The 72,089-nt window shown below is 44.1% G+C and overlaps 3 protein-coding genes and 1 long non-coding RNA gene across 9 annotated transcripts in view; 2 read left to right on the top strand and 2 right to left on the bottom strand.

Moving 5' to 3' along the window:
* Positions 1-11,046: 11,046 nt before the first annotated feature.
* LOC311126470 lies at positions 11,047-16,180 on the bottom strand. 5 transcript variants are annotated; one of them, XR_014612985.1, is made up of 5 exons: positions 14,933-16,180; positions 13,579-14,698; positions 13,004-13,387; positions 11,542-12,734; positions 11,047-11,502 (listed from the first exon to the last, which is right to left on the bottom strand). It is a non-coding gene; the product is annotated as an uncharacterized lncRNA (long non-coding RNA). The 5 variants fall into 5 exon arrangements; XR_014612986.1 differs by having other exon boundaries at positions 11,047-12,734; positions 13,004-13,118; positions 13,158-13,387; XR_014612987.1 differs by having other exon boundaries at positions 11,047-12,734; positions 14,933-15,318; positions 15,358-16,180.
* Positions 16,181-18,808: 2,628 nt separating this feature from the next.
* LOC311126471 (uncharacterized protein C6orf118-like) lies at positions 18,809-46,027 on the top strand (the record flags this gene model as incomplete). The annotated part of the gene is made up of 12 exons (XM_084200477.1): positions 18,809-19,018; positions 19,534-19,877; positions 22,326-22,488; positions 23,948-24,070; positions 24,717-24,776; positions 25,175-25,293; positions 30,986-31,044; positions 31,206-31,297; positions 34,737-34,844; positions 35,409-35,462; positions 45,349-45,410; positions 45,958-46,027. 12 exons carry the CDS (start codon positions 18,809-18,811, stop codon positions 46,025-46,027), a joined length of 1,464 nt encoding a protein of 487 aa, XP_084056603.1.
* A 5,438-nt stretch (positions 46,028-51,465) lies between these two features.
* On the top strand, positions 51,466-60,305 carry LOC311126474 (group XIIB secretory phospholipase A2-like protein). Of its 2 annotated transcripts, none has more exons than XM_084200479.1 (4): positions 51,466-52,693; positions 55,001-55,089; positions 57,403-57,568; positions 59,105-60,305. In XM_084200479.1, exons 1-4 carry the CDS (start codon positions 52,063-52,065, stop codon positions 59,221-59,223), a joined length of 1,005 nt encoding a protein of 334 aa, XP_084056605.1. In that variant the 5' UTR covers positions 51,466-52,062; the 3' UTR covers positions 59,224-60,305. The 2 variants fall into 2 exon arrangements, with proteins under 2 accessions (XP_084056605.1, XP_084056606.1); XM_084200480.1 differs by having other exon boundaries at positions 51,576-52,693; positions 55,001-55,077.
* A 5,174-nt stretch (positions 60,306-65,479) lies between these two features.
* Positions 65,480-72,089, bottom strand: part of oit3 (oncoprotein induced transcript 3) — a 10,650-nt gene continuing 4,040 nt past the window's right edge. Inside the window, exons 6-10 of the mRNA XM_084200478.1 lie at positions 70,595-70,762; positions 70,055-70,219; positions 69,391-69,482; positions 66,018-66,117; positions 65,480-65,920 (exon numbers count right to left, since the gene is read on the bottom strand). Of these exons, the coding sequence (XP_084056604.1) occupies positions 65,744-65,920; positions 66,018-66,117; positions 69,391-69,482; positions 70,055-70,219; positions 70,595-70,762 (702 nt within the window). The 3' untranslated portion in view covers positions 65,480-65,743. The remainder of the gene's footprint in view (positions 65,921-66,017; positions 66,118-69,390; positions 69,483-70,054; positions 70,220-70,594; positions 70,763-72,089) is intronic.

Below are 72,089 nucleotides of genomic sequence, written 5' to 3'. Positions count from 1 at the left end.
GCGGAGAAGGTACGGTGGTATTCGAAATGGTCGATGATCTGTTTGTTAACTTGGCTTTCGAATACTTTCGAAAGGCAGGGCAGGATGGATATAGGTCTGTAGCAGTTTGGATCTAGAGTGTCACCCCCTTTGAAGAGGGGGATGACCGCGGCAGCTTTCCAATCTCTGGGGATCTCAGACGTTATGAAAGAGAGGTTGAACAGACTAGTAATAGGGGTAGCGACAATTTCAGCGGCTAGTTTTAGAAAGAAAGGGTCCAGATTGTCTAGCCCAGCTGATTTGTAGGGGTCCAGATTTTGCAGCGCTTTCAAAACATCAGCTGTCTGAATTTGTGTGAAGGAGAAGCGGGGGGGGCATGGGCAAGTTGCAGCAGAGGGTGCAGAGTTGGTGGCCGGGTTAGTGGTAGCCAGATGGAAAGCATGGCCAGCTGTAGCAAAATGCTTGTTGAAATTCTCGATTATTGTAGATTTATCGGTGGTGATAGTGTTTCCTAGCCTCAGTGCAGTGGGCAGCTGGGAGGAAGTGCTCTTATTCTCCATGGACTTTACAGTGTCCCAAAACTTTTTGGAGTTAGTGCTACAGGATGCAAATTTCTGTTTGAAAAAGTTAGCCTTTGCTTTCCTGACTGCTTGTGTATATTGGTTCCTAACTTCCCTGAAAAGTTGCATATCGCGGGGGCTATTTGATGCTAATGCTGTACGCCACAGGATGTTTTTGTGCTGGTCAAGGGCAGTCAAGTCTGAGGAGAACCAGGGGCTATATCGGTTCTTAGTTCTGTATTTTTTGAATGGGGCATGTTTATTTAAGATTGAGAGGAAATTACTTTTAAGGAACAACCAGGCATCCTCTACTGACGGAATGAGATCTATATCCATCCAGGATACCTGGGCCAGGTCAATTAGGAAGGCCTCCTCGCTAAAGGAGGCCTTCCTAGGCCTTCCTAGGTGAGACAACCACATATCACAGTCACAGTTATTGCATTCATCTTAAGATAGCTAGGTGAGACAACCAAATATCACAGTCACAGTTAGTGCTTTCATCTTACGATAGCTAGGTGAGACAACCACATATCACAGTCACAGTTAGTGCATTCATCTTAAGATAGCTTGGGACAACCACATATCACAATCACAGTCAGTGCATTCATCTTAAGGTAGCTAGGTTGGACAACCACATATCACAGTCACAGTTAGTGAATTCATCTTAAAATAGCTAGGTGGGACAACCACATATAACAGTCACAGTTAGTGCATTCATCTTAAGGTAGCTAGGTGAGATAACCACGTCACAGTTAGTACATTCATTTTTACATTTACAATTTTAGTCATTTAGCAGACGCTCTTATCCAGAGCGATTTACAGTTAGTGAGTGCATACATTTTCATACTGGCCCCCCGTGGGAAACAAACCCACAACCCTGGTGTTGCAAGCGCCACGCTCTACCAACTGAGCTACAGGGGACCCCAATTCATCTTAAGATAGCTAGGTGAGACAACCAAATATCACAGTCACAGTTAGTGCATTCATCTTAAGATAGCTAGGTGAGACAACCACATATCACAGTCACAGTTAGTGCGTTGATGTTAAGGTAGCTAGGTGAGACAACCAAATATCACAGTCTCACAGTTAGTACATTCATCTTAAGATAGCTAGGTGAGACAACCACATGTCACAGTTGGTGCATTCATCTTAAGGTAGCTAGGGACAACCAAGCAACAGCAAAGTCAGAGCTAGTAGTAAAAATGCCTTTTGGTATTCTGATTGTGTTTCCACAGGGAGAACCTTGGCCAGTGGGAGAAGATAGTGAATGGAGAGGAGGAGGACAATGGAGTGAGAGGAGTGTGGGCTCCATCAGAGCCTGTGGACCCCAGGGTAGAGCCTGTTGACCCCAGGGTAGAGCCTGTTGACCCCAGGGTAGAGCCTGTTGACCCCAGGGTAGAGCCTGTTGACCCCAGGGTAGAGCCCAGCACTGAGGAACCAGCTAACCCCGACTCAGGCCCTGTGAAGGTGGACAACTGACTGGCAGTGAAGCCACTGCTCGCCCTCACTACCTTACAAGTCAATACGCCCTCAACGCATCCCCTGCCATTAACAGGGACTACTTCCTGTCTGAACTGTTAGCGCCTCACTCCATGCTGCAACAGGAAGGAGGGGGACACATGCGTAGGGACTAAGGAAGGTGATTGGTGGATTTTACAAACAAGGGGATTCTTTTCAGGACCACACAGTTACCTCATTGGGCGAGGGAGGTGAGGAGGTAACACTGACAGTGTTCATTGCTCCGTAGACACACGGACGGACGGATGGACGGAGGACAGCGGGGTCTTGTTCATTAGGCGCGAAAACAGGAAGGAACTACCTGGACTTGTCATTGAGGTGGGGACTCGGCCCCAATCACCTGATCCACTCCACTGCTTGGGAACCAATTCAGACCTGTCCGAACGGATCTGTATGTCTATGGTTTTTTGTTTTTGGTTTGTTTTAGTTGGTTTGTTTTGATTTGATTTTAATTTTGAATTGTGTCTGGTCTGTTTTATGATCTGGTCTTGTAATTTGCAGGGGCCTTAGTCTTTACACTCTAAACCTTTATAAAGGGCAGGAGATGTGAAATCTTGACTGTTTTTTTTTAGTTTCAGACTTTATGAATGTGTCCCAAATGGCACCCTAATCCACTACATAGAGCCCTATGGGCCCTGTTCAAAAGTAGTGCACTGTATTGGGAGTGTTTGTTTGCCTGCTGTGGTAGACTGACTGCGTTATCGCAAGCAAAACTACTTGGGAGGAGGTGGTTGGCTCTCAAAGAGAGACAGAAAGAATGTTTAGCATGTCGCAAAGAATGTTCTAGAATGTTTTCTGTCACTTTGAGAGAGAAAAAAAAACTGTTTTTGCTGTAGTTGAATGAAGACATACCGAACATACATACAGCCTAGTCGATTCTATTCAGAGATGGCAGAGCAGAAATCCCCCGACAGCGTCTTGTGTAAAGCACAGACAAAGTTAGTGTTACCAACAGGGCTGATTTAGATCATGTCAACATTTAGCTAGCCGTGTCACACGAGAGTCACAATGTTCTATGCAGAAATAGCCCCCCAATACCCAACACCCAGGCAGACCTGAGTTCAAACACTTTTTGAAATAATTTCAAATACTTTATCTGGGCTTGATTGAGCTTGCCTGTCATAATGAAACAAATGGAAGAGTTGTTGGCAATCAATGCAGGCTAAAGCAATTGCTAAAAGTATTTGAAAGATTTCAAATAGTATTTAAACCCAGGTCTGCATCCCGCCACCCCGCTACTTGCCCCTGGTGTTGCCTTGGCTTAGAGAAACTGTCTTCTGACTACAAGCCAGCCTTTTGACTGCCTGGTTAACAGAACCCAGAACCTTGGGCAATCAGTTTTTTAGTTTCTAGAACCCAGAACCTTGGGCAATCAGTCTTTTAGGTTCTAGAACCCAGAACCTTGGGCAATCAGTATTTTAGGTTCTAGAAACCTGAACCTTGGGCAATCCGTTTTTTTAGGTTCTAGAACCCAGAACCTTGGGCAATCAGTCTTTTAGGTTCTAGAACCCAGAACCTTGGGCAATCAGTCTTTTAGGTTCTAGAACCCAGAACCTTGGGCAATCAGTATTTTAGGTTCTAGAAACCTGAACCTTGGGCAATCCGTTTTTTTAGGTTCTAGAACCCAGAACCTTGGGCAATCAGTCTTTTAGGTTCTAGAACCCAGAACCTTGGGCAATCAGTCTTTTAGGTTCTAGAACTCAGAACATTGGGCAATCAGTATTTTAGGTTCTAGAAACCTGAACCTTGGGCAATCAGTTTTTTAGGTTCTAGAACCCAAAACCTTGGGCAATCAGTTTTTTAGGTTCTAGAACCCAGAACCTTGGGCAATCAGTCTGTTTTTGGGCTCTAGTTGTAGCCTGGTCCCAGATCTGTTTGTGCTGTTTTACCAACTAGAACAGCTCCTGAGTCAAGTCCAATGGTACAACTATTCGCTGAGTTAATAGCACAATATGGACACGCACATTGATACAACATTGATTTAAAATGAATAGATATTGATTGATAGCCAGAACATTATGTCAAGACAGCAGGCATAAGGAATACTCTCTCTAGGGTTGCACATTTTTGTTAACTTTCCCAAAATTCCCCGGTTTTCCAGAAATCCTGGTTGGAATACTCTTGGAATTAGGAGGGAATATAGAGGAAATCCAGGAATCCTTCCTTTAGGATTTCTGGAAAACCAGGAATTTTTGGGAATGTTACCTGAATTAATACAGTATAATGTATCATTTGAAAACAAAGATTTTGTGAAAAATACTATATACCTCAATTAATCTAATATCGACAGTAATTTTCTTACCATTGCCAGTTGTATTCATAAAACGTTTGAGATATACAGTGCCTTCGTAAAGTATTCAGACCCCTTGACTTTTTCCACATTTTGTTACGTTACAGCCTTATTCTAAAATTTATAAAATATTGATTTTTTTCTCAGCAATCTACACACAATATCCCATAATGACAAAGCAAATACAGGTTTTTAGAAATTTTTGAAAATGTATTACAAATACAAAACTGAAATACCTTACTTACATAGGTATTCAGACCCTTTCCTATGAGACTCGAAATTGAGGTCAGGTGCATCCTGTTTCCATTGATCATCCTTGAGATGTTTCTACCACTTGATTGGAGTCCACTTGTGGTAAATTCAATTGATTGGACATGATTTGAAAAGGCACACACCTGTCTATATAAGGTTCCACAGTTGACAATGCATGTCAGAGCAAAAACCAAGCCATGAGGTCGAAGGAATTGACCGTAGAGCTCCGAGACAGGATTGTGTCGAGGCACAGATCTGGGGAAGGATACCAAAAAATGTCTGCAGCATTGAAGGTCCCCAAGAACACAGTGGCCTCCATCATTCTTAAATGGAAGAAGTTTGGAACCACCAAGACTCTTCCTAGAGCTGGCTGCCCGGCCAAACTGAGAAATCGGGGGAGAAGGGCCTTGGTCAGGGAGGGGACCAAGAAACCGATGGTCACTCTGACACAGCTCTAGAGTTCCTCTGTGGAGATGGGAGAACCTTCCAGAAGGACAACCATCTCTACAGCACTCCACCAATCAGGCCTTTATGGTAGAGTGGCCAGATGGAAGCCACTCCTCAGTAAAAGGCACATGACAGCCCGCTTGGAGTTTGCCAAAAGGCACTTAAATTCTCTCAGACCATGAGAAACAAGATTCTCTGGTCTGATGAAACCAAGATTGAACTCTTTGGCCTGAATGCCAAGCATCACGTCTGGAGGAAACCTGGCACCATCCCTACGGTGAAGCATGGTGGTGGCAGCATCATGCTGTGGAGATGTTTTTCAGTGGCAGGGACTGGGAGACTAGTCAGGATCGATGCTCTGTTCATCTTTGCAAAGTACAGAGAGATCCTTGATGAAAACCTGCTCCAGAGCACTCAGGACCTCAGACTGGGGCGAAGGTTCACCTTCCAACAAGATAACGACCTTAAGCACACAGCCAAGACAACGCAGGAGTGGCTTCGGGACAAGTCTCTCAATGTCCTTGAGTGGCCCAGCCAGAGCCCGGACTTGAACCCGATCGAACATCTCTGGATAGACCTGAAAATAGCTCTGCAGCAACTCTCCCCATCCAACCTGACAGAGCTTGAGAGGATCTGCAGAGAAGAATGGGAGAAACTCCCCAAATACAGGTGTGCCAAGCTTGTAGCGTCATACCCAAGAAGACTCGATGCTGTAATCGCTGCCAAAGGTGCTTCAACGAAGTACTGAGTAAAGGGTCTGAATACTTATGTAAATGTAATAATTCAGTTTTTTATTTTTTATAAATTAGCAAACATTTCTAAAAACCTGTTTTTGCTTTGTCTTTATGGGGTATTGTGTTTAGATTGATGAGGGGGAAAAAACGATTTAATCAATTTTAGAATAAGGCTGTAACGTAACAAAATGTGGAAAAAGTCAAGGGGTCTGAATACTTTCCGAAGGCACTGTATGTATGATAATCAGCCAGCAGCATCGTCACTGGCTTGTTCTATCCAAACGGACTCCTTGCTCCTTGTGCGCCACATGTCCTGGAGCCCCTGATATGCCGGAGCATGTCCATGTCACATAAACAACAAAAGCTGGTGAGTGCATTGCTGATGTTGTTTTTTGCTTGAGATGTAAGGCGTGCTCTCTCAGTGATTTACATTTTGTGCTGATAATCGGTCTGTAGCATTGTCACCGGCTTGTTCTATCCAAACGGTGCCGTCCCTTCCTCTCCCGTCTCACCGTTTAATTTTTGGTGGTGGGCACGGGCACCTGCTCAGCGCGCACCGTTCTGGCTTTTTTTTAAAAGTTAGGCCTCGGAGGTGTAAGTTCAGGCTGAGGCTCAGCATCAGAAGAATGATCATCAGAGATGTCATGATTCATTTCTTCCCCCACCATCTGAGTCGTTTTCATTCAGATCTGCAGCAGCGTTAACGCAGCGAGTGCATCCATCTGTCTTGGTCTTCTTGCCATTGTAAATTATGCACGCCATCGCCGTGTACCCCAAGTAGGCCAGAGTAGACTGATAAGACTGCTTGGATTTATTGGACTGATATAGGGTATATATTGAGATTATAGTTAGAATAGATCAGTACAGTAGAATGGCCCGCCCTGTTCTTCATTGACAATTGGTTATTCGATAATTATGCATGGTTCGACTTCCCCTCGCTCATCAACTCATCCATTCTCCCCCATCATACTTTACTTCATTTATTTAAATCTGTTTTTATGTGTGTGAAATTAGATTCGGTACTGTTTAGGTTAAGTTTTGAGGCAAATATCGGGATGATTATCAACTGGGCACAGCACCTTCCACTGTTGGGAGAAGGAGCGGAGCAGGCCCTACTGTCGGGAGAAGGAGGGGCAATGGGGAAACCATTCAAAAAAGTATATGCCCTCAAACACTTAGAAAAAAAAACGTGTTCCCAAAGGGTTATTTGGCTGTCCCCATAGAATAATCATTTTTGGTTCCAGGTATAGCCACAGGAAGTAGGTGTGCTGAGGGTGCTGCAGCATCCCCTGAAAAATCATTTTTTTAAAAATGTATTCATACATAATTTTTTTCACAAAAGTAGTGCACTGGCCCTTTACTAGTCCTGTAGTAGCAGATCGACATAGCCGTCTGTAATGCGGGCAAAAAATATATATTCTGCGACGACCAAAAATTCTCAGCACCCCCACCCCCAAACATCTTCCCGCGGCTATGGTTCCAGGTCGTCAAATCAAGTCAAATTTTATTGGTTGCGTACACATATTTAGCAGATATTATCGCGGGTGTAGCGAAATGCTTATGTTCCTAGCTCCAACAGTGCAGTAATACCTAACAATACAAAACAATACACACAAATCCCCAAAAAAGTTTAATAAAGACATATAGAAATATTAGAACGAGCAATATCAGAGTCCGGAATATAAATATATATTCTCAGCACCTCCACTGAACCTAATCTGACCCTAAGTCCCTTCAGAATGTATCCACACCCCTCTACTCCTTTTTGGTTCCAGGTAGAACCCTTTTGGTTCCAGGTAGAACCCTTTTGGGTTCCATGTAGAATCCTCTGTGGAAAGGGTTCTACAGGGAACCCAGAAGGGTTCTACCTGGAACCAAAAAATTGTTTTTCAAAGGGTTCTCCTATGAGGACATCTAAAGAACCCTTTTAGGTTCTAGATAGCACCTTTTTTCTAAGAGTGTATTACTGGTTATACTCCAGGTCTGTTTGTGATATTATTAACACCGACAGTGTGTTATAGAGACTTATTTAGGAGAAGTCCAAATGATTGCCTCAGCAGTTGTATTGTTAAAACACATCATTGGCACTTGATCACAAATGGTAATTGACCATTTAATATGAATATTGAGGTGATGATTATGAATATTGAGGTGATGATTTGAGGACAAATGGGTGTACTACTGCTACAGTTCAGACCACACCACCACCACTCCACCACACCTTACCACTACCACCACCACACTACCACACCTTACCACCACCACACTACCACACCTTACCACCACCACACTACCACACCTTACCACCACCTCACTACCACACCTTACCACTACCACCACCACACTACCACCACCACACTACCACCACCACACTACCACACCTTACCACCACCACACTACCACACCTTACCACCACCACACTACCACCACACTACCACCACCACACTACCACACCTTACCACCACCACACTACCACACCTTACCACCACCACAATACCACCACACCTTACCACCACCACACTACCACACCTTACCACCACCACACTACCACCACCACACTACCACACCTTACCACTACCACACCTTACCACCAATACACTACCACCACCACACTACCACACCTTACCACCACCACACTACCACCACCACACCTTACCACCACCACACTACCACCACACTACCACCACCACACTACCACACCTTACCACCACCACACTACCAAACCTTACCACCACCACACTACCACCACACTACCACACCTTACCACCACCACACTACCACACCTTACCACCACCACACCTTACCACCACCACACTACCACCACACTACCACCACCACACTACCACACCTTACCACCACCACACTACCACACCTTACCACCACCACACTACCAACACACTACCACACCTTACCACCACCACACTACCACCACCACACTACCACACCTTACCACCACCACACCTTACCACCACCACACTACCACCACCACACTACCACACCTTACCACCACCACACTACCACACCTTACCACCACCACACTACCACACCTTACCACCACCACACTACCACACCTTACCACCACCACACTACCACCACACTACCACTACCACACCTTGCCACCACCACACTACCACACCTTACCACCACCACCACAATACCACCACAACACTACCACCACACTACCACCACCACACCTTACCACCACCACACTACCACACCTTACCACCACCACACTACCACCACCACCACACTACCACACCTTACCACCACCACACTACCACACCTTACTACCAACACACTACCACACCTTACCACCACCACCACACTACCACACCTTACCACCACCACACTACCACCACCACACTACCACACCTTACCACCACCACACTACCACACCTTACCACCACCACACTACCACCACACTACCACTACCACACTACCACACCTTACCACTACCACACCTTACCACCACCACACTACCACCACCACACTACCACACCTTACCACCACCACACCTTACCACCACCACACTACCACACCTTACCACCACCACACCTTACCACTACCACCACACTACCACATCTTACCACCACCACATACCACCACACTACCACTACCACACTACCACACCTTACCACCACCACACTACCACACCTTACCACCACCACACTACTACCACCAAACTACCACACCTTACCACCACCACCACCACACTACCACACCTTACCACCGCCACACTACCACACCTTACCACCGCCACACTACCACACCTTACCACCACCACACTACCACTACCACACCTTACCACCACCACACTACCACACCTTACCACTACCACACTACCACACCTTACCACCACCACACTACCACCACCAAACTACCACACCTTACCACCACCACCACCACACTACCACACCTTACCACCACCACACTACCACCACCACACCACCACACCTTACCACCACCACACCTTACCACCACCACATTACCACCACCACATTACCACCACCACACTACCACAACCACACCACCACACCTTACCACCACCATACTACCACCACCACACTACCACCACACTACCACCCCCACACTAACACCCCACTACCACCACCCCACCACCACCACTACCACCCCCACACTACCACCCCCACACTACCACCACCACACTAACACCCCACTACCACCCCACTACCACCACCACACTACCACTGCTGTTTATCTGACAGGTACTGGACCCCAACCCTGCTGTTTATCTGACAGGTACTGGACCCCAACCCTGCTGTTTATCTGACAGGTACTGGACCCCAACCCTGCTGTTTATCTGACAGGTACTGGACCCCAACCCTGCTGTTTATCTGACAGGTACTGGACCCCAACCCTGCTGTTTATCTGATTTTACATATATACAGTATTAGGTGTATAATGATCAAATCAAATCAAACACATTTTATTCATCACCACACTACCACCACACTACCACACCTTACCACCACCACCACCACACTACCACACCTTACCACCACCATATGTAAATATAACTAGGAATAAAGTGACAGATAGTAAACAGCAGCAGCGTATGTGATGACTCAAAAAAGGTTTGTGCAAAAAGGGTCAATGCAGATAGTCTGGGTAGCTATTTGGTTAACTATTTAACTAACTATTTAGCAGTGTTATGGCTTGGGGGTAGAAGCTGTACAGGGTCCTGTTGGTTCCAGCCTCAGTACTGCTTGCCGTGCAGTAGCAGAGAGAACAGTCTATGACTTGGGTAATAATGCAGTAGCAGAGAGAACAGTATATGGCTTGAGTGATAATGAAGTAGTAGAGAGAACAGTCTATGACCATGGTGATAATGCAGTAGCAGAGAGAACAGTCTGTGACTAGGGTGATAATGCTGTAGCAGAGAGAACAGTCTGTGACTAGCGTGATAATGCAGTAGAAGAGAGAACAGTCTATGACCAGGGTGATAATGCAGTAGCAGAGAGAACAGTCTGACTAGGGTGATAATGCAGTAGCAGAGAGAACAGTCTGACTAGGGTGATAATGCAGTAGCAGAGAGAACAGTCTATGACCAGGGTGATAATGCAGTAGCAGAGAGAACAGTCTGACCTGGGTGATAATGCAGTAGCAGAGAGAACAGTCTGTGACTAGGGTGATAATGCAGTAGCAGAGAGAACAGTCTGTGACTAGGGTGATAAAGCAGTAGCAGAGAGAACAGTCCGTGACTAGAGTGATAATGCAGTAGCAGAGAGAACCGTCTATGACTAGGGTGATAATGCAGTAGAAGAGAGAACAGTCTATGACCAGGGTGATAATGCAGTAGCAGAGAGAACAGTCTGACCTGGGTGATAATGCAGTAGCAGAGAGAACAGTCTGTGACTAGGGTGATAATGCAGTAGCAGAGAGAACATTATATGACTAGGGTGATAATGCAGTAGAAGAGAGAACAGTCTATGACTAGGGTGATAATGCAGTAGCAGAGAGAACAGTCTGACCTGGGTGATAATGCAGTAGCAGAGAGAACAGTCTGTGACTAGGGTGATAATGCAGTAGCAGAGAGAACAGTCTGACTAGGGTGATAAAGCAGTAGCAGAGAGAACAGTCTGTGACTAGGGTGATAATGCAGTAGCAGAGAGAACCGTCTATGACTAGGGTGATAATGCAGTAGCAGAGAGAACAGTCTATGACCAGGGTGATAATGCAGTAGCAGAGAGAACAGTCTGACCTGGGTGATAATGCAGTAGCAGAGAGAACAGTCTGTGACTAGGGTGATAATGCAGTAGCAGAGAGAACAGTATATGACTAGGGTGATAATGCAGTAGCAGAGAGAACAATCTGACCTGGGTGATAATGCAGTAGCAGAGAGAACAGTCTGTGACTAGGGTGATAATGCAGTAGCAGAGAGAACCGTCTATGACTAGGGTGATAATGCAGTAGCAGAGAGAACAGTCTATGACCAGGGTGATAATGCAGTAGCAGAGAGAACAGTCTGACCTGGGTGATAATGCAGTAGCAGAGAGAACAGTCTGTTACTAGGGTGATAATGCTGTAGCAGAGAGAAGTATGTGACTAGCGTGATAATGCAGTAGTAGAGAGAACAGTCTATGACTAGGGTGATAATGCAGTAGCAGAGAGAACAGTCTATGACCAGGGTGATAATGCAGTAGCAGAGAGAACAGTCTGACTAGGGTGATAATGCAGTAGCAGAGAGAACAGTCTATGACTAGGGTGATAATGCAGTAGCAGAGAGAACAGTCTGTGACTAGGGTGATAATGCAGTAGCAGAGAGAACCGTCTATGACTAGGGTGATAATGCAGTAGCAGAGAGAACAGTCTATGACCAGGGTGATAATGCAGTAGCAGAGAGAACAGTCTGACCTGGGTGATAATGCAGTAGCAGAGAGAACAGTCTGTGACTAGGGTGATAATGCTGTAGCAGAGAGAACAGTCTGTGACTAGCGTGATAATGCAGTAGTAGAGAGAACAGTCTATGACTAGGGTGATAATGCAGTAGAAGAGAGAACAGTCTATGACCAGGGTGATAATGCAGTAGCAGAGAGAACAGTCTGACTAGGGTGATAATGCAGTAGCAGAGAGAACAGTCTATGACTAGGGTGATAATGCAGTAGCAGAGAGAACAGTCTGTGACTAGGGTGATAATGCAGTAGCAGAGAGAACAGTCTGTGACTAGGGTGATAATGCAGTAGCAGAGAGAACCGTCTATGACTAGGGTGATAATGCAGTAGCAGAGAGAACAGTCTGACCTGGGTGATAATGCAGTAGCAGAGAGAACAGTCTGTGACTAGGGTGATAAAGCAGTAGCAGAGAGAACAGTCCGTGACTAGGGTGATAATGCAGTAGCAGAGAGAACCGTCTATGACTAGGGTGATAATGCAGTAGAAGAGAGAACAGTCTATGACCAGGGTGATAATGCAGTAGCAGAGAGAACAGTCTGACCTGGGTGATAATGCAGTAGCAGAGAGAACAGTCTGTGACTAGGGTGATAATGCAGTAGCAGAGAGAACATTATATGACTAGGGTGATAATGCAGTAGAAGAGAGAACAGTCTATGACTAGGGTGATAATGCAGTAGCAGAGAGAACAGTCTGACCTGGGTGATAATGCAGTAGCAGAGAGAACAGTCTGTGACTAGGGTGATAATGCAGTAGCAGAGAGAACAGTCTGACTAGGGTAATAAAGCAGTAGCAGAGAGAACAGTCTGTGACTAGGGTGATAATGCAGTAGCAGAGAGAACAGTCTATGACTAGGGTGATAATGCAGTAGCAGAGAGAACAGTCTATGACCAGGGTGATAATGCAGTAGCAGAGAGAACAGTCTGACCTGGGTGATAATGCAGTAGCAGAGAGAACAGTCTGTGACTAGGGTGATAATGCAGTAGCAGAGAGAACAGTATATGACTAGGGTGATAATGCAGTAGCAGAGAGAACAATCTGACCTGGGTGATAATGCAGTAGCAGAGAGAACAGTCTGTGACTAGGGTGATAATGCAGTAGCAGAGAGAACCGTCTATGACTAGGGTGATAATGCAGTAGCAGAGAGAACAGTCTATGACCAGGGTGATAATGCAGTAGCAGAGAGAACAGTCTGACCTGGGTGATAATGCAGTAGCAGAGAGAACAGTCTGTTACTAGGGTGATAATGCTGTAGCAGAGAGAAGTATGTGACTAGCGTGATAATGCAGTAGTAGAGAGAACAGTCTATGACTAGGGTGATAATGCAGTAGCAGAGAGAACAGTCTATGACCAGGGTGATAATGCAGTAGCAGAGAGAACAGTGTGACTAGGGTGATAATGCAGTAGCAGAGAGAACAGTCTATGACTAGGGTGATAATGCAGTAGCAGAGAGAACAGTCTGTGACTAGGGTGATAATGCAGTAGCAGAGAGAACCGTCTATGACTAGGGTGATAATGCAGTAGCAGAGAGAACAGTCTATGACCAGGGTGATAATGCAGTAGCAGAGAGAACAGTCTGACCTGGGTGATAATGCAGTAGCAGAGAGAACAGTCTGTGACTAGGGTGATAATGCTGTAGCAGAGAGAACAGTCTGTGACTAGCGTGATAATGCAGTAGTAGAGAGAACAGTCTATGACTAGGGTGATAATGCAGTAGAAGAGAGAACAGTCTATGACCAGGGTGATAATGCAGTAGCAGAGAGAACAGTCTGACTAGGGTGATAATGCAGTAGCAGAGAGAACAGTCTATGACTAGGGTGATAATGCAGTAGCAGAGAGAACAGTCTGTGACTAGGGTGATAATGCAGTAGCAGAGAGAACAGTCTGTGACTAGGGTGATAATGCAGTAGCAGAGAGAACCGTCTATGACTAGGGTGATAATGCAGTAGAAGAGAGAACAGTCTGACCTGGGTGATAATGCAGTAGCAGAGAGAACAGTCTGTGACTAGGGTGATAAAGCAGTAGCAGAGAGAACAGTCCGTGACTAGGGTGATAATGCCGTAGCAGAGAGAACCGTCTATGACTAGGGTGATAATGCAGTAGAAGAGAGAACAGTCTATGACCAGGGTGATAATGCAGTAGCAGAGAGAACAGTCTGACCCTGGGTGATAATGCAGTAGCAGAGAGAACAGTCTGTGACTAGGGTGATAATGCAGTAGCAGAGAGAACATTATATGACTAGGGTGATAATGCAGTAGCAGAGAGAACAGTCTATGACTAGGGTGATAATGCAGTAGCAGAGAGAACAGTCTGACCTGGGTGATAAAGCAGTAGCAGAGAGAACAGTCTGTGACTAGGGTGATAAAGCAGTAGCAGAGAGAACAGTCTGTGACTAGGGTGATAATGCAGTAGCAGAGAGAACCGTCTATGACTAGGGTGATAATGCAGTAGCAGAGAGAACAGTCTATGACCAGGGTGATAATGCAGTAGCAGAGAGAACAGTCTGACCTGGGTGATAATGCAGTAGCAGAGAGAACAGTCTGTGACTAGGGTGATAATGCAGTAGCAGAGAGAACAGTATATATGACTAGGGTGATAATGCAGTAGCAGAGAGAACAGTCTGACCTGGGTGATAATGCAGTAGCAGAGAGAACAGTCTATGACTAGGGTGATAATGCAGTAGCAGAGAGAACAGTCTATGACTAGGGCGATAATGCAGTAGCAGAGAGAACCGTCTATGACTAGGGTGATAATGCAGTAGCAGAGAGAACAGTCTATGACTAGGGTGATAATGCAGTAGCAGAGAGAACAGTCTATGACTAGGGTGATAATGCAGTAGCAGAGAGAACAGTCTATGACTAGGGTGATAATGCAGTAGCAGAGAGAACAGTATATGACTAGGGTGATAATGCAGTAGCAGAGAGAACAGTATATGACTAGGGTGATAATGCAGTAGCAGAGAGAACAGTCTATGACTAGGGTGATAATGCAGTAGCAGAGAGAACAGTCTATGACTAGGGTGATAATGCAGTAGCAGAGAGAACAGTCTGACCTGGGTGATAATGCAGTAGCAGAGAGAACAGTCTATGACCAGGGTGATAATGCAGTAGCAGAGAGAACAGTCTGACCTGGGTGATAATGCAGTAGCAGAGAGAACAGTCTGTGACTAGGGTGATAATGCAGTAGCAGAGAGAACAGTATATGACTAGGGTGATAATGCAGTAGCAGAGAGAACAGTCTGACCTGGGTGATAATGCAGTAGCAGAGAGAACAGTCTATGACTAGGGTGATAATGCAGTAGCAGAGAGAACAGTCTATGACTAGGGTGATAATGCAGTAGCAGAGAGAACCGTCTATGACTAGGGTGATAATGCAGTAGCAGAGAGAACAGTCTATGACTAGGGTGATAATGCAGTAGCAGAGAGAACAGTCTATGACTAGGGTGATAATGCAGTAGCAGAGAGAACAGTCTATGACTAGGGTGATAATGCAGTAGCAGAGAGAACAGTATATGACTAGGGTGATAATGCAGTAGCAGAGAGAACAGTCTATGACTAGGGTGATAATGCAGTAGCAGAGAGAACCGTCTATGACTAGGGTGATAATGCAGTAGCAGAGAGAACAGTCTATGACTAGGGTGATAATGCAGTAGCAGAGAGAACAGTCTATGACTAGGGTGATAATGCAGTAGCAGAGAGAACAGTCTATGACTAGGGTGATAATGCAGTAGCAGAGAGAACAGTCTGACCTGGGTGATAATGCAGTAGCAGAGAGAACAGTCTATGACTAGGGTGATAATGCAGTAGCAGAGAGAACAGTCTGACCTGGGTGATAATGCAGTAGCAGAAAGAACAGTCTATGACTAGGGTGATAATGCATACATGCTAGAATTTAATTAGGACAAAGAACGCTGTATGCTTTATATGGTGCTAACTTACAATGGCAGTCATGCACTTTCTGACTTTGCGTGTGTGTGTGTGTGTGTGTGTGTGTGTGTCTGTGTGTACACAAGTGAATGTGTACACGTGTGTTTGAGCTTTTCACTACACCCCCCCCCCCCCCCTCACTTCCTCTCTCCACCCCCACTTGCAAGTCAGGGAGGCCTCACTGCACTGCACTGTCCCTCCTTACTTCCCAGCACCAGTCATCTACCCTTGGCTGTGACCCAAATGTCACCCTATTCCAATATAAAGTGCACTACTTTTGACCAGGGCCCATAGTGCTCTAGTCTGGTTAAAGGTAGTGAACTATATAGGGAATAGGGTGACATTTGGGACGCAGTCTATATGTTTAGCTTTTTATAATCATTATTATTATCAATATTATGATATTATTATTGCTATTATTATGACTATTGTTATTTTCTTAATTAGAGTTTAAATTAACTTATATTTTTTATACAAAGAAAAAAGATGTTGGCTTTTTTGTATTGTACAAAGTGAACATGAAGAGAAACAGAATGTTCTCAAGGTGTTATAACTGTTATATGAATGGTAACAAGACATCTTATAATAACTGTTATATGAATGGTAACAAGACATCTTATAATAACTGTTATATGAATGGTAACAAGACATCTTATAATAACTGTTATATGAATGGTAACAAGACATCTTATAATAACTGTTATATGAATGGTAACAAGACATCTTATAATAACTGTTATATGAATGGTAACAAGACATCTTATAATAACTGTTATATGAATGGTAACAAGACATCTTATAATAACTGTTATATGAATGGTAACAAGACATCATATAATAACTGTTATATGAATGGTAACAAGACATCTTACAATAACTGTTATATGAATGGTAACAAGACATCTTATAATAACTGTTATATGAATGGTAACAAGACATCTTACAATAACTGTTATATGAATGGTAACAAGACATCTTATAATAACTGTTATATGAATGGTAACAAGACATCTTATAATAACTGTTATAAGAATTGTCTAGATGTGTTATAACCGTTATAAGAATTGTCTAGATGTGTTATAACTGTTATAAGAATTGTCTAGATGTGTTATAACCGTTATAAGAATTGTCTAGATGTGTTCTAACCGTTATAAGAATTGTCTAGATGTGTTATAACTGTTATAAGAATGGCCTAGATGTGTTATAACTGAGGAATGTCTCAACTGTAAATGTAAGAGAGCAGGAATGATGATGCGTTTTTATTTTTTAAAATCCTGAAAACACCAATGTGTGAGCCAATGTTCATTCCTGTGTGAGCTTTCATGACTGTTTCATAGTGCTTCAACACTGTATATCTGTTTTAGCTACTAAAAGCCTAGAATGAGGCTGATTTTAAAGCCGAATAGGAATACAAATGCCTTTCTGAGGACAATAAAGAGCATGGCTGGTCATGGGCGGGTCATGGGCGGGTCATGGGCGGGTGGGCAAAGTATCCTTCTATCATTGCTTATCGTGGTGAAGCTCCTTTTAGGTCTGGGGATATTTTAATGTTGCCAGCAAGGAATACAGAAAGATATCATAAGCTCCATTTCAATTCTTTGACTTCTTCTCTATGATAAAATAGCAATAAGGCCAGAGGAGGTGTGGTATATGGCCAATATACCACGGCTAATGGCTGTTCTTAAGCACGACGCGGAGTGCCTGGATACAGCCCTTAGCTGTGGTATATTGGCAATATACCACAAACACCCGAGGTGCCTTATTGCTATTATAAACTGGTTACCAACGTAATTAGAGCAGTAAAAACTTTTTTTGGGTCATACCTGTGGTATATGGTCTGATATACCAAGGCTGTCAGCCAATCAGCATTCAGGGCTCGACCCACCCAGTTTATAATTCCCTTTAGTTACCACACCTGGTACAGGGATGGCTAACTCAGAAAATTCCATTGGTCTCTACTGAGTTAGGTAAATCAGTTTTTTTGCACCTTATTTGTGGCGCAATCTTCAAAATGTTCTGAAATTTGATGTTTTGGTGCCTCTAGGCCAATTCAGAACGCTGATTGAGGACCTTTTTACTGATACATTTTTCTTCCTGCTTGCATTTTGTATTTTTATTTTGATGTGTGTATTTTTATTTATTTATGTAATTCATGGCCCATCTGTAAAAGAGACCTTGGTCTCAGTATGACTCCCTGATAAAATAAAGGTTAAAAAAATTTAACTTTCGCCACTGTGTTGACGCGCGGTATCCCCTGACAACCGTCTGGGGAAAACAGGAATATTTTCTCTGAACTTTTCTCATCGCCTCAGACGCGGGTGAGTAGATTATGCTTCGGCAATATGATGTTGGTGTAGTTATTTCCAGCGAATTACAGGGTTTATATCGTCTCAAGAAACGTTTTGCTATAGTAGCTAGTTTACTTATTTGCGTGCGTGCGTTGCGCCGATCGCACTGCACCCACATGGTCAGAATGTCTATGTAAACTCATTAATTCAACTCATGAAGGTCAATGAATAGAATATGTGCAATTTGAGTAGGCAATACTACATTTAACATGTTAGTCATTTAGCAGAAAGAGCGACTTGCAGTTAGTGCATTCATCTTAAAGAGGCGTTATATTTAGCCTACAATGACCAAAAAAGGACACATCTTTCCAATACCACATTCAAGTTCCTCCTCTCAGCCAGCCATGTCTACCAAGGCTTCCACCCCTAACAAGCCTCGGAGGCTGAGGGTCTCTGACGTGCGTCGGGAGCTCCAGAGCCTGCTCCTGGGGGCAGAGATGGCCCACAAGGCTGACATCCACACATACAGCTGTGGCCACTTGAGCCCCTACGCCCTGAGCCAGCCCCAGCCCCACCGGAGGAGGACAGAGGAACCAATCTGGCAGACGTCTGAGGTCCTGCCCCCACTGTTTTCTTTCTCTATGTTCAGTACCATTTTGCAGAAAAAATGCATTGAAAGTATAGAGAGCGTTAAACCACTTATTGTTTTTACCACTACATCACTGCTTACAACGACACAACAACAACAACGCACACGTGATTACCTTGTTAATAAACACAATAATAAAACCTGTGGAATTTTAACAATATTATATGACTATTAAAACAGAGATTGAGAAATGTTCTTTATAGAACCATTCTCCATAAAAGTTCTATACTGAACCATAAAAAAGGTTCTATGTAGGGTTTTTTATAGCACCATAAATGTTCCATTTAGAACCTTATGAGCATGGTTCTTTATAGAACCTTCAAAAAAAGGTTATATGTAGCACCAAAAAGCCAAATAACCATTATTTGGCACAATATAGAACCATTTGTTTTTAGTGTGTGTGTTGAGTGTGTAAGGTGCAGTGTTTATTTCACATACAACAACAACAAAGCCTAACGTCAACATATTCATTGTCTCTAGGTCCAGGAAAGGGAAAAGGATGAGGAGGAAGGACTGAGTCCCAGTCCTCTTACGCAACACCTCCAGAGACAAACCAAGATGGCCGCCAACATCGAGAAGATGAAGGAAGCCATGTTTGACTTCACTGTCGCCAAGGGGCTAAAACCTAAGGTCTTGAAGCCTGAGCAGCATGAGAGCAGTACTGGCACACCGAGGGGAACGAAGGGAGAGGAAGGAGAAGAAAGAGAGAGGAGGAAAACAAGATCCAAGATGGTTCTGGACACCTCTGAGCTCTTCCTGGTCAAACCCAGCGTAGCATCACAGACCAAACCTCCTGGAGGTGTTGAGGAGGGGAACCAAGACAGGTAATAATGATAACACTGTAGCATCACAGACCAAACCTCCTGGAGGTGTTGAGGAGGGGAACCAGGACAGGTAATAATGATAACACCGTAGTATCACAGACCAAACCTCCTGGAGGTGTTGAGGAGGGGAACCAGGACAGGTAATAATGATAACACCGTAGTATCACAGACCAAACCTCCTGGAGGTGTTGAGGAGGGGAACCAGGACAGGTAATAATGATAACACTGTAGCATCACAGACCAAACCTCCTGGAGGTGTTGAGGAGGGGAACCAAGACAGGTAATAATGATAACACTGTAGCATCACAGACCAAACCTCCTGGAGGTGTTGAGGAGGGGAACCAAGACAGGTAATAATGATAACACTGTAGCATCACAGACCAAACCTCCTGGAGGTGTTGAGGAGGGGAACCCGGACAGGTAAGTATTAAGATTAACATTTGTCTGGATTAAATCCATATCGCCGAAGTATCACTGAAGATCTGCATAAAAATAGTAAGGTAATTTCCGATTGAGCTGACATATGCAGCGTTTACCGTGAATGCAGTCTCTGTAACCGAGGGAACATTGCCTTTAATTGTCAATCATGCTATGAAGCGGCTCTTCAGCGCTACGGATTGATTAGAGACCTTTATTGTCTTGGACACACAGTACTGCTAATAATTAATTAATAATAATAATTTATATAGCACCTCTCCATGTACAGTAAGTGCTTTAAAAATACAAAGGGGGGAAACTTCCACCACCAATGTGTAGCATCCACAGTACTGCTGTATAAAAAAATTAACACTGCACATTACACACTCAACACACACACTAAAAACAAATGGTTCTATATTGTGCCAAATAATGGTTATTTGGCTTTTTGGTGCTACATATAACCTTTTTTTGAAGGTTCTATAAAGAACCATGCTCATAAGGTTCTAAATGGAACATGTATGGTGCTATAAAAAACCCTACATAGAACCTTTTTTATGGTTCAGTATAGAACTTTTATGGAGAATGGTTCTATAAAGAACATTTCTCAATCTTTAATAGCCATATAATATTGTTAAAATTCCATAGGTTTTATTATTGTGTTTATTAACAAGTAAATCAGGTGTGCTAGCCCTGGAATGGCCGGGGGTTCCTGAGGAGAGAATTCACAACTACTGACTTAGTCAACCATTCTCAGTTGACACAAGGCCATACATGAGCATTTTACAAGACACCACCACTAGCCATAGTCATATATTATATGTAATAGCAGAACACAACAGATTAGATCAACTGGAATGACACTCTCACTCACGGTTGCACAAAAAGAGCTGTGAGTAAGCCACGCCCCTAAATATTCTAGCGCAAGCGTCATGTTCTACCAACTGAGCCACCCGGGACTGATCACTAAAATGATCACTTAAAGAAAAAATAACCATTTTTTAAAACTGCAAATAACCATTGAAGTGCTCAAAGGGTTCTTTGGATCAGTATGGTTCCACATAGAAAACAACCATTGACATAGTGTGACATAGGCATACAGATCACATTCATTGACATAGTGTGACATAGGCCTACAGATCACATTCATTGACATAGTGTGACGTAGGCCTACAGATCACATTCATTGACATAGTGTGACGTAGGCCTACAGATCACATTCATTGACATAGTGTGACGTAGGCCTACAGATCACATTCATTGGACATTAAATAAAAGTTGAAAATACACTGCAACCTTTTCTCTTCATCAGGTCAGACCAACACCTGCTCAGGGACAATGGATGTTGCCCATGTCTTACTAATATAATATAGTACATTCCATTTAGCAGACACTTTTATCTAAAGCGACTTACAGTCAGTCATGCATGCATTTTACGTATGGGTGGCCCCAGCAGGAATTTAACCCTTGACCTTTGGCGTTGCAAGCGCTATGCTCTACCGACTGAGCCACACAGGAGCCTCTAACACATCATAGGAGCCTCTAACACATCATAGGAGCCTCTAACACATCATAGGAGCCTCTAACACATCATAGGAGCCTCTAACACATCATAGGAGCCTCTAACACATCACAGGAGCCTCTAACACATCACAGGAGCCTCTAACACATCATAGGAGCCTCTAACACATCACAGGAGCCTCTTACACATCATACTTTGGTCCATGATATACAGGTACTGGTTCACTCAGTCTCACCTGGTGCATCTACAGGTACTGGTTCACTCAGTCTCACCTGGTGCATCTACAGGTACTGGTTCACTCAGTCTCACCTGGTGCATCTACAGGTACTGGTTCACTCAGTCTCACCTGGTCCATCTACAGGTACTGGTTCACTCAGTCTCACCTGGTGCATCTACAGGTACTGGTTCACTCAGTCTCACCTGGTCCATCTACAGGTACTGGTTCACTCAGTCTCACCTGGTGCATCTACATGTACTGGTTCACTCAGTCTCACCTGGTCCATCTACAGGTACTGGTTCACTCAGTCTCACCTGGGGGGCCTGACCAAGAAGGACCAGATGAGGATGATGAAACACTTTGACAGACAGGTGTTGGGGAAGCAGGACCTCAGGGACAGGAAGTGGATCAGTGGGAACAAGGCTGCTGAGGTCTACGAGTGGAAGCTAGAGAAGGTGGGGAAGACTAACGTGTTTCTTTGGTTGTTCAAATTTAACCCGGTACAGTATAAACATCATGTAATATCATAACATTCTAATTACACTGTAATAACCTATGGGTTACTTCTACGTTGCTCTGGAATTAATGATTTGAAACAAGTGGTACGTAGCCTGCATAATTAATAATAGGCCTACGAGTGGTAATAGTATGCTGTAGATTATAGGGCCGTGTTCTACAGTCCTCTAGAGGTGTTGAGTTCAGCAGTGTTCTTCAGTCCTCTAGAGGTGTTGAGTTCAGCAGTGTTCTTCAGTCCTCTAGAGGTGTTATGAGTTCAGCAGTGTTCTTCAGTCCTCTAGAGGTGTTGAGTTCAGCAGTGTTCTACAGTCCTCTAGAGGTGTTGAGTTCAGCAGTGTTCTACAGTCCTCTAGAGGTGTTATGAGTTCAGCAGTGTTCTACAGTCCTCTAGAGGTGTTATGAGTTCAGCAGTGTTCTACAGTCCTCTAGAGGTGTTGAGTTCAGCAGTGTTCTACAGTCCTCTAGAGGTGTTGAGTTCAGCAGTGTTCTTCAGTCCTCTAGAGGTGTTGAGTTCAGCAGTGTTCTACAGTCCTCTAGAGGTGTTATGAGGTCAGCAGTGTTCTTCAGTCCTCTAGAGGTGTTGAGTTCAGCAGTGTTCTTCAGTCCTCTAGAGGTGTTGAGGTCAGCAGTGTTCTTCAGTCCTCTAGAGGTGTTGAGGTCAGCAGTGTTCTTCAGTCCTCTAGAGGTGTTATGAGTTCAGCAGTGTTCTACAGTCCTCTAGAGGTGTTGAGGTCAGCAGTGTTCTTCAGTCCTCTAGAGGTGTTGAGTTCAGCAGTGTTCTTCAGTCCTCTAGAGGTGTTGAGTTCAGCAGTGTTCTTCAGTCCTCTAGAGGTGTTGAGGTCAGCAGTGTTCTTCAGTCCTCTAGAGGTGTTGAGTTCAGCAGTGTTCTTCAGTCCTCTAGAGGTGTTATGAGTTCAGCAGTGTTCTTCAGTCCTCTAGAGGTGTTGAGGTCAGCAGTGTTCTTCAGGCCTCTAGAGGTGTTGAGTTCAGCAGTGTTCTACAGTCCTCTAGAGGTGTTATGAGTTCAGCAGTGTTCTTCAGTCCTCTAGAGGTGTTATGAGTTCAGCAGTGTTCTTCAGTCCTCTAGAGGTGTTATGAGTTCAGCAGTGTTCTACAGTCCTCTAGAGGTGTTGAGGTCAGCAGTGTTCTTCAGTCCTCTAGAGGTGTTATGAGTTCAGCAGTGTTCTTCAGTCCTCTAGAGGTGTTATGAGTTCAGCAGTGTTCTTCAGTCCTCTAGAGGTGTTGTGAGTTCAGCAGTGTTCTTCAGTCCTCTAGAGGTGTTATGAGTTCAGCATAACACTCCAGATAACATTTCTCCCCAGCCTCCACTTCACTTCACACAGTTGCAGCTGTGACTGAGTTATTACCGTACCATATGATGTGTGCCTCCTTCCCCAGGAGCTGAGGAGGCTGTCGGACAAGAGCCGTCCCAGTAGAGACCGTCTGGGGGTGTTCAGTGACGTCTTCAACGACGTCTGTGAAGGCTCGCCAGTATTCGGAGACATCCTCAGGGAAATCAAGGTTTTTCCATTTCCTCTCCTCTCCCTTACCTCTCTCCCTCCACGGCTCCACTCAGCAGAAGCACATGGTGAGCATGTGGGATGGGATGAATTAGAGGATAGGGACTGGGAGCCTGAGAGACTGACAGTCTCCTGAATTAGAGGATAGGGACTGGGAGCCTGAGAGACTGACAGTCTCCTGAATTAGAGGTTAGGGACTGGGAGCCTGAGAGACTGACAGTCTCCTGAATTAGAGGATAGGGACTGGGAGCCTGAGAGACTGACAGTCTCCTGAATTAGAGGTTAGGGACTGGGAGCCTGAGAGACTGACAGTCTCCTGAATTAGAGGTTAGGGACTGGGAGCCTGAGAGACTGACAGTCTCCTGAATTAGAGGATAGGGACTGGGAGCCTGAGAGACTGACAGTCTCCTGAATTAGAGGATAGGGACTGGGAGCCTGAGAGACTGACAGTCTCCTTAATTAGAGGTTAGGGACTGGGAGCCTGAGAGACTGATGGTCCCCTGAATTACAGGATAGTTTCCCTCTTACTATGTAAAGCTCTTTGAGTATCTCAATTGGTAGAAAGGTGCTATAAAATCCAATCTATTATTATTATTATTATTATTATTATTATTATTCAATCTGTGTTTCTCCCTTCTGCTTTCCAGACAGACTATGATCTGTACCTCAACTCTATTCTGGACTCCCAGACGTCTCTTGAGGACTTGGTAAACATTACAAACACATTCAGATTTTTTTCAAGTTAATTCGTAGCCTAATTATATGGAAATCTTACTCAATGATTGTCTTTTCACTGCATATAAAGGTCTGTACTGACACCTGGTGAGCTTTTGATTGACTACTGTAACCCCTATTAAAGTCCTCTATATCCTCAAAATCCAATCTGGACCTGGAAGCCAGTTCCACTGCTTTTTGTCATTCGTCCCCTCTTATCAGGGACTGACTTAGACCTGGGACACCAGGTGGGTACGGTTAATTATCAGGTGGAACAGGAAACCAGCAGTACTCCGGACCTCGTAGGGTCAGAGTTGAATACCCCTTCTCTATCCTGTACTGATCTTCATTGGCAGTGTTTTATCCCTCCTCCTCTCTGTGTTGTGGTCAGTCTGTTCTGGCTCCGCTGGGTGGTCTGGCCATCGTAGGGGCAGAGGATCTGGAGGAGGCTGGGAACGAGGTGTCCAGGCTGGGGGAGGAGGCACAGAGGGTCCTGGAGGAGAATGACCGGTATGGATGAGTCTCTGAGGGAATGGATATATACAGTACCAGTCAAAAGTTTGGACACACCTACTCATTCAAGGGTTTTTCTTTATTTTTACAATTTTCTACATTGTAGAATAATATTGAAGACATCAAAACAATGAAATAACACCTAGTAACCAAAAAAGTGTTAAACAAATCAAAATATGTATTAGATTTTAGATTCTTCAAAGTTGCCACCCTTTGCATTGATGACAGCTTTGCACACTCTTGGCATTCTCTCAACCAGCTTCATGAGGTTGTCACCTGGAATGGTTTTCCAGTATTGAAGGAGTTCCCACATATGCTGAGCACTTGTTGGCTGCTTTTCTGTCACTCTGCGGTTCAACTCATCCTAAACCATCTCAATTGGGTTGAGGTCGGGTGATTGTGAGGCCAGGTCATCTGATGCAGCACTCCATCACTCTCCATCTTGGTCAAATAGCCCTTACACAGCCTGGAGGTGTGTTTTGGGTCATTGTCCTGTTGAAAAACAAATGATAGTCCCACTAAGCGCAAACCAGATGGGATGGCGTATCGCTGCAGAATGCTGTGGTAGCCATGCTGGTTAAGTGTGCCTTGAATTCTAAATAAATCACAGACAGTATAACTAGCAAAGCAGCCCCACACCATCACACCTCCTCCTCCATGCTTCACGGTGGGAACCACACATTCGGAGATCATCTGTTCACCTACTCTGCGTCTCACAACGACACAGCGTTTGACAACCAAAAATCTCAAATTTGGACAGATTTCCACCGGTCTAATGTCCATTGCTCGTGTTTCTTGGCCCAAGCAAGTCTCTTCTTCTTATTGGTGTCCTTTAGTAGTGGTTTCTTTGCAGCAATTAGACTATGAAGGCCTGATTCACGCAGTCTCCTCTGAACAGCTGATGTTGAGATGTGTCTGTTACTTGAACTCTGTGAAGCATTTATTTGGGCTGCAATCTGAGGTGCAGTTAATTGCCAATTTCTGAGGCTGGTAACTCTAATGAACTTATCCTCTGCAGCAGAGGTAACTCTGGGTCTTCCTTTCCTGTGGGGGTCCTCATGAGAGCCAGTTTCATCATAGCGCTTGAATGGTTTTTGCGACTGCACTTGAAGAAACTTTCAAAATTCTTGACATTTTGTCTTCAATTAATGATGGACTGTTGTTTCTCTTTGCTAATTTGAGCTGTTCTTGCCATAATATGGACTTGGTATTTTACCAAATAGGGCTATTTTCTGTATACCTCCCTACCTTGTCACAACACAACTGATAGGCTCAAACGCATTGAGAAAATAAATTCCACACATTCACTTTTAAGAAAGCTGTTAAGATAATTTATGAACTAACTATTTCAGTGTCTCTGTGCGTTTCCCAAAGTGTGTAAGACTTTGGTTCAAGAAACGGACAGAGCCTCAGTGCAATAGCCAGGTCTTTATTCAGAGAATTCTGCCCAGTAAATTCTGTTATCACATTTTCAGAGTCCATCTTTTATACACACACGTCATACAATAATCCCACTCCGCTTTAGGCGGGCTGTATTTTTCCACTGTACATGGGTTTAGCTGATGTTTTCCTCTGATGTTTTCCTCTGCTCTCCTGACCATCAGGTCACACACATACACACATACACACATACACATACACATACACACACACACACACACACACACACACACACACATTTACACACACACACACACACATACACACACACACACACACATACACACACATACACACATACACACACACACACATACACACACATACACACACACACACATACATACATACACACATACACACACACACACATACACACACACACACACACACACGTTCTTATCATAGTCTACTCCTTGCTCGGGCAGGCTGCATTCCTCAGTTATCGCCGTTCTCACAATATTCTGACTGCCTCATTGTACTTCTAACTAAGCTACACATATTATCAGTTTATAGTCTTATGGTTCTAACACTTTTCACACAGTTTCAGGGTGTAATAATTAGTCACTACTAAGAAAGTACTAATCACACTTAAAACAAGAACATTTCACAACTCTATTTAAGGGTGGAACATTTAGTCATTACTTTTAACCTGTATATATTTAAATTTCTATATCAAAAGCACACCTGTTAATTTAAATGCATTCCAGGTGACAAAGGGTGGCTACTTTGAAGAATCTAAAATATTAAATATATTTTGATTTGTTTAAAACTTTTTTGGTTACTACATGATTACATATGTGTTATTTCATAGTTTTGATGTCTTCACTATTATTCTACAATGTAGAAAATAGTACAAATAAAGAAAATCCCTTGAATGAGTTGGTGTGTTCAAACATTTGACTGGTACATCGGACTAGGGGCTAGATTCAATCAGTAGCGCAGAAGATCTTCATTATAGCACAATTTAAATTGAAAGGGTAGGTAGCATAAATGTAACCACATGTAACATATGGATTTGCATTAGTATACACGCCAAAAGTCCCAATGCAGAGTTACACCTCACTTATCTATTTTTCGAGTTATTACATAAAACCGATCAGAATGCCAAAGTCATGCCGGAAAATGTTTTTGTGTGGTGTAAGATGGAGGACCTGCAAAGTCAGCCTATTCCCTATAATATAAACTCCAACAGAAATAACTTCAAATGTATAACTTCAAATTAAACCAAATAGTTTACTCTCATGACTACTGGTTTCAATAAAATGTTCAGCCAAATTACAAGCAAATACTTTACGAATGTATTGTTGCTAATCAGCGTGCCAGGTTGCTAGCCCACTAGCCTGCTAACGTTATCCCTACCAGCCTGCTAACATTATTTTAGCTCTGCATGAGTCAGCCAGTTGCTATCAACACCTAGCTTACAGCTACATTCAAGTAAACCAATGTTTTGGAAATACATAACACCATCTAAACAGTTATCAAATAATGTTACAGTTATATGCAGTTATCTTACCCAGCCAGCTAAAGTTAGTAATTTTAGCCTACTAGCCCAGCTAGCCAACCACTACGGTCGACATAGCTAAGTAGTAAGCCAGATAACAACACCTACTAGTCTAGAACAGGCAGGAACACACAGAACACAACAACAACAAAAAGCCAGCAGATATAAAGTAGCGAGAGCGGAGACTTACCGATTGACGGCTGAGTTAGCTACCAGAGAAGAGACTTGGCGATTGACGGCTGAGTTAGCTACCAGAGAAGAGACTTACCGATTGACGGCTGAGTTAGCTACCAGAGAAGAGACTTGGCGATTGACGGCTGAGTTAGCTGCCAAAGAAGAGCCTTACCGATTGACGGCTGAGTTAGCTACCAGAGAAGAGCCAAGGAGAGAGACGCTTCAGAGGGAGAGGCCTTTTCACCGGCCGAGGGAGAGTCAGCTAATCCAATAGCAATATAGTGAGGTAAATCCACCGTAGATTAGACAGGCAATAATCCAGAGGCAGCATTGGGCACAGGAGACGAGGAGAAGAGTCAACAATAAGAAAGAGGGGGTACAGGGAATAGGAGGAGAAGAGTCAACAATAATTGTACTCCTATAATTGTACTCCTGAGTGGCGCAGTGGTCTAAGGCACTGCATCGCAGTGCTAACTGTGCCACTAGAGATCCTGGTTCGAATCCAGGCTCTGTCGCAGCCGGCCGCGACCGGGAGACTCATGGGCGGCGCACAATTGGCCCAGCGTCGTCCAGGGTAGGGGAGGGAATGGCCGGCAGGGATGTAGCTCAGTTGATAGAGCATGGCGTTTGCAACGCCAGGGTTGTGGGTTCGATTCCCACGGGGGGACAGTATAAAAAAAAAAATGTATTCACTAACTGTAAGTCGCTCTGGACAAGAGCGTCTGCTAAATGACTAAAATGTAAAATGTAAATGTAATAAGACAGAGGGGGTACAGGGTATAGGAGGAGAAGAGTCAACAATAAGACAGAGAGGGTATAGCAGGGGGAAGAGTCAACAATAATACAGAGGGGGTACAGGGTATAGGAGGAGAAGAGTCAACAATAAGACAGAGGGGGTACAGGGTATAGGAGGAGAAGAGTCAACAATAAGACAGAGGGGGTACAGGGTATAGGAGGGGAAGAGTCAACAATAATACAGAGGGGGTACAGGGTATAGGAGGGGGAAGAGTCAACAATAAGACAGAGGGGGTACAGGGTATAGGAGGAGACGAGTCAACAATAAGACAGAGGGGGTACAGGGTATAGGAGGGGAAGAGTCAACAATAATACAGAGGGGGTACAGGGTATAGGAGGAGAAGAGTCAACAATAAGACAGAGGGGGTACAGGGTATAGGAGGGGAAGAGTCAACAATAAGACAGAGGGGGTACAGGGTATAGGAGGAGAAGAGTCAACAATAAGACAGAGGGGGTACAGGGTATAGGAGGAGAAGAGTCAACAATAAGACAGAGGGGGTACAGGGTATAGGAGGAGAAGAGTCAACAATAAGACAGAGGGGGTATAGGGTATAGGAGGAGAAGAGTCAACAATAAGAGGGTGATAGGAGGAAGGCTCCAGGCAGATAGAAATGATCACAACATCACAGTGAGTCAGCTACTGTAGCGCACTAGTACTAAGCCAAGGTTGAAAAACTCTGGTAGCCTACTTCATGGAGAACACGTGGTGCGGCCCCCACGTGTGGGGAATCTTAGTGGTTGTTTACATCACACCTCCTTGTGATTGATAAATTGTAGATTGTAGCTCAACATTCAGTCTGCATGGCTAGTGGCTAACGTTAGCCAGCTTGAGACGGCTAACGCAGAGTAGATTCTCCATATGACTTTGAGAAATAGTGCATTGTGGGTAGTTTAGAAAATATCCGGAAATAAGTTAACACATATGTAAAAACCCCAAAACATAACTATGTTTGTAGTTATAGGTAACCAGATCGTGACTACAACTAAGTTACTAAGTCTTTGACGACACTGTGTTGTTACTTTGGTCAGTAAAAACTCATGCTTCATACCAAAGTTCCCTCTAAGCAGCTCCCACTGGACTGCCGCGCAGAAGTAATATCAGCCCACGCAGAGAAGCACGAGATTGAACTGAACTCAACTTTCTCGAGTTTTCCCCCCTTCGTTAACACTATCAACGTTTCCCTTTACTGTGGGAATTGTGAACGAATCAACGTAATATTAGCCACTTGCATTTCCTTCATTGTTTTTGATGGTAGGCCACTCTGGTAGGTCTACATTATGATCATCCACAGTAACCACTGTCTGAAACTGTAACTTAAAGCGGGTACAGCCTCAGTGTTCACAGTAAACGCGCGCTGGGAGTTGCACAGGACATTTTCACAATATTCAAGTTTGCGCCCAGCAGAACAGAAATTATGCTCAGTGTGCGAAAATTTTTTTGAGAGTAAACGTTGCTTCCTACGCTTTAAATGTAATTTCCGATTGAGCTGACATATGCAGTGTTTACCGTGAATGCAGTCTACTTGAATGTGGGAAAATTGCTTTTAAATATCAATCCCTCGATAACGCGGATCTTCCGCCCTAGGAGTTGTGGTCAACGGTGATGTATTACAAATACTTTGCTTTTGTTCAAAACATGAAATACAAAAACTTTTATTCCAAAAACTTGTATTGAATTCCTAGTTTTGGTTGTATTGATTTCCTTGTGTGATAATGCACTTTGACTTGACTTCATTTTCATTTGATTGTATTCGTGTCGATTCTCTGTTTCCCCAGAGTCAGGAATCAGTTTCAGAACGCACGTGGCAGAGTCATGGAAATCCCAGATGATAAAGGTTGATTGATTGATTGATTGTTTAGTTGATTTATTGCTGTGTTTGTTTGATTATTGATTCATTGAATGGTTTGCTTGATTAATAATTCATTGGTTTGATTGATTGATTGGTTTGTTTGATTGAATGATTGATTGATTAATTGGTTGATTGATTGATTCCAGGGCTCCGTAAGGAGGCCACCCTGCCAGGTCTGATGAGGCCAGGGGAAGGGGCTGTCTCCTTTATAGATCGTGTCCAGCCTAAGAGACGTCAGGTATGGAACATAATATATACACTACCGGTCAAAAGTTTATTTTTACTATTTTCTACATTGTAGAATAACAGTGAAGACATCAAAACTATGAAATAACACATATGGAATCATGTAGTAATCAAATAGCCACCCTTTGCTTTGATGACAGCTTTGCACACTCTTGGCATTCTCTCAACCAGCTTCATGAGGTAGTCACCTGGAATGCATTTCAATTAACAGGTGTGCCTTCTTAAAAGTTAATTTGTGGAATTTCTTTCCTTCTTAATGCGTTTGAGCCAATCAGTTGTGATGTGACAAGGTAGGGGGGGTATACAGAAGTTAGCCCTATTTGGTAAAAGACCAAGTCCATATTATGGCAAGAACAGCTCAAATAAGCAAAGAGAAACGACAGACCATCATTACTTTAAGACATGAAAGTCAGTCAATACGGAACATTTAAGAACTTTTAAAGTTTCTTCAAGTGCAGTCGCAAAAACCATCAAGCGCAATGATGAAACTGGCTCTCATGAGGACCGCCACAGGAATGGAAGACCCAGAGTTACCTCTGCTGCAGAGGATAAGTTCATTAGAGTTACCAGCGTCAGAAATTGCAGCCCAAATAAATGCTTCTCAGAGTTCAAGTAACAGACACATCTCAACATCAACTGTTCATACGAGACTGTGTGAATCAGGCCTTCATGGTCAAATTGCTGCAAAGAAACCACTACTAAAGGACACCAATAAGAAGAAATGACTTGCTTGGGCCAAGAAACACGTGCAATGGACATTAGACCGGTGGAAATCTGTCCTTTGGCCTGATGAGTCCAAATTGGAGATTTTTGGTTCCAACCGCCGTGTCTTTGTGAGACGAGGTGTGGGTGAACGGATTATCTCTGCATGTGTGTTTCCCACCGTAAAGCATGGAGGAGGTGTTATGGTGTGGGGGTGCTTTGCTGGTGACACTGTCTGTGATTTTATTTAGAATTCAAGGCACACTTAACCAGCATGGCTACCACAGCATTCTGCAGCGATACGCCATCCCATCTGGTTTGGGCTTAGTGGGACTATCATTTGTTTTTCAACAAGACAATTACCCAACACACCTCCAGGCTGTGTAAGGGCTAATTTACCAAGAAGGAGAGTGATTGAGTGCTGCATCAGATGACCTGGCCTCCACAATCACCCGACCTTAACCAAATTGAGATGGTTTAGGATGAGTCGGACTGCAGAGTGAAGGAAAAGCGGCCAACAAGTGCTCAGCATATGTGGGAACTCCTTCAAGACTGTTGGAAAAGAGATGAGAGAATGCCAAGAGTGTGCAAAGCTGTCATCAAGGCAAAGGGTGGCTACCTGAAGAATCTCAAATATAAAATATATTTTGGTTTGTTTAACACTTTGTTGGTTACTACGTGATTCCATATGTGTTATTTCATAGTTTTGATGTGTTCACTAATAATTCACTAATAATTCTACAATGTAGAAAATAGTTTTTTTTTAAATAAGAAAAACCCTTGAATGAGTAGGTGTTCCAAAACCTTTGACCGGTAGTGTATATTGGTTGTATAATATTTAATACTGTATAATACTGTAAAATATATAATGTTGTTTTTTAAATACAGTGGGGAAAAAAAGTATTTAGTCAGCCACCAATTGTGCAAGTTCTCCCACTTAAAAAGATGAGAGAGGCCTGTAATTTTTATCATAGGTACACGTCAACTATGACAGACAAATTGAGGAAAAAAAATCCAGAAAATCACATTGTAGGATTTTTAATGAATTTATTTGCAAATTATGGTGGAAAATAAGTATTTGGTCACCTACAAACAAGCAAGATTTCTGGCTCTCACAGACCTGCAACTTCTTCTTTAAGAGGCTCCTCTGTCCTCCACTCGTTACCTGTATTAATGGCACCTGTTTGAACTTGTTATCAGTATAAAAGACACCTGTCCACAACCTCAAACAGTCACACTCCAAACTCCACTATGGCCAAGACCAAAGAGCTGTCAAAGGACACCAGAAACAAAATTGTAGACCTGCACCAGGCTGGGAAGACTGAATCTGCAATAGGTAAGCGGCTTGGTTTGGAGAAATCAACTGTGGGAGCAATTATTAGGAAATGGAAGACATACAAGACCACTGATAATCTCCCTCGATCTGGGGCTCCACGCAAGATCTCATCCTGCGGGGTAAAAATGATCACAAGTACGGTGAGCAAAAATCCCAGAACCACACGGGGGGACCAAGTGAATGACCTGCAGAGAGCTGGGACCAAAGTAACAAAGCCTACCATCAGTAACACACTACGCCGCCAGGGACTCAAATCCTGCAGTACAAGACGTGTCCCCCTGCTTAAGCCAGTACATGTCCAGGCCCGTCTGAAGTTTGCTAGAGTGCATTTGGATGATCCAGAAGAGGATTGGGAGAATGTCATATGGTCAGATGAAACCAAAATAGAACTTTTTGGTAAAAACTCAACTCGTCGTGTTTGGAGGACAAAGAATGCTGAGTTGCATCCAAAGAACACCATACCTACTGTGAAGCATGGGGGTGGAAACATCATGCTTTGGGGCTGTTTTTCTGCAAAGGGACCAGGACGACTGATCCGTGTAAAGGAAAGAATGAATGGGGCCATGTATCGTGAGATTTTGAGTGAAAACCTCCTTCCATCAGCAAGGGCATTGAAGATGAAATGTGGCTGGGTCTTTCAGCATGACAATTATCCCAAACACACCGCCCGGGCAACGAAGGAGTGGCTTCGTAAGAAGCATTTCAAGGTCCCGGAGTGGCCTAGCCAGTCTCCAGATCTCAACCCCATAGAAAATCTTTGGAGGGAGATGAAAGTCTGTGTTGCCCAGCGATAGCCCCAAAACATCACTGCTCTAGAGGAGATCTGCATGGAGGAATGGGCCAAAATACCAGCAACAGTGTGTGTAAACCTTATGAAGACTTACAGAAAACGTTTGACCTGTGTCATTGCCAACAAAGGGTATATAACAAAGTATTTAGAAACTTTTGTTATTGACCAAATACTTATTTTCCACCATAATTTGCTAATAAATTCATTATAAATCCTACAATGTGATTTTCTGGAATGTTTTTTCTCATTTTGTCTGTCATAGTTGACGTGTACCTATGATGAAAATTACAGGCCTCTCTCATCTTTTTAAGTGGGAGAACTTGCACAATTGGTGGCTGACTAAATACTTTTTTTCCCCACTGTATATGACAGGTGGGGATACATAGATTGTGAGTTGAGAGTGGGGAGCATACCCACTTGTCCACGGCTCATTTAAATATCAGGTCCTCCGTAGCTCACTTGGGGTAGAGCATTGCGCTTGCAACGCTGGGATAGTGGGTTCAGTTCCCAGGACCACCCATACGTAAAAACGTTTACATTTATGCACGCATGACTGTAAGTCAGTTGGATAAAAAGCGTCTGCTAAACGGCGTATGTTATCAGGTGTGGATCGTGTGGGAGGAGGTGCAGCTGCTGCAGAAGGAACTTAAGGAGAAGATGGTGTCCATCGTCACCACGGGAGCTACAGAGAGATGCATCAGAGACTCAAAGGTACGAATCAAGGACTCTAGTCTAAGATAAATGCAGCAAAGTCTTGAACTCAGGTGGCCAGGCCCAGAGGAGGTATTAACCACAGCTCCGATAGGGATATCCAACTGGGGGAGCTCCTAGCGGCTTTACATAGGCGTGGGTCGTTATAGTTCTATGCATTTGTTGGATTAACTGGGTAAAATACTACTGTCCATGTTATAAGGTATTTAATTTTCCCTTAGGGATTGATATCTCTTTTCCAGTGAGCCCACCCTGCCCAATAAAAGCAGCATACATTTTTACTCGCGCCGTAGAATTACATATCTCTATTAATCACATTCACAAAAAAACACAGACACGTTGGATAGACTATGTCCTGCTTCGCTCTTCACGTATGTTATGGCCTGCACTCCCTTTACACACAGCTTATCATCGCTAATGTACAGACTGACCCCCCCTTTATCATAGGACAGTTCACTGCAGTACTGTGTGTGTGTGTGTGTGTGTGGGTGTGTGTGTGTGTGTGTGTGTGTGTGTGTGTGTGTGTGTGTGTGTGTGTGTGTGTGTGTCTGTTATCTCCTGCAGGGAGAGATCATGAGACTACTGGCCTCAAACGAACGCTTCAGAAACACCAACAAGGCAAGCCATTTAGTACTTTGACCTAGTTTAAATATTATCATACTTTTTCCCTTGACTTTATGTATGTACTGTATATGCTGTATGTATGTTTTTTTAAATTATTTTTTTATTTCACCTTTATTTAACCAGGTAAGCCAGTTGAGAACAGGTTCTCATTTACAACTGCGTCCTGGCCAAGATAAAGCATAGTAGTGCAATAAAACAACAACACAGAGTTACATATGGGGTAAAAAACATAAAGTCAGAAATACAACAGAAAATATATATACAGTGTGTGCAAATGTAGCAAGTTATGGAGGTAAGGCAATAAATAGGCTATAGTGCAGAATAATTACAATAGTATTAACACTGGAATGCTAGATGTGCAAGAGATTATGTGCAAATAGAGATACTGGGGTGCAAATGAGCAAAATAAATAACAATATAGGGATGAGGTAGTTGGGTGGGCTAATTTCAGATGGGCTGTGTACAGGTGCAGTGATCGGTAAGGTGCTCTGACAACTGATGCTTAAAGTTATTGAGGGAGATAAGAGTCTCCAGCTTCAGAGATTTTTGCAATTCGTTCCAGTCATTGGCAGCAGAGAACTGGAAGGAATGGCGGCCAAAGGAGGTGTTGGCTTTGGGAATGACCAGTGAGATATACCTGCTGGAGCGCAGACTACGGGTGGGTGCTGCTATGGTGACCAATGAGCTAAGATAAGGCGGGGATTTGCCTAGCAGTGATTTATAGATGACCTGGAGCCAGTGGGTTTGACGACGAACATGTAGTGAGGACCAGCCAACAAGAGCGTACAGGTCACAGTGGTGGGTAGTGTATGGGGCTTTGGAGACAAAACGGATGGCACTGTGATAGACTACATCCAATTTGCTGAGTAGAGTGTTGGAGGCTATTTTGTAAATGACATCGCCGAAGTCAAGGATCGGTAGGATAGTCAGTTTTACGAGGGCATGTTTGGCAGCATGAGTGAAGGAGGCTTTGTTGCGAAATAGGAAGCCGATTCTAGATTTAACTTTTGATTGGAGATTCTTTATGTGAGTCTGGAAGTTGAGTTTACAGTCTAACCAGACACCTAGGTATTTGTAGTTGTCCACATACTCTAGGTCAGACCCGTCGAGAGTGGTGATTCTAGTCGGGTGGGCGGGTGCCAGCAGCGTTCGATTGAAAAGCATGCATTTAGTTTTACTAGTGTTTAAGAGCAGTTGGAGGCTACTGAAGGATTGTTGTATGGCATTGAAGCTCGTTTGGAGGTTTGTTAACACAGTGTCCAATGAAGGGCCAGATGTATACAAAATGGTGTCGTCTGCGTAGAGGTGGATCTGAGAGTCACCAGCAGCAAGAGCGACATCATTGATATACACGGAGAAAAGTGTCGGCCCAAGAATTGAACCCTGTGGCACCCCCATAGAGACTGCCATAGGTCCAGACAACAGGCCCTCCGATTTGACACACTGAACTCTATCTGAGAAGTAGTTGGTGAACCAGGCGAGGCAGTCATTTGAGAAACCAAGGCTATTTAGTCTGCCAATAAGAATGCGGTGGTTGACAGAGTCGAAAGCCTTGGCCAGGTCGATGAAGACGGCTGCACAGTACTGTCTATTATCAATCGCGGTTATAATATCGTTTAGGACCTTGAGCGTGGCTGAAGTGCACCCGTGACCAGCTCGGAAACCGGATTGCATAGCGGAGAAGGTACGGTGGTATTCGAAATGGTCAATTATCTGTTTGTTAACTTGGCTTTCGAATACTTTCGAAAGGCAGGGCAGGATGGATATAGGTCTGTAGCAATTTGGATCTAGAGTGTCACCCCCTTTGAAGAGGGGGATGACCGCGGCAGCTTTCCAATCTCTGGGGATCTCAGACGTTATGAAAGAGAGGTTGAACAGACTAGTAATAGGGGTAGCGACAATTTCGGCGGCTAGTTTTAGAAAGAAAGGGTCCAGATTGTCTAGCCCAGCTGATTTGTAGGGGTCCAGATTTTGCAGCGCTTTCAAAACATCAGCTGTCTGAATTTGTGTGAAGGAGAAGCGGGGGGGGCATGGGCAAGTTGCAGCAGAGGGTGCAGAGTTGGTGGCCGGGTTAGTGGTAGCCAGATGGAAAGCATGGCCAGCTGTAGCAAAATGCTTGTTGAAATTCTCGATTATTGTAGATTTATCGGTGGTGATAGTGTTTCCTAGCCTCAGTGCAGTGGGCAGCTGGGAGGAGGTGCTCTTATTCTCCATGGACTTTACAGTGTCCCAAAACTTTTTGGAGTTAGTGCTACAGGATGCAAATTTCTGTTTGAAAAAGTTAGCCTTTGCTTTCCTGACTGCTTGTGTATATTGGTTCCTAACTTCCCTGAAAAGTTGCATATCGCGGGGGCTATTTGATGCTAATGCTGTACGCCACAGGATGTTTTTGTGCTGGTCAAGGGCAGTCAAGTCTGAGGAGAACCAGGGGCTATATCGGTTCTTAGTTCTGTATTTTTTGAATGGGGCATGTTTATTTAAGATTGAGAGGAAATTACTTTTAAGGAACAACCAGGCATCCTCTACTGACGGAATGAGATCTATATCCATCCAGGATACCTGGGCCAGGTCAATTAGGAAGGCCTCCTCGCTAAAGTGTTTTAGGGAGCGTTTGACAGTGATGAGGGGTGGTCGTTTGACCGCGGACCCGTTACGGACGCAGGCAATAAGGCAGTGATCGCTGAGATCCTGGTTGAAGACAGCTGAGGTGTATTTAGAGGGTATGTTAGTCAGGATGATATCTATGAGGGTACCCATGTTTACGGATTTAGGGTTGTACCTGGTAGGTTCGTTGATAATTTGCGTGAGGTTGAGGGCATCTAGCTTGGATTGTAGGATGGCTGGGGTATTAAGCATATCCCAATTTAGGTCACATAGCAGTACAAACTCTGAGGATAAATGGGGGGCAATCAATTCACATATGGTGTCCAGGGCACAGCTGGGGGCTGAGGGGGGTCTGTAGCAAGCGGCAACAGTGAGAGACTTATTTCTGGAAAGGTGGATTTTTAGAAGTAGAAGCTCAAACTGTTTGGGCACAGACCTGGTTAGTATGATAGAGCTCTGCAGGCTATCTCTACAGTAGATTGCAACTCCACCCCCTTTGGCAGTTCTATCTAGACGGAAAATGTTATAGTTGGGGATGGAAATTTCAGAATTTTTGGTGGCCTTCCTGAGCCAGGATTCAGACACTGCTAGAACATCAGGGTTGGCAGAGTGTGCTAACGCAGTGAATAACTCAAACTTAGGAAGTAGACTTCTGATATTTATGTGCAAGAAACCAAGACTTTTGCGATTACAGAAGTCATCAAATGATAGCGCCTGGGGAGTAGGAGTGATACTGAGGACTGCAGGGCCTGGGTTAGCCTCTACATCACCAGAGGAACAGAGGAGGACTAGAATAAGGATACGGCTAAAGGCTTTAAGAACTGGTCTTCTAGTGCGTTGGGTACATAGAATAAAGGGGGCAGATTTCCGGGTGTTATAGAAAATATTCAGGGCATTATGTACAGACAAGGATATGGAAGGATATGAGTAAAGTGGAGGTAACCCTAAGCGTTGGGTAACAATGAAAGAGATAGCATCGCTAGAGTCATCAATTGAGTCGGTCTCCGCGTGTATAGGGGGAGGTGCAAAGGAGCTATCTAATGCAGGTTTAGCTAGGCTGGGGGGTCTACAGTGATATAGTACAATTAGAAATAACCGAAACAACAATAAACTAACCATGTTTGGGCTGAGGCTAAACATAAACAGGATGTAGTACCGTAAAAAGGAACAGTCCAGCAGATATCAGCTGTATAGCTGAGTTATCATAAGGTCCGGTGGTGAAGCACTAGTAAGAGGCCACGGCTAGCGGGCCAGGGCTAGCAGATGGATGGAATCTTCGTGGTTAACGTCGTAACCACATCAGACGATTTCGTCCGCAGACCAGTCGTGTAGGATCGGCGGGGCTCCGTGTCAACACTAGGTGGTCCCGTCCGGTTGACAGAGAGGTAGATAGCCAGGAGATGGGCGATGGGCCTAGCTCAGGATGATTTGATTAGCCAGACCACAGCGTCCGTTTTGTTGAAGCTGGCTGGTGGTAGCTAGCTGGTAGCGATGAAATCCGGAGTTAAAGGTCCAGTGATTCAGTGATTCCGGCGGAAAAACTGATATGTTCTGGGTCGATAACGCGCTGTGCAGACTGGCCGAATATCCGGTGATCAATGTCCATTGATTAAAATTAATCCCGCAGAAAAAAATCCAATGTCCTGGGTGAAACACCGCTAGCTGTGGCTAATAGCAAATAGCAAGTAGCTAGTTAGCTGGCTAGCTAGTTTCAACTGGAGATTCTAGATTCTAGATAAAGGTAAGTCAAGGTAAGTCAATAATAGAATCCGTTCCACATTGAGTGAGGCGGGTTGCAGGAAAGTATATCTTGTAGAAGGATGAAAAGTCTGATAGGGAAATATGTACGAAAAATAGGGTATTTACAGGCTATTTACAGACAGACGATAAAAACACAACTGCACTACTACGCCATCTTGGAAAGATGTACTCTATGTATGTACACTACCAGTCAAAAGTTTGGACACACCTACTCATTCAAGGGTTTTTCTTTATTTTTACTATTTTCTACATTGTAGAATAATAGTGAAGACATCAAAACTATGAAATAACACATATGGAATCATGTAGTAACCAATAAAGTGTTAAACAAATCAAAATATATTTTATTTTTGAGATTCTTCAAATAGCCACCCTTTGCCTTGATGACAGCTTTGCACACTCTTGGCATTCTCTCAACCAGCTTCATGAGGTAGTCACCTGGAATGGATTTCAATTAACAGGTGTGCCTTCTTAAAGCGTTTAATTTTTGCTGCGTTATGAAAGGAACTAGACACGGACACGAATTATCTGTTTAGTGTGTTAACACACTATTGGTAGTTTGTTGTAACCAAGTATTGGTGCTAAACTGTGTGTTATTGGATGCTAGCATGCTAGTTAGCTATGGCGTCATAGTTAGGCATCGTGGGCTGTTGTGGGTAGTTACTGTAGGTTAGCATTGTTTTTCGGCGGTGCCGGGTGTAGCACGAAGCTAGCTAGCTAGCCGTTCTTCAAACAAAGTCAACACAGTAGCCATTGCTAGCTAGCCAACACGACCAGCTAACTGTACTGTAGTAGCTAAATACAATATACTTGTGCTAGCTAGCCAACGTTTAATTATTGCTGCGTTATGAAAGGAACTAGACACGGACACGAATGATCTGTTTAGTGTGTTAACACACTATTGGTAGTTTGTTGTAACCAAGTATTGGTGCTAAACTGTGTGTTATTGGATGCTAGCATGCTAGTTAGCTATGGTGTCATAGTTAGGCATCGTGGGCTGTTGTGGGTAGTTACTGTAGGTTGGCATTGTTTTCGGCGGTGCCGGGTGTAGCACGAAGCTAGCTAGCTAGCCGTTTTTCGAACAGAGTCAACACAGTAGCCATTGTGTGCTGTACTGTGGCAGCTAAATGCAATATATTTGTGCTAGCTAGCCAACGTTTAATTATTGCTGCGTTATGAAAGGAACTAGACACGGACACGAATTATCTGCTTAGTGTGTTAACACACTATTGGTGGTTTGTTGTGACCAAGTGTTGGTGCTAAACTGTGTGTTATTGGATGCTAGCATGCTAGTTAGCTATGGTGTCATAGTTAGCTAGCTGAATAAAGTGGGTTGAGTCTATTCCTTTAAACATTGAACCGCTGTGGTTCACAACAATTCTGATTTCTAAAGGTGGAAGTTGGGAGAGTTTTTGTTCGGGTGGTTCAGTGAAACAATTATAGTTTCTGAGGTGGAAGTTTTGGTGAGGGAGGCCCTGCTCTCTCCTCTCCCAGATGTTTAGTTCATTTCATTCCGATCTCCTCTGCATTATTGTAGCCATTTGCTACAGCCTGTCAACTATGCCTCTGCCTATCCCTGTTCTCTCCTCTCTGCACAGGCTACACAAACGCCTCACACCGCGTGGCTGCTGCCTCTCTAACCTGGTGGTCCCTGCACGCACCCCACACCTGGAGTTCCAGGTCTCAGGCAGCCTCTGGAACTGCCGTTCTGCTGCCAACAAAGCTGACTTCATCCCAGCCTATGCTAACCTCCAGTCCCTCGACTTCCTGGCGCTGACGGAAACATGGATTACCACTGAAAACACTGCTACTCCTACTGCTCTCTCCTCGTCTGACCATGTGTTCTCGCATACCCCGAGAGCATCTGGTCAGAGGGGTGGTGGCACAGGAATCCTCATCTCTCCCAAGTGGACATTCTCAATTTTTCCCCTAACCCACCTGTCTATCTCCTCATTTGAATTCCATGCTGTCACAGTCACTAGCCCATTTAAGCTTAATATCCTTGTCTTCTATCGCCCTCCAGGTTCCCTTGGAGAGTTCATCAATGAGCTTGACGCCTTGATAAGTTCCTTTCCTGAGGATGGCTCACCCCTCACAGTTTTGGGGGATTTCAACCTCCCTATGTCCACATTTGACTCATTTCTCTCTGCCTCCCTCTTTCCACTCCTCTCCTCTTTTGACCTCACCCTCTCACCGTCCCCCCCTACTCACAAGGCAGGCAATACGCTTGACCTCATCTTTACTAGATGCTGCTCTTCTACTAATCTCACTGCAACTCCCCTACATGTCTCCGACCACTACTTTGTTTCCTTTTCTCTCTCGCTCTCCTCCAACACTACTCACTCTGCCCCTACACAGATGGTAATGCGCCGCCGCAACCTTCGCTCTCTCTCTCCCACTACTCTCTCCTCTTCCATCCTATCATCTCTTCCCTCTGCTCAATCCTTCTCCCTCCAATCTCCTGATTCTGCCTCCTCAACCCTCCTCTCCTCCCTTTCTGCATCCTTTGACTCTCTGTGTCCCCTATCCTCCCGGCCGGCTCGGTCCTCCCCTCCAGCTCCGTGGCTTGATGACTCATTGCGAGCTCACAGAACAGAGCTCCGGGCAGCGGAGCGGAAATGGAAGAAAACTAAACTCCCTGCCGACCTGGCATCTTTTCACTCCCTCCTCTCTACATTTTCTTCATCTGTTTCTGCTGCTAAGGCCACTTTCTACCACTCTAAATTCCAAGCATCTGCCTCTAACCCTAGGAAGCTCTTTGCCACATTTTCCTCCCTGCTGAATCCCCCCCCCCCCCCCCCCCTCCTCTCTCTCTGTGGATGACTTCGTCAACCACTTTGAAAAGAAGGTTGACGACATCCGATCCTCGTTTGTTAAGTCTAATGACACTGCTGGTCCTACTCACACTGCCCTACCCTATGCTTTGACTTCTTTCTCCCCTCTCTCTCCAGATAAAATCCTGCGACTTGTGACTGCAGGCCGCCCAACAACCTGCCCGCTTGACCCCATCCCCTCCTCTCTTCTCCAGACCATCTCCGGTGACCTTCTCCCCTACCTCACCTCGCTGATCAACTCATCCTTGACCGCTGGCCATGTCCCTTCCGTCTTCAAGAGAGCGAGAGTTGCTCCCCTTCTCAAAAAACCAACACTCGATCCCACTGATGTCAACAACTACAGACCAGTATCCCTTCTTTCTTTTCTTTCCAAAACTATTGAGCGTGCCGTCTTTAGCCAACTCTCTTGCTATCTCAGAATGACCTTCTTGATCCAAACCAGTCAGGTTTCAGGACTGGTCATTCAACTGAGACTGCTCTTCTCTGTGTCACGGAGGCTCTCCGCACTGCTAAAGCTAACTCTCTCTCCTCTGCTCTTGTCCTTCTAGACCTGTCTGCTGCCTTTGATACTGTGAACCATCAGATCCTCCTCTCCACCCTCTCCGAGCTGGGCATCTCCGGCGCGGCTCACTCCTGGATTGCGTCCTACCTGACCGGTCGCTCCTACCAAGTGGCGTGGCGAGAAGCTGTCTCCGCACCACGTGCTCTCACCACTGGTGTCCCCCAGGGCTCAGTTCTAGGCCCTCTCCTTTTCTCCCTATACACCAAGTCACTTGGCTCTGTCATATCCTCACATGGCCTCTCCTATCATTGCTACGCTGACGATACACAACTAATCTTCTCCTTTCCCCCTTCACATAACCAGGTGGCGAATCGCATCTCTGCATGTCTGGCAGACATATCAGTATGGATGACGGATCACCACCTCAAGCTGAACCCTGGCAAGACGGAGCTGCTCTTCCTCCCGGGGAAGGACTGCCCGTTCCATGATCTCGCCATCACGGTTGACAACTCCGTTGTGTCCTCCTCCCAGAGTGCGAAGAGCCTTGGCGTGACCCTGGACAACACCCTGTCGTTCTCCGCTAACATCAAGGCGGTGACCCGCTCCTGCAGGTTCATGCTCTACAACATTCGGAGAGTACGACCCTGCCTTACACAGGAAGCGGCACAGGTCCTAATCCAGGCACTTGTCATCTCCCGTCTGGATTACTGCAACTCGCTGTTGGCTGGCCTCCCTGCCTGTGCCATTAAACCCCTACAACTCATCCAGAATGCCACAGCCCGTCTGGTGTTCAACCTTCCCAAGTTCTCTCACGTCACCCCCCTCCTCCGCACACTCCACTGGCTTCCAGTTGAAGCTCGCATCCGTTACAAGACCATGGTGCTTGCCTATGGAGCAGTGAGGGGAACGGCACCTCTGTACCTTCGGGCTCTGATCAGTCCCTACACCCAAACGAGGGCATTGCGTTCATCCACCTCTGGCCTGCTGGCTCCCCTTCCTCTGCGGAAGCATAGTTCCCGCTCAGCCCAGTCAAAACTGTTCGCTGCTCTGGCACCCCAATGGTGGAACAAGCTCCCTCACGACGCCAGGACAGCGGAGTCACTCACCACCTTCCGGAGACATTTGAAACCCCACCTCTTTAAGGAATACCTGGGATAGGATAAAGTAATCCTTCTACCCCCCCCCCCAAAAAAAGTGGTTATCCCACTGGCTATAGGGTGAATGCACCAATTTGTGAGTCGCTCTGGATAAGAGCGTCTGCTAAATGACGTAAATGTGCCCTTGAGCAAGGCACTTAACCCTAATTGCTCCTGTAAGTCGCTCTGGATAAGAGCGTCTGCTAAATGACTAAAATGTAAATGTAAATGTAAAAGTTAATTTGTGGAATTTCTTTCCTTAATGCGTTTGAGCCAATCAGTTGTGTTGTGACAAGGTAGGGGGTATACAGAAGATAGCCCAATTTGGTAAAAGACCAAGTCCATATTATGGCAAGAGCAGCTCAAATAAGCAAAGAGAAACGACAGTCCATCATTACTTTAAGACATGAAGGTCAGTCAATACGGAACATTTCAAGAACTTTGAAAGTTTCTTCAGGTGTAGTCGCAGAAACCATCAAGTGCTATGATGAAACTGGCTCTCATGAGGACCGCCACAGGAATGGAAGACCCAGAGTTACCTCTGCTGCAGAGGATACGTTCGTTAGAGTTAACTGCACCTCAGATTGTAGATTGCAGAGTGTTATTTAATAGTTTTGATGTCTTCACTATTATTCTACATTGTAGAAAATAGTAAAAATAAAGAAAAACCCTTGAATGAGTAGGTGTGTCCAAACTTTTGACTGGTAGTGTATGTATGTATGTATGTATGTACTATATGTAGGTGGACCAATAGTCAGAGATGATAATGCAGCAATATATTTCAATCCAATACACTGGCCACCCCTCGGGCCTGGTTCCTCTCTAGGTTTCTTCCTAGGTTCCTGCCTTTCTAGGGAGTTTTACCTAGCCACTGTGCTTCTACATCTGCATTGCGTGCTCTCTGGGGTTTTAGGCTGGGTATCTGTAAAGCACTTTGTGACAACTGCTAATGTAAAAATAGTTTCTTAAAATAAAGTTTGATTGAAATGTTATTGAATATACAATGCATTTTCTATAATCATTGGTCTCTCTGTGTCTTGAAGGATCTGGAAAGCAACATCAACATGATCCTGGACAGAGTGAGAGCAAGCGAGGATGTGAAAGCGTACGTATCCTGGACCTCATTTTAAGACTGTAACCAATCTCAGTATGTATCTTACGTGTATATCTGTTGTATGGTCGACACCGTATTTTTTTGGGACAACAAAACGTCCACAATTGGAACAATTAAGATATTGATTGTTCCCAGTCCTCATCTCAATTACACACTGATTCATAAATGTTAATAATGTTAATGCAATGGATTCAGCCTGTAGATACCTAACCCATAACCCCTGATCCTTAACCTCTCTGTTAGATATACAGTACACTGCCTGTTGCTGTCTTGGTCCAGGGCCTGTAACCACTAAGCGTTTCAGTGCAGGAGTGCTGCCCCTGGATCTGCCCATACAATCTTTTTCATTATGACCTAAAAGTCAAAACTGATGATCAGCACTTCTACTCTTAAGACGCTTTGTGGATGCCGGCCCAGGTCTCTCTCTTGGCAAAAGAGATTATTATCTCAACGAGACTAACCTGGTTAAATAAAAAGGTAAAATAAAAAGACATTCTCTCTCTCTCTCACTGTTGCTGTGATCTGGTTCTATTCACAGGGAGGTGTGGGACAAAATATGCATCGCCCTGCTACACGAGGACGATGGAACACAACCACTAGTAAATTAGTCGCGTTTGGAACAGTACCTCATTTTGTCCACTAGGGGGTACTATTTGACAAGATGATCTAAAGACCACTTCTACACATTCATGCTGGAAGACAGGGTGATTACACGCGTTAAGCCAAGCTTCACCTTACTTTTAATCGTTGTTATTCAAGCTGACCTCTGATGGTAACAGAAGTACAATGGCATTAGTGACAACAGCAACAACCACACATTAAAATGTAGTCCTTCCAAGAGTCAAATATGCTGTAATGACATCATTGAAATATCTTATTTGACTTATCAGACTATATAATAGTCTTGTAACAATAAAGATACTGTATCATTGAGGCTTTTGTTAAAATGTGGTGAGGATTGTAATACATATGGCTTTGATGTCATACAAGCAAACCGGCAGGGATGTAGCTCAGTTGATAGAGCATGGCGTTTGCAACGCCAGGGTTGTGGGTTCGATTCCCACGGGGGGCCAGTATAAAAAAAATATATATGTATTCACTAACTGTAAGTCGCTCTGGATAAGAGCGTCTGCTAAATGACTAAAATGTAAATGTATACAACCGTCAGTCCAACTGTGTATTGAGGCCTTTAAATAAATAGTGATTTGATTTGACTGTTTATCCTTTTACTATATAATATTTTACTATATCATATTTTACTACATAATGTGGGTCCAGTCCTTTTGCTCCCACCACAGTCTGCCCTTCCAGACCAGACAGGTCCACGTCATCACACCTATCATCACCTACTGCTGGACACAACCAACAACACACACACACAACCATCTTCTCCACATTGGCAGTATCTTGACATACTGTTCCGTTGCCAGAGGTCTGCTCTCTGATATTCTGTCACAAAAGAAGCACCGTCCATTACTGTTTGTAGATTCTAGACCAGGGCTCCCCAACCCTGTTCCTGGAGAGCTACCCTCCTGTAGGTTTTAACTCTAACCCTGTTCCTGGAGAGATACCCTCCTGTAGGTTTTAACTCTAACCCTGTTCCTGGAGAGATACCCTCCTGTAGGTTTTAACTCCAACCCTGTTCCTGGAGAGATACCCTCCTGTAGGTTTTAACTCCAACCCTGTTCCTGGAGAGATACCCTCCTGTAGGTTTTAACTCCAGCCCTGTTCCTGGAGAGCTACCCTCCTGTAGGTTTTAACTCCAACCCTGTTCCTGGAGAGATACCCTCCTGTAGGTTTTAACTCCAACCCTGTTCCTGGAGAGATACCCTCCTGTAGGTTTTAACTCCAACCCTGTTCCTGGAGAGATACCCTCCTGTAGGTTTTAACTCTAACCCTGTTCCTGGAGAGATACCCTCCTGTAGGTTTTAACTCCAACCCTGTTCCTGGAGAGATACCCTCCTGTAGGTTTTAACTCCAACCCTGTTCCTGGAGATACCCTCCTGTAGGTTTTAACTCTAACCCTGTTCCTGGAGAGATACCCTCCTGTAGGTTTTAACTCCAACCCTAATCTAGTGCACCTGGTTCTAATAATTAGCAGGTTGATAAGCTGAATCAGGTTGGTTACCACTGGGGTTGGAGTGAAAACCTACAGGAGAGTGGCTCTCCAGGAACTGGATTGGAGAGCCCTCCCACTGGGCAAACACTGGTTGAATCAACATTGTTTCCACGTCATTTCAACAAAATAATTCAATGTGATGGCGTTGAATCATTGTGGAGAACTGATTGGATTTGCAAAAAGTCATCAACGTAATGGAATTTTGTATTTTTTTCACCCAACTTTTGACCTAAATCCAATGACATGGTGACATTGTTTGTTGATTTTCACGTTGCATTCATGTTAGACGACAACTCAACTACATTTTTTATCAAAACTAGACGTTGAACTGAAGTCTGTGCCCAGTGGGCTTTATCTAGACCAAATGAGGCGCTTGATGGTAGTGAGACTAATGACTAAGGAGAGGGGATGTTGACATGCAACATGTCTAGAGGCTATCTGTCAGTCCGATATCACACACACACACACACACACACACACACACACACACACACACACACACACTCATCAGCGAGATTCTGCGACTCAAGAGTAACTGATTGTATCAGGATCTCCCTGTTCCACCATGGGGTGCTGTACTGTATCAGCAAACAGGGTGATAGATAGAGGTTTGCGTCACAAATGGCACCCTATTCCCTATATAGTCCACTACTTTTGACCAGGACCCCATAGAGCGCTGGTCAAAATTAGTGCACTATATAGGGAATAGGGTGCCATTTGGGACGGCATACAGAGAGTAGAGATAATAAGTAGATACTGTATCAGCAGGAACGTGAGCGTCACTGTCAACAAACACCAGAGGGCAGCAGAGAGACAGGATCTATCACATCGATTTGATTATCTTTTTGACAAACTAATTTCCCCTTGGGGGTTAATAAAGGATCATCTCATTTCAGTCATTTCCTTGTTTGAGATATTATGTTACGTGTCATCAGGGGATGGAATTTAAGGATTTTGGGCACTGGCCAGCCGGGACCGTGATTTCTACTAGCCCGGGTAACATTCGCCCCCAAAATCTGTGCCATGCGATGTTTGAAAAGGGCTATCTTAATATCCATCCCTGCATGTAATATTAATTTCCAATATGAATACAAATAAAATAGTACATGTGGAATAAAAGACAGTTTACAGAATGCCTGAAACCAATAAAACGCAGTGTCTCAAATATAGAAATATAATCTAGTCGTTATACCTCTATGTCTCAAATATAGAAATATAATCTAGTCGTTCTACCTCTATGTCTCAAATATAGAAATATAATCTAGTTGTTATACCTCTATGTCTCAAATATAGAAATATAATCTAGTCATTCTACCTCTATGTCTCAAATATAGAAATATAATCTAGTCATTCTACCTCTATGTCTCAAATATAGAAATATAATCTAGTCATTATACCTCTATGTCTCAAATATAGAAATATAATCTAGTCATTATACCTCTGTCTCAAATATAGAAATATAATCTAGTCTTTATACCTCTATGTCTCAAATATAGAAATATAATCTAGTAATTATACCTCTGTCTCAAATATAGAAATATAATCTAGTCGTTCTACCTCTATGTCTCAAATATAGAAATATAATCTAGTCTTTATACCTCTATGTCTCAAATATAGAAATATAATCTAGTCGTTATACCTCTATGTCTCAAATATAGAAATATAATCTAGTCATTCTACCTCTATGTCTCAAATATAGAAATATAATCTAGTCATTATACCTCTATGTCTCAAATATAGAAATATAATCTAGTCGTTATACCTCTATGTCTCAAATATAGAAATATAATCTAGTCATTATACCTCTATGTCTCAAATATAGAAATATAATCTAGTCGTTATACCTCTATGTCTCAAATATAGAAATATAATCTAGTCGTTCTACCTCTGTCTCAAATATAGAAATATAATCTAGTCGTTCTACCTCTATGTCTCAAATATAGAAATATAATCTAGTCATTCTACCTCTATGTCTCAAATATAGAAATATAATCTAGTCATTATACCTCTATGTCTCAAATATAGAAATATAATCTAGTCATTATACCTCTGTCTCAAATATAGAAATATAATCTAGTCATTCTACCTCTATGTCTCAAATATAGAAATATAATCTAGTCATTATACCTCTATGTCTCAAATATAGAAATATAATCTAGTCGTTCTACCTCTATGTCTCAAAGATGTTATATATGATTGGCTAATCAGAGACATGATTCTGAGATCACTTATCACAAATGTGATTTTAATCACTGATAAAGCTACACATTGGAGTCAATGTGATCTTAATTAGTTCACACTGATTAAATGTAAGTGATGAGATTAGTAAAACAAGCTATGGGGAGCATGAACTCAACGGGATTAGCAAACAAAGGTAATATGCACATCCCAAACGTGTTGGGCAAATAAATATACCGTAACTAAGTAATAGAAAGACTTGGAATAACCATGGTAACCAATAACCAACGCTTCTCCTCAGTCCTGCAGGACAGCCCACCATATCTCAGCACAGACACACAACATTACACTGTGTGCAACCACATTTCCATCCTCAGTTTATATTAATTATGAGAGAAATGGCGGTGGAAACGACTTTATGCGCAAATATTGATACAATAACGTTTATATCCAAGTACACTTGGAGTCACGCGATGAAATGGTGTGTGGGCCTCCCACTACGACTTGGGAAACCAAGCAGTTCATTAGGCTACACTGTAGATGAAATGAGTTATGATGAACTTCACAGGGTGGTGAAAGGGCACGGTGATGAGTTTGATGCTCCTTTTCAATAAAGATCGAGGGTCTTATCTGTTGACATGATCCATGCTTGACAAATACAAATATTCTCGCTTTTATCCATAATAATCTCATCATGCAGTAGACTAGACTACCCGCACTGTATCCGCAAACTATTGGCTAGAGCGCACATGCTGCCAAGACCAGAGTAGGCTAATCTATCTAACGCAACAGTTTGTGACAAAACTATCGGTAGAGTTGAAAATGTGATGGAAACACATTGAACATTAGATTTTTATTCGGTACATGAAAATGTAAGCGAAAAAAGTAAATTTTGTGTGCATTACGTCGTCACGCACTGATTTTTATCCGCAACAAATCAGTTTGGTGGAAACACACCACTGGTGGGAAAATTCGCATAAAAATATTATTTTCTTTATGCGGATTTTAGAATATTCGCATGAAAATCTGTCACCAATTGGATGGAAACCTACCTATTGTTGCTATAGAAGTAATTTAACTTTGGTGAGATGGAAACGTGAATCCAACATATCTATTTTTAATTTGAAGACAAACTGGATATTGAATTGTGCTTGGTTGTCAACACAACCAAATAACTACATTTGAATTAGACGTATTTTCTGCTTGGACTAAATCAAATCAAAACTTTAAATGCACTTTAAATAAAGTTTGATTGGATTTAGTCCCACTCTTTAACTTTGACTCTTGATTGAGATGGAGACGTGAATCTAACATATAAATTATTAATTTGTAGACAAACTGGAATTAAAGCTAGTCAGTGGCACAAAATATACATCTCCTCCAAATGTTGATATGTGGTTGCATTGATAACCAAACATAATTCAATATCACTTTTGCAATACAGTAAATAGCCAATAAACTTGTCAACAAGTTAACAAATTATATGTTGGATTTACGTCTCCAACTAAACCAAAAATAAAAGTTAAAGAATAGGATTAAGCAAGTGGCTCAGATTAAACCCTCCAAGCCTTAGATATCCTTGATATTTGGTTGAATTTTCAACCAAACACAATTAAATATTACACTTTTGTAATACTGTAAATAGACTTTAAGAGTTAAGGCTATCTTACAAACTAATGTAACATTATTTATTCAACCTTTAAAATGACTAACACATCTATGGCCACATATTGAGTTTAGCCTGTTGTAACTATAAATGTTTTCTTATGTAATCATATAAAGCGTGCATGTCTGTGGAGATCTTCACAATTGCTGTAATAATCAGCACAGAATATCCAACAGCATTAATCGCTTGCACCGTGTACATTTAATGTAATCTCAACTGCAATCCAGGTCATTTGGTCGTGCTGTTAGATGAAGCGCAGCGATAACACATGAAGTTGTTGGATAAATACAAAATACCTGACATTGTATTCCCATTGTAATTTGGTTGTGCTTTCAGATGGTTGAAAGCATAGTGATAACGCATTAGGATTTCAACAAACTTCTGGCTGTCTTTTTGAGTGGTTGAATAAAGGTTGAAATCTCATTGATCAACGTCTCAATTAAATATTACCCAATTTTCCACGTTGAAATGACGTGGTGTGCCCAGTGGGAAGGGATTCATGACCTTTGAACAGAGCGTCGATACTCCATGCCTTACTGTCTCCCTGACCTAATCAGCGGCCAAAGTCCTCTCTCTGCCTCTCACACAGACACAGTCAATACTCTCAGAGTCTGTTTAAATGTGGACATCTTCCTCTCAGACTAACCTGCGCAGTGACTTCCTGTGTCTACTTGGCCACCATGCTTTCCCTATCATTCCTCCTGCTCTCTATCTGCCTCTCCTCAGGGATGTCTGCTTCCCTGGTCGTGAAGTCAACCCGTGAAGAGGGCGCCCCTCCTGCTGTTAAGACCACGTTCAGGGTTGACACCTCTGCTCCGGGTGTTGATGATACTCCTGCAGCTGAGGCTGTGGCAGAAGCCCTGGTGGCAGATACCGCTGTACCTGATGAGGTTGTATTCGAGGAGCCGGTTGAGGACATCCCAGTTGCAGATGCCCCTGTAGACGCCCCTGCCATGGCAGAAGAAAATGAGGCCCTGATAACGGAAGCAATGATTAAAGAGTTGTCTGCCCAGTTCGAGGACGAAGACCTCGCTGAAGAGACAGAGATTCAAGACGCCATCTTGAAAGGGTTGGCTGACCAGGAGGCCATTGAGAAGGCAGTGGAGGAGCCCGTTGAAGAAGAGACGGCAGAAGCTCCAGCGGAGGATCCAGCCAGCTCTGTGATACCTGCCTTCAAAGCCCAGGAAGAGGACTCTGGATGGGGTTTGGCTTCCATCAGGGAGAGCCTCCAGGCAGCCAACGGATACTTTGACTCCCTGGTGGAAATGATGGGGGGGCCCAACGGAGTGTGTCAATACAAGTGCAAATACGGTAAGGATGGGACAGGGGTTGTGTGTGTGTGTGTGTGTGTGTGTGTATCAGTGTTTACATGAACATCCCAGTATGTCACCGAGTCTGGCTATATACACCTAGGACGCGATTCAATCCGTAGTGCAGAAGTTCAGACGCAATAGCACGATTCAAAATGTCAAGGTGATTTCCGATTGAGCCGACACGTGCAGTGTTTACCGGCGTTTACCGTGAATGCAGTCTCCGCAAATGCGGTAACATTGCCTTTAAACGTCAATTGCGCTATAGCGCTGAACTTTCGCGATGAATTCCAGCCCTGAATGTAACAATACCTAGATACTGACTGTTATCCTTGATCCAGTATAGAGTCAAACTGGATTTGCTAAAGAACCGATCACATTGTAGCCATTCAGGCTCTAACAAACAAAGACCACCAGTTAGGCCCCTCTCTCCCGCTCCCTCTCCCCCCCTCTCCCTCTCCCCCTCTCTCTCCCCCCCCCCCCCTCTCTCTCTCCCTCTCCCCCCCCCCCCCCTCTCTCTCTCCCTCTCCCCCTCCCCCTCTCTCTCTCCCTCTCCCCCTCCCCCTCTCTCTCTCCCTCTCCCCCTCCCCCTCTCTCTCTCTCTCTCAATTCAATTCAATGTAATGGCTTTATTGGCATGGGAAACGTATGTTAACATTGCAAGTGAAGTAGATAGTAAACAAAAGTGAAATAAACAATAAATATTAACAGTAAACATTACACTCAGAAGTTTCAAATGTCATATTATGTATATATTCAGTGTTGTAACAATGGGCAAATAGTTAAAGTACAAATGGGAAAATAAATAAACATAAATATGGGTTGTGTTTACAATGGTGTTTGTTCTTCACTGGTTGCCCTTTTCTTGTGGCAACAGGTCACAAATCTTGCAGCTGTGATGGCACACTGTGGTATTTCACCCAGTAGGTAAGGGAGTTTATCAAAATTGGGTTTGTTTTCAAATTCTTTGTGGATCTCTGTAATCTGAGGGAAATATGTGTCTCTAATATGGTCACACATTTGGCATGAGGTTAGGAAGTCCAGCTCAGTTTCCACCTCATTTTGTGGGCAGTGTGCACATAGCCTATCTTCTCTTGAGAGCCAGGTCTGCCTACGGCGGCCTTTCTCAATAGCAAGGCTATGCTCAGTGAGTCTGTACATAGTCAAAGCTTTCCTTAAGTTTGGGTCAGTCACAGTGGTCAGGTATTCTGCCACTGTGTACTCTCTGTTTAGGGCCACATAGCATTCTAGTTTGCTCGGTTTTTTTGTTAATTCTTTCCAATGTGTCAAGTAATTCTCTTTTTGTTTTCTCATGATTTGTTTGGGTCTAATTGTGTTGTTCTCTCTCTCTCTCTCTCTCTCTCTGTTATAACCCCCCCCCCCCCCCCCCCTCCCTCCCATAATATTAAGAAATGCTATAGATGGAAGGAAAGTGTAGAAACCTACCAAAAAAGGCTTTTCCTCTCTCTCTCTCTCTCTCTCTCTCTCTCTCTCTCTCTCTCTCTCTCTCTCTCTCTCTCTCTCTCTCTCTGTCTGTCTGTCTGTCTGTCTGTCTGTCTGTCTCTCTCTCTCTCTCTCTGTGTCTCTCTCTGTGTCTCTCTCTCTCTCTGTCTCTCTCTCTCTCTCTCTCTCTCTCTGTGTTGTTTACCTCTGTGTTCATCTGTTTATCATACTTATGGTCAATAATAATTGATTGAACTGTTTGGCTGTTTACCAACATGAGGCCCATTCGTCAACAGAAGTATAGTCTTATATTATCCATCTGTGATATTGCTGAGAGAGGTGTATTCTGAGGTCAGTGTTAACGTTACATTACTAATAGATCACTTCAGTGAGTCTCAGCGATCTAGATTGACCAGATGACAGAGGCATAGTTATTACAGCATGGACCTACAGGATAAATTCCAATGTCCACACTAGCATACCACGTTGAATGTATACCCAACACATTGCGTCATTCGAAGTATGTGCTAGTATATAATCACTACGTTCCAATATCCACACTAGCCCAATACATTTCTCCATAGCCTACAGTTAAGGTTATTAAAGCTATTAGTAGAGTAGTATCATATACTAGTATGGTCACTGGAATGGGGATAAATAATAGAACTGTGAAAGTACCACTCGGACTTCTTTGTCATTTTCTGGAGATATTTTGCTGAAGTAATTTGAAAAGGTCCTATCAATAAACGTCACGCTAGGTTGTTGAACGTTCAATTTGCGATTATTGATAACAACCTCTCTTAATTAAATATTTGGATCGTCTGCACAAGGGTCGGATTAAAAGTTGTTTATATTTCCTTATTAGGTAAAACACCTGTGCATCGCTATGGTTACGTGACCCCAGAGCCCAACGGTTGCAGCTCCAACCTCCTAGGATTCCAGGTACCTGATAGTGTATGTTTCCTATCACTAACTATAGGCTGTCTGTTATACTAACACCCAATACACACACTGTATGAATCTTATAGTGGATGTTTTCTCTCTCTAACTGTAGACAGTATATTTCCTATCAGTATAAGGGTATGTACGTACGGTCACTGTGGGGACGACGTCATCGATGCACTTATTGATGAAGCCAGTGACTGATGTGGTGTAGTCCTCAATGCTATCGGAAGAATCCCGGAACATATTCCAGTCTGTGCTAGCAAAACAGTCCTGTAGCTTAGCATCTGCATCATCTGACCACTCCCTTATTAACCGAGTCACTGGTGCTTCCTGCTTTAGTTTTTGCTCATAAGCAGGAATCAGGAGGATACAATTATGGTCAGATTTGCCAAATGGAGGGTGAGGGAGAGCTTTGTAAGTGTCTCTGTGTGTGGAGTAAAGGTGGTCTAGAGTTTTTTTTTCCTCTGGTTGCACATTTAACATGCTGGTAGAAAATAGGTAGAACGGATTTAAGTTTCCCTGCATTAAAGTCCCCCGCCACTAGGAGCGCTGCCTCTGGATGAGCGTTTTCCTGTTCACTTATGGCCTTATACAGCTCATTCAGTGCAATCTTAGTGGCAGCATCGGTTTGTGGTGGTTAATAGATACAGTGAGGGAAAAAAGTATTTGATCCCCTGCTGATTTTGTACGTTTGCCCACTGACAAAGACATAATCAGTCTATAATTTTAATGGTAGGTTTATTTGAACAGTGAGAGACAGAATAACAACAAAAAAATCCTGAAAAACGCTTGTCAAAAATGCTATAAATTGATTTGCATTTTAATGAGGGAAATAAGTATTTGACCCCTCTACAAAACATGACTTTGTGATTGCCAACAAGGGTTTTGTCACCAAGTACTGAGGTCAGACGTTTCTTGTAGTTGGCCACCAGGTTTGCACACATCTCAGGAGGGATTTTGTCCCACTCCTCTTTGCAGATCTTCTCCAAGTCATTAAGGTTTCGAGGCTGACGTTTGGCAACTCGAACCTTCGGCTCCCTCCACAGATTTTCTATGGGATTAAGGTCTGGAGACTGGCTAGGCCACTCCAGGACCTTAATGTACTTCTTTCATGAGCCACTCCTTTGTTGCCTTGGCCATGTGTTTTGGGTCATTGTCATGCTGGAATACCCATCCACGATCCATTTTCAATGCCCTGGCTGAGGGGAGGAGGTTCTCACCCAAAATGGCCCCGTCCATTGTCCCTTTGATGCGGTGAAGTTGTCCTGTCCCCTTAGCAGAAAAACACCCCCAAAGCATAATGTTTCCACCTCCATGTTTGACGGTGGGGATGGTGTTCTTGGGGTCATAGGCAGCATTCCTCCTCCTCCAAACACGGCGAGTTGAGTTGATGCCAAAGAGCTCGATTTTGGTCTCATCTGACCACAACACTTTCACCCAGTTCTCCTCTGAATCATTCAGATGTTAATTGGCAAACTTCAGACCGGCCTGTATATGTGCTTTCTTGAGCAGGGGGACCTTGCGGGCACTGCAGGATTTCAGTAGTGTGTTACCAATTGTTTTCTTGGTGACTATGGTCCCAGCTGCCTTGAGATCATTGACAAGATCCTCCGTGTAGTTCTGGGCTGATTCCTCACCGTTCTCATGATCATTGCAACTCCACGAGGTGAGATCTTGCATGGAGCCCCAGGCCGAGGGAGATTGACAGTTCTTTTGTATTTCTTCCATTTGCGAATAATCGCACCAACTGTTGTCACCTTCTCACCAAGCTGCATGGCGATGGTCTTGTAGCCCATTCCAGCCTTGTGTAGGCCTACAATCTTGTCCCTGACATCCTTGGAGAGCTCTTTGGTCTTGGCCATGGTGGAGAGTTTTGAATCTGATTGATTGATTGCTTCTGTGGACAGGTGTCTTTTATATAGGTAACAAGCTGAGATTAGGAGGCACTCCCTTTAAGAGTGTGCTCCTAATCTCAGCTCGTTACCTGTATAAAAGACACCTGGGAGCCAGAAATCTTTCTGATTGAGAGGGGATCAAATACTTATTTCCCTCATTAAAATGCAAATCAATTTATAATATTTTTGACATGTGTTTTTCTGGATTTTATTGTTGTTATTCTGTCTCTGTTCAAATAAACCTACCATTAAAATTATAGACTGATCATGTCTTTGTCAATGGGCAAACTGGGGATCAAATACTTTTTTCCCCTCACTGTAGCTATGAAAAATATAGATGTAAACTCTCTCATAAGATATTACAGTGTATAAATCCCTATATATTGTATACATTCCTATATAAATCCTATGTATTATCCCAACACAGTTTGACATTGGTATCCCAGCCATGACCCAGTGCTGTAACCAGCTGGACAGTTGTTACGACACCTGTGGCTCCAACAAGTACCGCTGTGACTCCAAGTACCGCTGGTGTCTCCACGCTATCTGCTCTGACCTGAAGAAGAGCTTGGGGTTCGTGTCAAAGGTCAAAGGTGAGTTACTGTAGCCACAGGAGTATATACTCTCCTCCACTCACTCAATCAGCCGTCCTGCCCTTGAGCAAGGCAGTTAACCCCCAACAACAATTGCTCCCCCGGACGCCGATGACGTGCACGTTGATTAAGGCTGCCCCCCGCATCTCTGATTCAGAGGGGTTTGGGTTAAATGCGGAAGACACATTTTGGTTGAATGCATTCAGTTGTACAACTGACTAGATATCTCCTTTCCCTTCTTCTCAGTCAGTCAGTCAGTCAGTAGGGTTGGGGAATAACGTTACTCCCCATGTAGTCTGTTACAGTACATGTAACTGATTAACAAAAATAATGTAACTGTAATCTGTTGTTGCCAACAAAAATATTGTAATCAGATTACAGATACTTTTGAAAAACTAAATGATTACTTCTAGGATTACTTTAAATTCAGAAAGTATGTTTGGGGAAAAAAACATGACACCTTTCTGTTTTCTTAATGAGATCCAATTCAGCATAAAAAAATTCACAAGTTGAAGTTTGTTCCGCCTGAGTACAGCCAGGTCACCTATGATACAAGTCAGTATTCGACGTCCATCCATGTCTGAGGACGTCGGGAGATGTGGAAACCGGCCACTAGAGGCAATAGTGAGCACTGTTACCTTCAAGTAGGTTTGAGTAAGCATCTGCCTATGGTGCCAAAGTTTGCATGTTTGAATCCAGCGATAGAAAGTTGTTTTTGAGATTTTTGTTTTAAGCCTATCTTAAACCTTAACCCTAACCTTAACCCATAACCCCTAACGTAGCTAATGTTAGCCACTTAGCTAATGTTAGCAATAGCCACCTAGCTAATGTTAGCCACAACAAATTGGAACTCGTAACATATCATACGTTTGGCAAATTCATAACATAATGTACGAATTGCAATTTGTAACATATTGTACGAATTGCAATTCGTAACATATCATACGAAATGGATGATGGACATCCACAAATGAATACATACCATACAAAACGTAACATATCATACAAATTGGAGTGTCTCGGATTTACCTTTACTGTGTTACGTCTACCACTGAGTCCAGGTTGTTTCAACTCGAAGCAATGAGCCCAATCAGTCCTCCATGATGATGAAATCATAAACAGAGCAAGCTAATAAATCCTTAGTTTTGGGTTTATGCTCAGTTAATCTATATTTCCAAGTCCTATTCTTGAAGATCAAGGGGTATAAAATATTAGAGGAGATGGATAAGAAGCCCACATAACCCATTAAGTAAAATGCAACATCCATTTATGGCCAGCTATGTAAAATAACATTGCTTTATCCTGCAATAGATGTCGTTCAATTGGTCATATTCATTTTTTATAACTTCTAATGCATCTTAAGGGGAAAGTAATCTAAAAGTAACTGAACGTAATCAGATTACCTTACTGAGTTTGGGTAATCCAAAATTACAATTTTGGTCAGGCAACTAGTAGCCCTCTGTCTCTCTCTCATAACCCTAACCCTCTGTCTCTCTCTCATAACCCTAACCCTCTGTCTCTCTCTCCCCCGTCCAGCCTGTGAGTCTGTAGCAGATGGTCTGTACAACACAGTGTGGACGCTGGGCTGCAGATCCTTCATGAACAGCCAGAGGGGAGCGTGTTACTGTGAGGGAGAGGAGAGGGACGAGCTGTAGAGGACCCGGCTGGGAGACGACACAACACTACTCAACACAAGAGAAAGCTGGGAGGAGAGCGACAAGCTGTAGAGGACATGCAAGTCCACAGGACAATATCCTCTCGCAAGAATCATCAATGGAAAGGGTGCTTGGAACTCAATATGGATTCATACAGTGGGACTTCACACAGCACAAATGAGAATATGACTTTATTATGAACATAGAAAATATAACACTTTTCCTTGACAACATGAAAACAGACAAACAGAGGCTTAACGCTTGATGAGGAAAGCCCTAACAAGACTTTAACAATGAGTTAATAGTGGTTATTATGTAGAATAAAATACTAACAGCATGTAGTATCCATGCCACACTGACACTGTCTAACTTTTACCCATTTATTTTTCGGATAAATACTGATAAACGGATAAATGGATAAATACTGTCATGCTGACAGATATATTTCAAATATATTTCCAGGAAAAGACGATGACTCCATTAACATATTATTGTGTTATTATTTTATTAACATGCCTCAAACAAAAATCCTGATGGAGAGAGGACCTTTCAGTCAGTATCATATCCCACATAAGATATACTAATTTACCTGCTAATGGGGCAATTTGATGTCGTACGAAAACAAGCCCAAGTCCCAAATGGCACCCTATTCCCTATATAGTGCACTACTTTTGACCACAGCCTATGAGGCTCTGGTCGAAGGTAGTGCACTATGTAGGGAATAGTGTGTCACTTGGGACGCGCACCAAAATAGCCTTGTCTAACACAACACAAACATTAATTGGTCCTCTTTAGCTCAGCTGGTAGAGCACGGCGCTTGTAACAACCAGGGTAGTGTGTTCGATCCCCGGGACCACCCATACGTAAAAATGCATGCACGCATGACTGTAAGTCGCTTTGGATAAAAGTGTCTGCTAAATGGCATATTATTATTATAATTAGTTAGACCTGTGCTGTAAATGGTGGGCTACTTCTACAGCGCAGAAATAACTGTTTTATGTTTTGATGTGTGTTGAAGTCTGATGGGGATATCAGGCTTTTTTGTTACTTTTCTATGAATAAATGAATAACTCATTATAATATTTTGATGTGATAAGTGCACTTATTAAGGTAGATACAGTAGTGGTATACTGTAGGGGTATACAGTAGGGGTATACAGTGGTGGTATACAGTGGTGGTATACAGTGGTGGTATACTTTAGTGGTATACAGTAGTGGTATACAGTGGTGGTATACTGTAGTGGTATACTATAGTGGTATACAGTGGTGGTATACAGTGGTGGTATACAGTAGTGGTATACAGTGGTGGTATACAGTGGTGGTATACAGTGGTGGTATACAGTGGTGATATACAGTAATGGTATACTGTAGTGGTATACAGTAATGGTATACTGTAGTGGTAGTGGTATACAGTAGTGCTATACAGTAATGGTATACTGTAGTGGTATACAGTAATGGTATACTGTAGTGGTAGTGGTATACAGTAGTGGTATACAGTAATGGTATACTGTAGTGGTATACAGTAATGGTATACTGTAGTGTTAGTGGTATACAGTAGTGGTATACAGTGGTGATTTCTAGTCACGATACACTACAAATGTTTTCAGTTAATACTCTTCAGGGTTTTTCATTTAGCTCCATGCTTTTTATTAACCTGGGTGCCAGTCTTTCTGCTCTATTGCCAACCCTTGTCAAGACAAAAAATGCAATAAGGAGTTGACGAGAGAGCATAAACAGACCAGAAGCCAGGCTAGCGCTCCATACATTGGTTATATACTGTAAATTAAGTAAAGATGTTTATCTATGGGATATTACACGTGTGTTCACAACACTTAGAAGCCAGTATATTGGCGTGAAATATGAAACACAAACCACATGCAGGCGTGGTCTGTGAGCAAGTCATCAGGCTTGAGAAACGCCTCTTGCAACACTCACTGACCTAGTTTAGGATCTCTCATCTTGTAGTACGACTGACAAATTGCAAACCGCAGCTCGTCAAGCCCCGAAACGATTTCTAATAGAACTGCCAATCACTTTAATGTGAGGAGATTACACTAGTGGGTAAAAGTGGCTGAGATATGGGGATGCGTTCCAAACGGAACTCTATTCCCTTATGGGCCCTGATCAAATGTAGTACACTATAGGGAATAGAACCAAACATAAACAAAACATAAATATGGATGTACTGTATTTACCTATATTTTAATACACAGTGGGGAGAACAAGTATTTGATACACTGCCGATTTTGCAGGTTTTCCTACTTACAAAGCATGTAGAGGTCTGTAATTTTTATCATAGGTACACTTCAACTGTGAGAGACGGAATCTAAAACAAAAATCCAGAAAATCACAATGTATGATTTTTAAGTAATTAATTTGCATTTTATTGCATGACATAAGTATTTAATACATCAGAAAAGCAGAACTTAATATTTGGTACAGAAACCTTTGTTTGCAATTACAGAGATCATACGTTTCCTGTAGGTCTTGCCCAAGTTTGCACACACTGCAGCAGGGATTTTGGCCCACTCCTCCATACAGACCTTCTCCAGATCCTTCCAGTTTCGGGGCTGTCGCTGGGCAATACGGACTTTCAGCTCCCTCCAAAGATTTTCTATTGGGTTCAGGTCTGGAGACTGGCTAGGCCACTCCAGGACCTCAATACGGTGCAGTCGTCCTGTCCCCTTTGCAGAAAAGCATCCCCAAAGAATGATGTTTCCACCTCCATGCTTCACGGTTGGGATGGTGTTCTTGGGGTTGTACTCATCCTTCTTCTTCCTCCAAACACGGCGAGTGGAGTTTAGACCAAAAAGCTCTCTTTTTGTCTCATCAGACCACATGACCTTCTCCCATTCCTCCTCTGGATCATCCAGATGGTCAATGGGAAACTTCAGACGGGCCTGGACATGCGCTGGCTTGAGCAGGGGGACCTTGCGTGCGCTGCAGGATTTTAATCCATGACGGCGTAATGTGTTACTAATGGTTTTCTTTGAGACTGTGGTCCCAGCTCTCTTCAGGTCATTGACCAGATCCTGCCGTGTAGTTCTGGGCTGATCCCTCACCTTCCTCATGATCATTGATGCCCCACGAGGTGAGATCTTGCATGGAGCCCCAGACCAAGGGTGATTGACCGTCATCTTGAACATCTCCCATTTTCTAATAATTGCGCCAACAGTTGTTGCCTTCTCAACAAGCTGCTTGCCTATTGTCCTGTAGCCCATCCCAGCCTTGTGCAGGTCTACAATTTTATCCCTGATGTCCTTACACAGCTCTCTGGTCTTGGCCTTTGTGGAGAGGTTGGAGTCTGTTTGATTGAGTGTGTGGACAGGTGTCTTTTATACAGGTAACGAGTTCAAACAGGTGCAGTTAATACAGGCAATGAGTGGAGAACAGGAGAGCTTCTTAAAGAAAAACTAACAGGTCTGTGAGAGCCGGAATTCTTACTGGTTGGTAGGTGATCAAATACTTATGTCATGCAATAAAATGCAAATGAATTACTTAAAAATCATACAATGTGATTTTCTGGATTTTTGTTTTAGATTCCGTCTCTCACAGTTGAAGTGTACCTAGGATAAAAATTACAGACCTCTACATGCTTTGCAAGTAGGAAAACCTGCAAAATCGGCAGTGTATCAAATACTTGTTCTCCCCACTGTATATAAACATGGATGTACTGTATTTACCAGACTAGTCTAGTCAACCACAGCAGTGTGACAGGGTGACTGACATTAGGGAGTGCATTACTGAGGATACAGTGCATTACCGAGGATACAGTGCATTACTGAGGATACAGTGCATTACTGAGGATACAGTGCATTACCGAGGATACAGTGCATTACTGAGGATACAGTGCATTACTGAGGATACAGTGCATTACTGAGGATACAGTGCATTACTGAGGATACAGTGCATTACTGAGGATACAGTGCATTACTGAGGATACAGTGCATTACTGAGGATACAGTGCATTACCGAGGATACAGCGCATTACTGAGGATACAGTGCATTACTGAGGGATGTGTAGCTTGGCCTACATCAATGGCTGAAAGTCTGTATTTGATTTGACTATTTGATTTGATTTAACCAGGAGAATCTCTGAAGGTTCTCTTGACCTTTTGAGTGGTGTAAATGTCAGGGGAAATTAGTGACAGAGAGAAAGACTGTGGTGGATGTCATCATGTCCTTTCAGACTTAACCACTAGGCACCTCAAACTCAACTCTGGACCTAGAAGCCAGTTCCACTGTTTTCCCCCATAGTTCCCCTCTAATCAGGGACTGATTTAGACCTGGGACACCAGGTGGGTGAAATTAATGATCAGGTAGAACAGAAAACCAGCAGACTCCGGACCTGTATGGATTCTCACACAGGTGTCTAGTGGTGGTAGTCTGGTGGTGGTGGTGGTAGTCTGGTGGTGGTGGTAGTCTGGTGGTGGTGGTCTGGTGGTGGTGGTAGTCTGGTGGTGGTCTGGTGGTGGTGGTAGTCTGGTGGTGGTGGTAGTCTGGTGGTGGTAGTCTGGTGGTGGTAGTTTGGTGGTGGTGGTAGTCTGGTGGTGGTGGTAGTCTGGTGGTGGTAGTCTGGTGGTGGTGGTAGTCTGGTGGTGGTAGTCTGGTGGTGGTGGTGGTAGTCTGGTGGTGGTGGTAGTCTGGTGGTGGTGGTGGTCTGGTGGTCTGGTGGTGGTGGTAGTCTGGTGGTGGTGGTAGTCTGGTGGTGGTAGTCTGGTGGTGGTGGTAGTCTGGTGGTGGTGGTAGTCTGGTGGTGGTGGTGGTGGTAGTCTGGTGGTGGTGGTAGTCTGGTGGTGGTGGTAGTCTGGTGGTGGTGGTAGTCTGGTGGTGGTGGAAGTCTGGTGGTGGTAGTCTGGTGGTGGTGGTGGTCTGGTGGTCTGGTGGTGGTGGTAGTCTGGTGGTGGTGGTGGTAGTCTGGTGGTGGTGGTGGTAGTCTGGTGGTGGTGGTGGTAGTCTGGTGGTGGTGGTAGTCTGGTGGTGGTGGTAGTCTGGTGGTGGTGGTGGTAGTCTGGTGGTGGTGGTGGTAGTCTGGTGGTGGTGGTAGTCTGGTGGTGGTGGTGGTAGTCTGGTGGTGGTGGTGGTCTGGTGGTGGTGGTAGTCTGGTGGTAGTGGTAGTCTGGTGGTAGTGGTAGTCTGGTGGTGGTGGTAGTCTGGTGGTGGTAGTCTGGTGGTGGTAGTCTGGTGGTGGTGGTGGTAGTCTGGTGGTGGTGGTAGTCTGGTGGTGGTGGTAGTCTGGTGGTGGTGGTAGTCTGGTGGTGGTGGTAGTCTGTTGGTAGTGGTAGTCTGGTGGTGGTAGTCTGGTGGTGGTGGTAGTCTGGTGGTGGTGGTAGTCTGGTGGTGGTGGTAGTCTGGTGGTGGTGGTAGTCTGTTGGTAGTGGTAGTCTGGTGGTAGTGGTAGTCTGGTGGTGGTAGTCTGGTGGTGGTGGTAGTCTGGTGGTGGTGGTAGTCTGGTGGTGGTGGTGGTAGTCTGGTGGTGGTAGTCTGGTGGTGGTGGTAGTCTGGTGGTGGTGGTAGTCTGGTGGTAGTGGTAGTCTGGTGGTGGTAGTCTGGTGGTGGTGGTAGTCTGGTGGTGGTGGTAGTCTGGTGGTGGTGGTAGTCTGGTGGTGGTGGTGGTAGTCTGGTGGTGGTGGTAGTCTGGTGGTGGTGGTAGTCTGGTGGTGGTGGTAGTCTGGTGGTGGTGGAAGTCTGGTGGTGGTAGTCTGGTGGTGGTGGTGGTCTGGTGGTCTGGTGGTGGTGGTAGTCTGGTGGTGGTGGTGGTAGTCTGGTGGTGGTGGTGGTAGTCTGGTGGTGGTGGTGGTAGTCTGGTGGTGGTGGTGGTAGTCTGGTGGTGGTGGTAGTCTGGTGGTGGTGGTGGTAGTCTGGTGGTGGTGGTAGTCTGTTGGTAGTGGTAGTCTGGTGGTAGTGGTAGTCTGGTGGTGGTAGTCTGGTGGTGGTGGTAGTCTGGTGGTGGTGGTAGTCTGGTGGTGGTGGTGGTAGTCTGGTGGTGGTAGTCTGGTGGTGGTGGTAGTCTGGTGGTGGTGGTAGTCTGGTGGTAGTGGTAGTCTGGTGGTGGTAGTCTGGTGGTGGTGGTAGTCTGGTGGTGGTGGTAGTCTGGTGGTGGTGGTAGTCTGGTGGTGGTGGTGGTAGTCTGGTGGTGGTGGTAGTCTGGTGGTGGTGGTAGTCTGGTGGTGGTGGTAGTCTGGTGGTAGTGGTAGTCTGGTGGTAGTGGTAGTCTGGTGGTGGTAGTCTGGTGGTGGTGGTAGTCTGGTGGTGGTGGTGGTGGTAGTCTGGTGGTGGTGGTAGTCTGGTGGTAGTGGTAGTCTGGTGGTGGTCTATTGTCTTAGTCTGGCAGAATATGTATGGGTCCTCCACTCATGAGACAATGCTGGTAATGCTCCTAAAATATATATTATATCTATCTCTATATCTATTGTATCTATCTCTTTATCTATTGTATCTATCTCTATATCTATGGGTGCAGTGGTGTGGTGGTGAGATGGCCTGAAGGTGGTATGGGGGTGCCACGGTGGTCTAATGTCTCAGTCTGGCAGGATGCGTATGGGTCCTCCACTCAGCACATGATGCTGGTCCCAGTCCCTGTCCTCCTGTTCTTCCTCAGTCCTCCACAGTTCCCGACGCAGACGCCCTCTACAGCCCTGAGAACAGCGGGAGTCTCCTGCCCCACACACCAACACACGGCAGTGCAGGAACACCTCCTGTTGATACACACGTAGATACACATGTAGATATGCACACAGATCAGACACACACATACTGAACTGGCCAGCTGGCTCCCAGTCTGTTCTTACTGACCTGGTTGTCCTTGCCGACGAACTTGAAGACAGGAACCTGGTAGTGTTTGGATAGTTGGTCTTTAGCAGAGTACTGACGCACCATTTCATCTGAGATACACCTAAACACACACACACATTATAGGGTTAGAGAGGCAGATAGAAGAAGAATCAGGGGAGGAGGGGGAGAGGGGAGGAGGGAGAGGGGAGGAGGGATGGGGGGGCAGAGAAGAGGAGAAGGGGAGGAGGGAGATAGGGGAGGAGGGAGATAGGGAGATAGGGGAGGAGGGCAGATAAGAGGAGAAGGGGAGGAGGGAGAGAGGGGAGGAGGGAGAGAACAGGAGGAGGGGAGGAGAGAGAGAGGAGGGGAGGTGAGGAGAGAACAGGAGAAGAGGAGAAGGAGGGGAGGTGAGGAGAGAACAGGAGGAGGGAAAGGAGGGGAGGCGAGGAGAGAACAGGAGAAGAGGAGAAGGAGGGGAGGTGAGGAGAGAACAGGAGAAGAGGAGGAGGGGGGCACAAGGAGGGCATAGGAGGAGATGATAGTTATGCTGACAATCCATACTGTTTTAACAAGCTACTCCATCTTAACACAATACCCACTGATCCATACTGTTTTAACAAGCTACTCCATCTTAACACAATACCCACTGATCGACACACTGTTTTAACAAGCTACTCCATCTTAACACAATACCTACTGATCCATACACTGTTTTAACAAGCTACTCCATCTTAACACAATACCCACTGATCGACACACTGTTTTAACAAGCTACTCCATCTTAACACAATACCTACTGATCCATACACTGTTTTAACAAGCTACTCCATCTTAACACAATACCCACTGATCGACACACTGTTTTAACAAGCTACTCCATCTTAACACAATACCTACTGATCCATACACTGTTTTAACAAGCTACTCCATCTTAACACAATACCCACTGATCCATACACTGTTTTAACAAGCTACTCCATCTTAACACAATACCTACTGATCCATACACTGTTTTAACAAGCTATTCCATCTTAACACAATACCTACTGATCCATACACTGTTTTAACAAGCTACTCCATCTTAACACAATACCCACTGATCCATACACTGTTTTAACAAGCTACTCCATCTTAATACAATACCTACTGATCCATACACTGTTTTAACAAGCTACTCCATCTTAACACAATACCCACTGATCCATACACTGTTTTAACAAGCTACTCCATCTTAACACAATACCCACTGATCCATACACTGTTTTAACAAGCTACTCCATCTTAACACAATACCCACTGATCCATACACTGTTTTAACAAGCTACTCCATCTTAACACAATACCCACTGATCCATACACTGTTTTAACAAGCTACTCCATCTTAACACAATACCCACTGATCCATACACTGTTTTCACAAGCTACTCCATCTTAACACAATACCCACTGATCGCCACACTGTTTTAACAAGCTACTCCATCTTAACACAATACCCACTGATCCATACACTGTTTTAACAAGCTACTCCATCTTAACACAATACCCACTGATCCATACACTGTTTTAACAAGCTGCTTCATCACTGTTAGCTATAGCTGCCTTTAGGCTTCAGGCTGCCAAATGACACCCCATAGGGCCCTGGTCAAAAGTAATGCTATTCATTGACTACAGCTCAGCATTCAACACCATAGTGCCCTCTAAGCTCATCACTAAGCTAAGGATCCTGGGACTAAACACCTCCCTCTGCAACTGGATCCTGGACTTCCTGACGGGCCGCCCCCAGGTGGTAAGGGTAGGTAACAACACATCTGCCACACTGATCCTCAACACGGGGGCCCCTCAGGGGTGCGTGCTCAGTCCCTTCCTGTACTCTCTGTTTACCCATGACTGCATGGCCAGGCACGACTCCAACACCATCATTAAGTTTGCCGACGACACAACAGTGGTAGGCCTGATCACCGACAACGATGAGACAGCCTCTAGGGAGGAGGTCAGAGACCTGGCCGTGTGGTGCCAGGACAACAACCTCTCCCTCAACGTGACCAAGACAAAGGAGATGATTGTGGACTACAGGAAAAAAAAAGAGGACTGAGCACGCCCCCATTCTCATCGATGGGGCTGTAGTGGAACAGGTTGAGAGCTTCAAGTTCCTTGGTGTCCACATCACCAACGAACGATCATGGTCCAAACACACCAAGACAGTCGTGAAGAGGGCACGACAAAGCCTATTCCCCCTCAGGAGACTGAAAAGATTTGGCATGGGTCCTCAGATCCTCAAAAAATTCTACAGCTGCACCATCGAGAGCATCCTGACTGGTTGCATCACCGCCTGGTATGGCAACTGCTTGGCCTCCGACCGCAAGGCACTACAGAGGGTAGTGCGTTCGGCCCAGTACATCACTGGGGCCAAGCTTCCTGCCATCCAGGACCTCTATACCAGGCGGTGTCAGAGGAAGGCCCTCAAAATTGTCAAAGACTCCAGCCACCCTAGTCATAGACTGTTCTCTCTGCTACCGCACGGCAAGCGGTACCGGAGTGCCAAGTCTAGGTCCAAAAGACTTCTCAACAGCTTCTACCCCCAAGCCATAAGACTCCTGAACAGCTAATCATGGCTACCCGGACTATTTGCACTGCCCCCCCACCCCATCCTTTTTACGCTGCTGCTACTCTGTTAATTATTTATGCATAGTCACTTTAACTCTACCCACATGTACATATTACCTCAACTACCTCAACTAGCCGGTGCCCCCGAACATTGACTCTGCAACGGTACCCCCCTGTATATATAGCCTCCCTACTGTCACTTTATTTTACTTCTGCTCTTTTTTCTCTCAACACTTTTTTTGTTGTTGTTTTATTTTTACTTTTTTGTAAAAAATAAATGCACTGTTGGTTAAGGGCTGTAAGTAAGCATTTCACTGTAATGTCTGCACCTGTTGTATTCGGCGCATGTGACCAATAAAATTTGATTTGATTTGATTTGATAAGAGGTATAGGGCACCATTTGGGGACTCTTTGTATTGTATCCTTATTGGGAAATCATGGAAATGGAAATAGCTAGTGAGTGTGACCTCATTTTGTTAGTCGACCATGATCTTCTCTTAACAGCTTCTGTCTAGGGTGCCATTTGAGGCACAGACTTTGTCTCTGTGAGAATTGTTTTGTTGGAAACATTATATATATATATATATATAGTCCTGATAGAGCAGGGGCTGTGTATCTGTCTCTGTCTGTCTATGGCCCTCTGTTGTAACCCAATGATGTTTTGTTTAATTTCTGTTGGCATAGTCGGCAGGATTGATCCATTGATTTCGGAATAAACACCACTTTCCCCACTCTCGTCCTCCCATCATACTGATAGAGTATACGATGTAAATGGTGGCATAGTACCCACCCATCTTTGATGAGGTAGTATTTGAGAGCCTGATCTGCCTTGGCGCTGGGGGTAGCAAAGCAGCTCTCCACCAGAGCTGCCAAACCCTCCACCTATAGTAAGTCGGGTACAAGTACAAGTAAAATTAGTACAATTAGTAAAGTGAGTCAAATTAGTAAAGTTAGTAAAAAAGTACAAGTAAAGTACAACATAACAAATTTGCCACATAAAAGTTGCTTATCGGAAAGCTTATCAAAAGCCTCACCCAAATCGAAATCTTAAATAGTCAAATAAACGCATTAGTCAACAAAGTAATGATCCACAAGTTAACTAGACTAACAAAAAAACAGAAGATATTTATTGATCCGTGATATGGAGAAAACAGAGATGTGGTTATTTGGGCTGTCACACTGGATGCATCACAAATGGCACCCTATTCCCTATATAGCGCACTATATAGAATCTTAGAAAAAAAAGGGGTTCTAAAGGGTTCTACCTGGAACCAAAAAAGGTTCCGGAAAGGGTTTTCCTATGGGGACAGCCGATGAACCCTTTTAGGTTCTAGATAGAACCTATTTGTAGGGCTTTGGTCAACGGTAGTGCACTATATAGGGAATAGGGTGCCATTCTCTGGTCAAAAGTAGTGCACTATATAGGGAATAGGGTGCCATTTGGGATTCAGCACCTTCTCCCTGGGTTCCACCCCGAAGAACAGTGAATCGTGTAGGCGTAGTTGGGGTGGAGTTCGGTAGGGCTCAGAGAATTCAGCACTCTTAAACAGCTCCAGAGAGAAGGGGAACAGGCCCTGGGAGTGACCTGCTAGCTCTAGGGCGGAGCTACGGAGACTGGCCTGGGATGGGAGAGAGAGAGAAATTAAATGACACCAACTTAATTTTAAAAATGCAATTTAAAGTCGCTCAAGCAACCTTTATAAATTACATTAGAACAAAATAGATAAAAACAAACAAATAAAAAGCAATAAAAGCAATAAAACATATAAACAAAAAGGACGTCTGATCTTGATTAACAATAAAATCGCTGATTAAAATACCAAGCTAAAAGGTGGTTTCCAAACATGATTTAAATGTTTGGCTGAAGGAAAACCAATTGTTTTATTCCATAGCATTTTGTACGTTGGACTTTTATTTTGCATGTTGGACTTTTATTTTGAAATAAACGAGTATAAGAGGAAGAACTAAAAGGAAGCATTCAATCACCCTCTTACCTGGTAACCATCGGAGACCTCGTAGTGTCGTGGAAACTCACAGGTGACAGGTAACAGCAGTTTGGAGGTCCTGACAATCATATCCCGGTTACTACCTGACCACGGTCCTGGGCTGGACTTAGGAAGACCTGTCACCAGGTTGGTACCCACTATCTTGTCATCTGTCACCTGGGATGGGAATCAATCAATCAACCAATCATGTACTCCTGAGGTGGTGATCTATTGCACCCTATACATGTATAACCACTATGATTACTATTTTGACCCTGCTATTAATCTATGAACGTTTGACAGTCTTGAAGAACGATCTGGCCTTAAATGGCCATGTGCTGGTCATCTATGAACGTTTGACAGTCTTGAAGAACGATCTGGCCTTAAATGGCCATGTGCTGGTCATCTATGAACGTTTGACAGTCTTGAAGAACGATCTGGCCTTAAATGGCCATGTGCTGGTCATCTATGAACGTTTGACAGTCTTGAAGAACGATCTGGCCTTAAATGGCCATGTGCTGGTCATCTATGAACATTTGAACATTTTGAAGAACGATCTGGCCTTAAATGGCCATGTGCTGGTCATATATGAACATTTGAACATTTTGAAGAACGATCTGGCCTTAAATGGCCATGTGCTGGTCATCTATGAACATTTGAATATTTTGAAGAACGATCTGGCCTAAATGGCTGTACTCTTCATTTCCACCGGCACAGCCAGAAGAGGACTGGCCACCCCTCGGATCCTGGTTCCTCTCTAGGTTTCTTCCTAGGTTCCTGCCTTTCTAGGGAGTTTTTCCTATCCACTGTGCTTCTACATCTACATTGCTTGCTCTTTGGGGTTTTAGGCTGGGTTTCTGTAAAGCACTTTGTGACAACTGCTGATGTAAAAAGGGCTTTATAAAATACATGTGATGGAATCAATGGGATGGAATCAACACCCGAATGTTTAAGGCCGTAAATCCATTCCGGGTTTACCTTAAGCCCCTCTTACTGCTAGTATTTCACTTCAGTAGTACTACACTACATGATGTCATGAAAACAATAAAATTAACTCTGTCTGTGGCCTCCGGGTATCGGTCAAAACTGATTCATCCAGAGTCGAAGGCGCCACAAAGAAGGTATTACCTCCACTATGGTGCCGCAGGTTTTGAGGCTGAAGCTGAACCTGTGTAAGGGCTAGGGTCTAGGCTAGGGTCTAGGGTGTAAGGGCTAGGGTGTAGGGGCTAGGGTTTAGGGGCTAGGGTCTAGGCTAGGGTCTAGGGTGTAAGGGCTAGGGTGTAAGGGCTAGGGTGTAGGGGCTAGGGTGTAAGGGCTAGGGTCTAGGCTAGGGTCTAGGGTGTAAGGGCTAGGGTGTAAGGGCTAGGGTGTAGGGGCTAGGGTGTAGGGGCTAGGGTGTAGGGGATAGGGTGTAGGGTGTAGGGGATAGGGTGTAAGGGCTAGGGTGTAGGGGTTAGGGTGTAGGGGCTAGGGTGTAAGGGCTAGGGTGTAGGGGCTAGGGTGT

Source organism: Coregonus lavaretus (genome assembly GCF_964263955.1).
Source record: "Coregonus lavaretus genome assembly, contig: HAP1_SCAFFOLD_2168, whole genome shotgun sequence".
In the NCBI taxonomy this organism is placed as follows: Eukaryota; Metazoa; Chordata; class Actinopteri; order Salmoniformes; family Salmonidae; genus Coregonus; species Coregonus lavaretus.
This window is presented reverse-complemented; position numbering and strand designations above follow the sequence as displayed.

Bases quoted from the DNA above. Each gene is read 5' to 3' on its own strand.
- LOC311126474 (XM_084200479.1), top strand. From the start codon at position 52,063: ATGCTTTCCCTATCATTCCTCCTGCTCTCTATCTGCCTCTCCTCAGGG. The intron at 52,694-55,000 runs GTAAGGATGGGA...TTTCCTTATTAG, and splicing joins TCAATACAAGTGCAAATACG to GTAAAACACCTGTGCATCGC. The intron at 57,569-59,104 runs GTGAGTTACTGT...TCCCCCGTCCAG, and splicing joins GTTCGTGTCAAAGGTCAAAG to CCTGTGAGTCTGTAGCAGAT.